Consider the following 72,089-nt stretch of genomic DNA (forward strand, 5'->3'; position numbering starts at 1 on the left):
TAAATTCTCCTTTTGTGGTAAATAGAGATTTTATTTGCAATCTCTATATGTTTTATTTCTAATTTTTGACTTATTATACTGGCTATAACTCTCTGAATGATATTAAGTAGAAGTATAACAAAGGCTGTTTTGTCTTATTTCTGATCTTGAGGTAAAGCAATCATTTTTTCATTGCTGAGTATTATGGTAGCTATAGTTTTTTAAATAGATGTGTTTTTTTCAAGTTGAGGAAATTTCTTCTTATTCTTAGTTTGCTGAGGATTTGTTTTTGATCATGAATAAATATTCAATTTTGACAAATGTTTTTTCTGCTTCTATTGAAACAAGCAAGTAATGTGTATTTTTTTTAGTGTGTTGATAATGATTTTTGGTTTTTAAATATTGTATGTTGATTTTTGAATGAACCAGCTTAAGATTCCCACTTGATCATGGTATATTTTTAAAATATTTTTTTGGCCTTTGTTCACTAGTATTTTGTGGAGGATTTGTGGGTCTATACTCACTACGATATTGTCCTGTAGTTTACTTTTCTTGTGATGTCTTGGTCTAGTTTTATTTAGTATGTGGGTAATGTTAACATAATAAAATGAGTTGGAAAGCTTTCTTGCTTTTCTATTTTCTAGAAGAGTTTGAATAGAATTGATCTTTAGTGATTCTTTAAAAGCTTATCAGAATTCTTTTATCAATTCGTGTGGCTTCTGGCATCTCTTTCTCCTGTGTTCAATCTCAAGGAAGCAAGTGCTTGCAATTATCTCTCCTCAGGTTTTTTATCTTTCCTTAGAGTTTAGGTTAGTTGGTAACTCTGTGACCTCAGTTCTACAATGACTTTGAGAAAAGTTATGATTGTGTAAATTACCTGGATTTTTATTTTATTTTATATTATCTTTAATTTTTTTTGTTTAATGTCTATATATTTTTGAGAGACAGAGCACAAGCAGGACAGAGACAGACAGAAAGGGAGACAGAGAATCCAAAACTTTATAAAACTTTGTAAGTGAAAAGCAACAATGTATATGGCTTAGTTTTTATTTCCTGGATTCTCAGTAGAATTGCAATACTTTTTATGTTTTTACAATATTCTTCTGGATATATATCATCAAAAGACCTTGATACATGGCTTTGTAAGACACATCTGCAAGTTTTTGCAGACATTTCAGCCATATCAATGAGTTCCATTTTATGTCCAGATCAATTGTGCATACACATAATGAAAATTTACTAGTTTATATTTTCTCAGTCCAGGCTTCCCTGGGGATGGACAAAAACAAAATAAATCTTATCAGCATTTTTTTTTACAATTCTTTAGGCAAAGACCATTACACTTTAGAAGAACACAGGAAGTGTGTGATAGTGGTCAAGGGACCAGAAGAAGTAGAGGCACCCAAGAACTTTGCATATGCCAGGGCACAAATGTTCTGGATGCATAGCATTTCTAGGCACTGTTGTCATCTAATTCTTGGATGTCAGAGGGAGTTTCCTAGCAATACGATCAAACTTATTATGCACCAGATCAGGCTCTGTAAGCAAGTCATGCATCTGTGAAAAGCTGGAACTGCTTGTGAATGTCATTCTCACTTTGGATGGGAATCTTCTTTTATGGAAAATGCATTGCTCTCATTTTGGAGCACTCGGGTGCTCAGTCCATGCTTGTGAAGTGAATCACTGTGATGGTTGAATGCAGAGGTTTGAAGTCTTCTTCCAGCCCTGTGCTTGCTCCTCTCCTAAGGCTAAGCTTTCTTTCTTACCAAACAAGTACATAGGCATTTTATGTCAGGGCCATTTTCTGCAAAAATACCTAGAAGCCAAGTGTGAAACTGATGCTTTAGTTGGCAAACTAATATTTCACATTATCATGAGGCCAGTGTTCTTTATATTCCAAAGTCAATCTGTATCCATATATTCTATCACCTGAACCGTGAAAAACAAATATAACATATACTGGGCAGCATCTAGCACATTCATTGCAATCTGTTCTAGGTACATCAAAGGCATATGTGCAAGCAGTTGATATGTACAAGTCAGAACTACTAGCTCTTCTGTCATTACTCAGACGTAAGGGGTGGGGAACCAGTCAGTTACAAAGCACTTCATACCTTCTGGGAGATATCGATAGAATGAGACATGCCATCTATAAAATATAATTATATAGCTCCCAGTGGTGTTGTTTTGAAAGACAATAACACATTTAATATTTTGAAATGGCTTGCCCAGACAGAATTCTTTGGAACATCTTGCACTTTTCTTGACCTTGGTCTTTAAGGTCTACCAGCTTTAAGAATTTTCTATAATTCTTTGGACTTCCTAAGGAAAGCAGCAAAGACTTTTCATTGTTGAAATGGGATTTGTTCAGAATTTTAGATTACTGATGTCAAAAATTTAACCAAGTAAAATGGATGAAACTTGTTCTCTATAGATCACATCTTATCCCATTATTTCCTTACACAATGTCATATTCAAAACATAACGTGAATCCAATTACCGTGGGCTACTTCTTTTTGTTTTTTTCTTTTTCTTTTTGAGAGGTGGGGGGAGAAACAGAGAGAGAGTGAGAGAGAGAGAGAATCCCAAGCAGGCTCCGCACTGTGAGCTGTCAACATGTAGCCTAACTTGGGGCTTGATCCCATGAACTATGAGCTCATGACCTGAGCCAAAATTAAGAATCCGTTGCTCAGCCGACTGAGCCACCCAGGCACCCCTACAGTGGACTACCTCTTAACCTGTAGCTTTCTTTCTTGGAAATATAGAAATGTACTACCATTAATACAACTACTACCACTTTTACAAACACCTGACAGTTATCTGGTGCATGCTGCATGCTCACAAATCATTTGAGAAACAGAAATTAAATGAACTAGAATGTGAGGTAACACAGAATAGAGCTTTAGTTAAAAGGCTGGGTCAAACCCTTGGGAAGAACAACTCTTTAATCATGGGAGGTGATGTTATATGGAAACCAACTTGACAGTAAACTATTAAAAAAAAATCATGGGAGGTGACTCCTTAAAGGACCCAATTGTGGTTTCTTCACTTATATATTTGCAGAATGTTACCTGTTTTATTTACTTCATACGGTTAACAGAAAGATAGAATAGAATTGGACATAGCATGATACATATAGATATATGTGTATACATGTGTGTGTAAATATATGGATGTGTCTGTGTGTGTGTCCCCTACTTACATTAGCCAGGCAACAGGTTGAGATTCCTTCAGGAATTTTACACAAGCAATTTTTATACAAATAATGCATTAGTAGTAAAGTAGACAAAGAGTGATAATACTAACAATAAATAATAACAATTTTTGTGACACTTTCTTTGTACTCTGTGTATACATCATCTTCTTTAACCTTTGCAACTGTGCAATTGAGGAAACTGATGCTACGGGAGACTCCTTTGCCTGTCACACTGCCAGGAAGCACAGCAGAGATTCAAACTTAGATCTGACTGAGGCAAAGTCCATGTTCTGTACATTACTGGGTCCTTCTTTTGCTGTCTGGCTGTCAGAGTCAGGAGGGCCAGGAGGTAAATAAGGAACAAAAGTGAGAAGTTTAGTTTTAAAAATAAATTAATATCTCAGGGCACCTGGGTGTCTCCTCTGGTTAAGAGTCCAACCCTTGGTTTCAGCTCAGGTCATGATCTCATGATTTGTGAGTTCAAGCCCTGCACTGGCAGCAGCAGCGCAGAGCCTGAACAGAATTCTCTCTCTCTCTCTCTCTTTCTCTCTCTCTCTCTATCCCTCTCCCACTCGTTCATGTTCACCATGCTCTCTCTCTCAAAAGAAAGAAAAAATAAACTTAAAAAATTAAAATAAATTAATATCTCAATATAAAAACCTGCATGAATATGTGATGAGGAAAGGCTTTCTTCCCCAAATCACTGAAGAGCATATTGCAGGTGATTCATAATCTTAAAATTCCAAGATCTGTGTATTTGATCCACAGCAGTGGGGACTTTTCAGAACTGGAGCCACATAAATAGCAGCATGCTCTATATTAGAACAAACTCAATGGGGAAAAGCTTGGGAGGAGAAAGTGCCCCATTCTTCCCCAATACCTCCATAAAGCAAGAAGGCAGGTAGAGTCTAATGGCATCTTCAGAGCACTTGTCCTTACTCTTGGGCAAAAAATTGCAAGATTTTAGAGGAAAGTTAAACAAATTACTATCCCAAGGGTACCACGGTATTGCAGCTATTCAAAGAAACAGGTCAGCAAATAGAAATTTTGTCTGGACAATAGCACAGATTGAAGTTTGTAATAGACATTTAACCTTAGTGGAAACCATAGAATAGATAAAATAACATTAGTTGATGGTCTTGTTAAATGAGACCTTGTAAGCTAACAATCAAGAACAAAATTAATGAATTTTTCCATTGCTTTATTTAAGAAGAAAGTGTGAGGCATGAAATTGTACAAATGCCCATTGTTTTGGCATGAGTTTTGGAATAATACTGGTAAAGATCAGATGTTGTGTTATATTGCAATTAATTTTTCCATGTAAATTTAATTTTATATGAAGAGAGTTTCCTTATTTTACTTGTGCAGTTTGAAAAAGACAGAATTTTAAAATGAGTTCCAAGGAGAATGGTAAAACCCTCAAGATGAGGGATTTGGCATAAGCTTGTGCTTAGGACTAAGGTTGGCTTTCTCATCCACTGGAAAACATATTTTGAAGCATTTGGTTTGGTGTGGTTTGGTTTTTAATATCTTATTATAAAACAGTATAAGGTCCTGAGCTGTAAGTATATATAGATTGTCGTTATCAAATGAAAACTGTATTTTTCTTTTATAATAGTGTTTTTGATTCTACTATATATATTTATTTAGTATATATTTTCTGAAATAATATTGCCTGTTCATAAATATGACCCCTATTCTTATTTTCTCTCCCCCTCTCTCTCACTCTTCCTACACACACACACACACACACACACACACACACACACACACACTCAGGTAGATCATTACCTAAGAATGGATAGAGCATTACCAACCTCTAGCCAGAGCTTCTTAAAAATGCTTTCTAGAGGGAGTAGCTCACTGATACATTATGACCTTGCTATAATTTTTGTTTTTTTTTACTTATCAGAGTTTCTATTGCACCCAATGATTCGGGGGGGGGGTGCCAAAAGACACTGTCAAGGGTATACAGAATGAGATTTGGTGTGAGAAGACTCACATTTGCTCATGCCATTGGGCAGACACTAGTTCATTAGTGCTGGTTAAAACTCTGGCCCTGAGAAAAAAGTAAAAAAAAAAGTGCTCAAAGAGTTGTAGCCATGGAAGGACTTGAAATCCCGAAGATTATCTATTTTATTTTTTTCCAGATGGTCTAAAATGGGGATCCCTGACTCAGGTGTCTAGAGGCCACTCCGCAGGTGAAATTCATAGCTAAACCAGCCTAATAGAGCAGTGACAAATTTGACGATACTTCAAATGAGTAATTTCATCTCTCTAGATTAAAAAAAATAGAGAACACAAATACCATATGATTTCACTCACATGTGGAATCTAAAAAACAAAACAACTGAATAAACAAACAGATTAAAAAGCAGACTAAGACTTATAAACACAGAGAACAAACTGATGGTTTCCAGAAAAAAGGGGTTTGGGGGATGAGAAAAATGGTGACGGGGAGTGGGAGATACAGCCTTCCAGTTATGGAATGAATAAGTCATGGGAATAAAAGGCACAGCATAGAAAATACACCTAATGATATTGTAATAGTGTGACAGATGGTAACTATGCTTGTGGTGAGCATAACATAATATATAGACTTGTGGAATCACTATGTTGTGCACCTGAAACTAATGTAACATTGTGTGTCAATTATACTCAAATAAAACATTTTTTTAAATAACTAAAATTCTGTTTTGTAATGTGAAATCTCCCAAACTTAAAATCTTGGATCTGTATTTATGTTAATTGCATAGATTATCAAAAGTACATTGTTAGGCTAATATTAGTTTTTGGTTTCAATGTATTATGTCTCTAAAATGCTTGATCCTAGATCTTACTAAATAGATTAAAAAAAAAAATGAGGGAGATTAGGCAGCATGGTAAGGAGTGTGTGTTTATTATTTATTCCTTCATTATACATTTATGGAGAACCTACTGTATTCTAAGTCCCAGTTTTATTCATTGTGTATACATTTGTGAATAAGATGAACTTTCTGCCTTCATAGTTTATATTCCTGTGAACAGGAGTGTTAAAAAAAAATTGTAAGTTGGAAAGAAATGCCATGAGGAGGACAGATCCTTAGCTTTGAATGATATGAGAGTCTGTCCATATCTCACAGACAAGGACAAGGAGTCCCATGGAGGTTAAACAATTGCTCAAAGGTATGGCAAGTTCCTGGGAGAATCAAGGTGAGAATGCTGGACTGTCTGTGTGGGCTTGCCAACAGTGTGATTTGATGCTGTGCTGTTGTTGTTAAGAAATCATTAATCATTTATCTTTGAACTTATTTGTAGAAGTGCAATGGAACCTTGGGATCATGTACCATTCTTTGCAACTTCATTTGCACATTGCATGTGGACGACAGAATCCTGGTGGACCCAGGATGCATGGAGTTTAAGACTCAAAGCAGGTACAAGATAAATATGTTAGATCTATTACTGACTAACTGGGGGTGGGGGAGATAGAGGTCCTGACAGCCCTAAGAGACAACACTTTTCATTCCAATGAGAGCTTGCTTTGAACACAAAGTCAATGCTGTTCTAAGAAATTCAGATGACCGAGGAACCCTTTCTTTATTGTGTGATTTCTTTGTATTAGCCGACCACTTATGTTGAACATGCTGACATGGAAGGAAAGAGAAAGATAGGGAAACTCATATCTCCTTTTCCTTTTAATCTTTCTTTACTCCTCACTAAACTGAGTATAGAATGTTAGTAGGATGTGTGTGCATTAACAATTGAAATAAATACAGTTGAGTTCTTTCTAAATGAAACTGTTTCTACTGTCTGGTAAAAATGAGATACATATGCATATAAAAACTATGAAATGTGAACTGTGTAATTTCAGGGAATTTTGGATATGAATGCTCTTATATTTGTATTTTAAAGTATCAGTGCACAGTATAGAGCCAAATGGCACAATTCATGCTAATAATTAAAATGTTTTATTTAGCACATTATTAAATAAAAATAAAAACACCATGATTAAAAGAAAGGAAATAGCTTTATATTTTAGTACCCTCAATGAATCTTTTTTCATTTTGCATTGGGCCTTGCAAATTATGCAATTGGCACTGCTAAGCCTAGTTTAGAATCTGTTCTCCTAACTTCTATGTCATAAGAATACAAGACCTCACTATGCTCTAGTTTGGTGTTTTCAATTTTAATGGTGATGATCATAAGCCTTCAACAAGGAAACAAGTCTTCCTTGTTTAAATGGTTTTCATTTTATACAAGAGTTATCACAACCATGATTTCATAGTAAATATTAATGCATCCAAACTTGCCCATCTTTGTCTGTTTGAGGTTTTTAATTCATTAGTACCCTGCTCATAAGACAAATGAGGTGGTGCAAAATGACAAGCATCACATACAACAATTTGTGCTAATTACTGCTCTTTTGGTTTGATCCTTGAAACCTGGTTACCTGACATTGAAATAAAAGAGCAGTTGTCTCCCACTGGAAATAAATGATAAGGATATAGGGTGCACTTTTCCAAAAAGAGGGGCTTTTCAAATAGCACACTATCATTATTTGGGAAGAATCATTCTGAGGAGATAATATTTGCTCTTTTGTCTTTTTGTTTTCAAAGCTTTTAACATATAAACTTGAAAAAAATTTATATCTGTGAGGAGGTTGCATTTGAACCTGGATACAATTCAGTACCTTAAAAAGCTTAAAGCATGAGCCCTGTGTGTTAGTTTGCTGTCATAATAAAGTACCACAAACTGAGTGGCTTAAAAGAAAATTGTCTCCCAGTTACAGAAGCTAGAAGTCTTAATATCAAGGAGTCAATAGAGTTGGCTCCTTCTGAAGGCCACAGAATCTGTTCTGTTCCTTTTCCTGAGCTTCCAGTGGTTTGCTGGCAATCTTTGGCATTTCTTCAGGTGTAGAAGTATCCCTGGTCTCTGCTTTCATGTTCATGTGGCATTTTCCTAGTGCATGTGTATGTCTCCAAACTTCCCCTTTGTATAAGGATACCAGTCATATTGGATTAGGGCATCATGATGTCACTTTAGCTTGGTTACCTCTATAAACACCTTATTTGCAAACAAGGTAACTTTCTGAGGTCCTGGGGTTAAGACTTCAACACATGAATTTGAGGGGACATAATTCAATTATAACACTCTGAGATCCATGCAACTGTTAAACCGGGTCAGGACAAGTAACCAAAATCTGTGTCTAGTCTCCATTTGGCCCCTTGTTTGACATTTAATTTTGCACTGCAGGCTGAATCCTATAGGACTCATTGGGATTGACATCAATCTGTGCCCCTGTTGAGGAAGACCAGCAGAAGGGTGTGTCCTCTCCACTCCAAGACATGCCAAGCACAGTTCATGGATGAGAATGGTAAAAATGGGGTCTTTGCATAATCAGCAGTCATAATTATGCTTGGTTTCTTTGGCATGTAACAAGGACAGCCACTGGTGACTTTATTTTTCACAGTTTGACTGAACTCATGATTATCTTGCTTTTGTTAATTGTTTAAGTTTCCTAATGGTTCACGCTCCCATGTGTGTGAGAGAGCATATTTGAAAAGAGTCAGAAAGACTTGAAAATATTAGAGAAGCATGTCCTCCTGAGAACAGTAGAACTGATGGATAGGTAAATACCATGGCTACCTTGTGGCTTGGTTTGGATACCTGATAGAACATCTGACAGTGCCTGAGACACATTGGACATCCAGGAACTTTTTGTTGAATAAATCGATAAAACTAATGAGTGGGTTTCTGTTTCCTTATATACTCTTTCCAACTTTTTACTTCCTCGTCTCTTCTCTCTGGAGTTTTGGATCATAAGAATAGAGGAAAGGATATTTTATGTTTAGTTCCTGGTCCAGTCATCTCTAACCACTTTTACCCTTGGCTCATATGCTTTTAATAAAGAAGGTTGATTCCTACAATGCATGGCCAAATTTACTAGATTTGGAATGTCTAACTTTACCCTATCATCAGAAATTCCTTTGGAATAGAGCCAGTGATTATGCAGATATGTGTTTGTGATCAGTTGTGGCTGAGATTGATGACCTTTTTTCTATCCCATTGTTTGCCTACTAACCTTTTTTGCTGACTTTGTATTGTAAAACAGGCTCTTCCTTGACCCCTGCTTTTGAATATTCTTTCCAAACTGAAGAAAGAAGTCAGTAATTGAAGGAAGTCTTTTTCAATTTAAATTTGACTTTGTGGATAGGCTATAGCTTAAAGGCTTTTAGTATACCAGTAACCTTACTTAGCCTAAATGGAAGAACTGTTTACATTTTTTATTCATACATTCACATATTCATCTGTGTACTTAATTTAATATATCCACTTAAACATAAACTTTTTTATGCTCTTATAGGTGAGGTTTAGATACAAAGATGAATAAGGCAAAGCTATAGTTTTCTGGGTTGGCAGAACTTCCAGGCAGAAATATTTTTCAGGAAGTTGGAAATATGGGTCTGGAGCTCAGGAAAAATATTTGAGAGTCAGTTCTTTTAAGGTGACAGCTACAGCGATAGTAATAAATGTAATATCCAGGAGAAGAGAGAAGAGAGAAAAGATGAGAAAGAAGACAAGAGGTAAATCATGATGTATGACCTAGAGAAGCAGAATTCTTCCAGATGATCCCTGCCTTGGGACTTAGGTATCCCTCTCTGGAATGTAAACAAAATTGATGTAGTTGAGGTAAAATCAGTCATCATCTTTTGTAAATTTGTAAATCCAAGAGAAACATCTACCACTTTTCATGATAGACATTCTCATACTCTACTGGTTAGAGCTTGAGTGCCAGGGCTAAAAATAATGACTAAAATTTGTGTAGCCCTTTCTTTGTACCCAGCATTCCAGTGAACAATATTATGTGTGTTATTTAATCCTCACAATAATGCTATAAAGTGAATGTCATAACTATCTCCATTTTACATACAAGGAAACTGAAGAGTGGTAAAGTTAAGCAATTTGTCTCACGTCTATTAACTGAAAAATGGCAGAGTAGGCACTAACATATGATGGATTCGATGTGAGAATGTATGTTCTTAGTCATTTTACCAGACTGCCTCCCATGACTGTATTCTTCTGGAGGGTGAGTCCCATTCACTTTTCTAATCTCCTATCTCAGACATTACAGAAACCAGAAAACAGTTGAAAAGATAAGCCAACTGTTCAATAACTATTACCCAATGCCCCATATTTTAATTTGAAAGAGGTCAAGTAAAAATTTTTAATATAAGGAAGGGCCTTACAAAGCAAGCATGGACCTTTGGGTAAACCAGTCTTCAGATCTAGAGGAAAAGACAATTTCAATAACTTATTAAGTTAAGAGGTTAGATTTTAAAAAATGTGCTCATGTTATGTTGTCCTTCCCTTATCAATAGTAGCTATCCTAGATCTCTTTCTCGTTAAAGTTTCCAACTTCATCCATGTTCCCATCATTCTTACTATACACCTACAGCTCCTTTTTCATGAGAAATGCAGGTTGCCAGTATATACAGTTTTCTACTTTCCTTATATTCACCCGAGATCTTATCTAGAGGTTTACCCATCCCTTCTGACTTCCCTACTTTTTTTAAGGAGGAAATGTGACCCTCATTTTTAAGGCCTGTTCTTGATATAAATTGGATATAAACATATGATACCTTTTTATAAAATGTTTTTTATGTGTATTTATATATTTTTGAGAGAGAGAGCCCACAAGTAGGGTAGGGTCAGAGGGAGGGACACAGAATGTGAAGCAGGCTCCAGGCTCTGCACCATCAGTGCATAGCCCAATGCGGGGCTTGAACTTGTGAACCATGAGATCATAACTGAGCCAAAATTGGACACTTAACCAACTGAGCCACCCAGGCACCCCACCATGATATCTTTTTAAATTAAGATGATAAAAACAATGATAAAGCGTCAATTCACTGAACTTTTGAAGGAGATTCAGTGACTTTGTTGAAGTTGCTGCATTCATGTTTATCTCTTCACCATAGGATCTGGCATATAATAAATATCTAATAAGTACTTTCTGAAACAAACTGGAGTGTGATGGAGGACAGATTTATAGTTCAGAGTATTGTGTAAAGAGGAAAGATGGGGTAATACAGCCAGAAACTCTTGGCAAGCCAAGGAATATAGGTGACCCAGGTCTCAGAAGAGGAATGAGAGAGAGAAAGGCACTGGAAATCAGTGCCTCTTCCTTTAAGTTCAGTTTTTACAGGTGTTGGAATCTATGTGTTGCTCTTCATGGATGCTGACAACTTGCCTCTGTTCTTGTTCAGATTTATTTTTATTTTTGAGTGTCTTTAGAGATTCTAAGATGCTATCATCCTTATGGTAAAAGGAAAGGTAAAAAAGATAATTAACACATCTTAATCATTTCAAGCATCTCATAAGAGCTCTTCAATTTTCAAACTTACATAAATATTTAGTACTTTTGACATATATCACAGCACTTGACATATTTTGCACATATTGGGGAAATAGTGAGCAATGATAGTTTGTTGATGAATTCAAGAAAAAGTGTGTTTCTGAAAGGCAAATCATTCCATTATTCTGGCAAACCAGAAACCATTATTCTTTAGTATAACCAAGCAGCTGAGTGATGCAATTAGATTTTCTCAGCACCCAGGGTATAGATACAAGAACCAAACAGATGGCTCGGTTGACCCAGGAGAGGAGGGTTGCTAGGTTTAGTGGGGTGTAGCACAGGAGGGTTCTGGTAAGAATTCAAAGAGAAAGGTTGGTTCATGCTGGACAGGGAGTTGAACAAATGAGAAGAGTCAGTATGGAAAGATCAGAGGACTGAATGTGATGTTAAAGAGGAGATTTGATGAGAAAGGGGAGTGGACTGAGGATTGGGATTAGAATGTTTTACTCTCAGAGTTCAATATTTTGAAATAAAAAAGTTCAGAAAATCAATCATGAGCAAATGTGGGCATGCATTTTCTGGTAAGATGGAATTATCAGAGTCCCTTGTAAGGCTTATTTGAACTCTCCTTGAGATTCCCTTCTGCATCATGGCTAAAGGATAAAGGTAACCTATGGAGACAAGCTTCTCTGTGACTCCTGTCCATCTCATCCATCCTATGCAGGATGCTTACAAGCAATAGAAAGAGAGGCTTTCCTAGGCTCAGCCTTCAGATTCTCAAGGAACCTCTTGTAAGATTATAGGCTCTCGACTGCCTGCTCTCAGCTAGTCCATCTTTGTCAGCCCTAGCTGCTTCTCTCTGGACCGTGTTGATCTTGGAAGATGTCAACTGGCCTGTGCCCTTGGAATCTGGGACATCTTTAGTCTTTCTTCTAACTCTTGGATGTTGAACCCAATCTCTATTTAGAAACAACCTATCTTCGGGGCGCCTGGGTGGCTTAGTCGGTTAAGCGTCCGACTTTCGCTTAGGTCATGATCTCGCAGTTCGTGGGTTCGAGCCCCGCGTCGGGCTCTGTGCTGACTGCCAGCTCAGAGCCTGGAGCCTGTTTCAGCCTGTGACTCCCTCTCTCTCTGACCCTCCCCTGCTCACGCTGTCTCTCTCTCTCTCTCTCTCCTAAAAATAAATTAAAAACATTAAAAAAAAAAAAAGAAACAACCTATCTTCTTTCCTCATCCATATTTTGGCCTTAACTCTTCTCTTTGAACTTTAGGTGATTTTGCTCCCCTACATTAGGTGACTTGACTATGGTTTCCTCTCCTTATAGAGGACATTAGGCCTGCTTTTCTTTGAGTCTATTACATTTGTTTTCCTAGACCTATTTAACATCTCTCAGGAATCCACTTCCAAAAGTATCTGCCCTTTCTACTCTGATTTTGACTCTAACAAATGAGTCCATACTTAATACTATTTTAACTCATCTTATATATTATTACATCAGACAGGTCTGAAGGAAAATATCTTTCTAAATTTATGGCAACAAAGTCACCACTTAAACAGGTGGGGTAAGTTTTGTAGAGCATAAAGGTTTTTCCATGTGTCCTCAAATCATAATAGCTGAAACTCTATGTTTTAGGAAGTAAACCATATATGCTTGTCCCTCAGTTTTTTCAGAGCAAGAACAGACTAGTCTAGACAAAAAATTAGTCTGGCAAATAATACTCCTTATTCAATACAGTAGATCAGAATGTCTAATAAGGAAGTTCATGGATGATTTTTCTTCCTTGAAAATTACTGCTTAATCTTGTTGACCTTTGTTGGGACACTTGGATGAAACATCCCCAGCAGCGGGAAATCTCTTGTAGTCATTTAAACATGTGCTCTCACTGTAATAGGATGCTTGTGTGTATCAAAATGGGGAGCTGGAGTGCTGTGCCCTCAGAGAGAGAGAATGATTTTGGAGCAAAGCCTGAGACCCCCAGCAGGCACTAAAAATCCCAGTTTCCAGCTCTTTTCTATGTCTTAAGAGACAGCTAGTTTAGTGAAGTGAGAAGCATTTTGTTCTCTAAGCAAAAAGCTTCAGGGCATGGAGGTTTGGGAATCTGTGAGGTTATTTTGCATATTCAGAATCAGTTGCTTTTACTTTCACAGGAATTAATTTTTTATTCTGTTAGAGTGTGGTTGTTTTGAAGATTTTGTCTTTATCTGAAGCTTTTTTCCTCCAAATGTTGTTGTTAGATACTGATTTAAAATTGTTTTTATTCCCAGCCAAATGAAAGTCTTTGATTCTTTAACTTTTCCTATGCCACTGGAAAAAATACTTTAGATTTATACACATTTGGCCAAACTCCACGTTGGTGTTTCTTCATATAGACACATCTACTGGTGACTAGTTTTCAAGAGACTCAACTCTCTTGTCCATTCATCAGAAAAATGCAATGTCTTCTGGGTGTTGCCCCTCTGTAGTACTAGTAAGTGCTAGAACTGAGATGGTTTCTGACCTTCTTTCATGCTTTAAAGTCTACAGTTCATTCACACCACATATCTCCAATTTGGCATAAGCTGTAGCACTTACATAGATGTATTATGTCTCTGGATCAAATTTAATCAAAATGTCTGACAAAATGCTGGCCCCACAGATATTCTAAAGTATTCTCCATGAAGTGAACTCAGGAAACATAGTTGGGAAATTAATTCCTGGCAAAATAATTTGATAGTTTGAGAAATAATGTCTTTTTTTTTAAAAAAATTACTATATGTGTTAATGAAGTAAAGGCTATGAAAAGTCCCATAACAATGAAATCTCTTTCACATTGTTAATCCTGTGTTTCTCAAACTTGTTTAAAGATGTGATTCCATGGGGTACCTGGGTGGCTCTGTCGGTTGAGCGTCCAACTTCGGCTCAGGTCATGATCTCAGGGCTGGTGGGTTCAAGCCCCGCGTCAGGCTCTTTGCTGACAGCTAGCTCAGAGCCTGGAGCCTGCCTCAGATTCTGTATCTCCCTCACTCTCTGACCCTCCCTGCTCACACTGTCTCTCTCCCTCTCTCTCAGAAATAAATAAAACATTAAAAAATTTTAAAAAACAAATAAAGATGTGATTCCTCATTCCTTCTCTTTTACATAACACCTATTCATCTTGTATCAAATTCAATAATGACAGAGCAATGGAACCTGTGTAGAACTGGCTTTGTTGAGCTGCCCTTTGGCTTTCGTCCATGTGAGTTCACTGAGGGGCTTACTGGAATGTTGTCAAGGATGGTCTTTAATAAATTAATCAAAGGCTGCTGCTGATGTTCACTATGGTCCTATTTTCTCTTCATTAAAATTCTGATAAATTTTTCCTATGTTTCAGTATCAGGAAAATGATGATTTTGGGGGGAAAATCAAACATGTTTTTATTTTACAGATACTATATATATGTTGTCCCTTTTTGTGTGCTGGCAGATAAAAAGCTCAAATTTTGAGCCACTTGATATGAGAGTCCCAACATGAAGTTTATTTACTAACCTCTTTCCTGGCTTAATTTAATTATACCTTAACTTTTTTTTCTTAATACCTTCACTTATTTGGTTATTATCAAGTTGTCTTATCATAGTGTATGTATTTATAAACTGATGTGCATTTCTATTGTAGGAGAGAGGCATATCAAACATCATTGTTTAACATTTCATTAAATATTTGCATGAATGAATGAGATACTTAGGCTGACCAAACTCAACATAATTATGTTAGACAACATACCTGCTTTTTGAGGACCATCACATTCAGAAAAATATCAATCCTAAAAATTTTAGTTTTAGCTTTTCATTTAAAACTATGATTCAGGAGCGTCTGGGTGGCTCAGTCAGTTAAACATCTGAATGTAACTCAGGTCATGATCTCCCAGTTTGTAGGTTCAAGCCCTGTGTCAAGATCCATACTGGCAGCACAGAGCCTGATTGACATTCTCTGTCTCTCCTTTTCTCTCTGCCTCTCCCCTGCTTGTATTCTTTCTTCCAAAATAAATAAATAAACCTAAGAAAAATAAAAAATAAAACTATGATTCATTTCAAACTAGTTTTAGCATGAAATAGAGATGAAAAGATGCTGCATCTTTCCGTAAGGTATCCAATTGTTCCAGTACAGTTTGTTGAAAAGATTTTCTCTCCAATTAAATTACCCTCCCACCTATTATGAGCTGAATGGTGACCCCCAACAATATCAGATTTTAACCCACAGGAAACTGAATATTAACTTTCTGTGGTCAAGTTTTTACAGATGGGATTAAGTAAAGGCTCTTGAGATAAGGCAATTATCCTGCATTATCTGGGTGGTCCCTAACTGCCATTGTATGTGTCCTGCTAAGAAAGAGGTAGAAGAAGATTGGACACATTCCGGAGGCAAAAGGAGATGTGATGATGTAGGCTGAGAGAGAGATTTGAAGCTGGCTTTGAATGGGGAAGAAGGGAGCATAGGCCAAGGAAGTATATTCCCAGAACACGGAAGAGGTGGGAAGTGAGTCCCCTCCTACAGAGTTGTGAGACTGGCCCTACAGACAATTGATTTCAGCCCAGTGATACTGATGTTGGACTCTTGGTGTCTAGAAATAAGAGAAGAGTTCAAGAAAGTGAACACCTTTGGCTATGGTATAAATTAAGAAGAAATGAAGCCTAGCAAAAAGGAAGTCTCTTTTCTCTCACCACAGGGTAGGAACCAAAACAGCCTCTGGAGTTGGGGGAAGTATTTGGGGAGGGTCTCAGAGGAGATTGGGCTTAGGTTGGAGATGGTACCTAGGTTCTATGGGAACTAACATCTCATTCCTTATACTCCCACCAGAATGGAAAGAGGTGAGACAATGTAAACCACAGACAGTATGAGATTAGAATCTGGAAGCAGACAAGGCTTGTGCTCTACTCTCTGTTTTGCAATGTAAGAGCCCCAGAAGCCAGCATAGTGTAGGTGTGGTGAAGTAGTCATGGTCCAGGAAGATTTCTGGGTAAGTGGGCTCAAGAGAAAGTGTGAAGGAGTTTCAGGGAAAGCACCTGATAGTTTCTGAGCATCAGAGGAAGATGCAGGGAAGTACAGAGAGAAATGGGTTACTAAAGGTAGAGTTTGAGATAAAGAACTTAAACAAGGCAAGCGCTCTCATCTAGAGGCAATGACGAAATTCATTCTGTTATGATGGATATTAGCACAATGTTCAAAAGGCCAGTGAGGTTAGACCAACAACAGTGGGTATCAACTGATGATACCAAAGGCCATAGAGTGTAGGCATAAGGTATCTTCAGCCAAAGTTCAGAGCATGAACCTCCCTGGGAACATAGGTCAACTTTGGGCTTAATAATAGAGAAAGGAGGGGCACCTGGGTGGCTTAGTCGGTTAAGCGTCCGACTTTCACTTAGGTCATGATCTCACGGTTCGTGGGTTCGAGCCCCGTGTCGGGCTCTGTGCTGACTGCCAGCTCGGAGCCTGGAGCCTATTTCAGAGTCTGTGCCTCCCTCTCTCTGACCCTCCCCTGCTCACGCTGTCTCTCTCTCTCTCCTAGAAATAAATAAAAATATTAAAAGAAAATAGAGAAAGGAAAAGGGAAGACACTCCCAAAGACTGAATATGTATCCAAAAGTGTCTAAGTATTAGAGAGTGATTGAAATGAGAATTTGATTTAAAGATTGCTGTACTTTTCTAGATTTATTAAAATCAAATAGAATAATTTTTCCACTCTGTGGATATTGGAAACTTCAAAAAAAGTTGAATTTTAATAAAGGAAATAAATCATAAAGTTATATTTAGGCAATTCAAATATTAACATGTAAATATTGACACTGCCACATCTTTACCATTATTAATTTCTATTACCACAGTAAGAATCTAATATCTCCATGTAATAGTTAATGAATACTAGGCTCAATGAGGTCAGTAAATTGTCCAAATATACATAATTAAAAAGACTGAATTCAAATCCTGGTCTATCTAATTTTAAACACATGCTTCCAAGGGAAAAACCATTGTCAAAAACCTATTAACACCATTGATTGTTTTTTTTTCTCATCATTATGGGTCATATGCCAGCTTCTTTTCATATTTGATAATCATTTATTGGGTGCTAGACTTGTGAATTTTACCTTGTTTATATAAATTCTTGAATTTATATAAATATTTCTAAATTTTTTCTGGCACAAAGATATTTGGAAATAATTTTATACTTTTGAAGGTTACTTTTCAGCTTTATGACATGGATCAGAACATCCTTAATTTAGAGCTAATTTTGTCCAACTATTGAGGCATGGCTTTTGTGTTCTCTACTCAATGTCCTGTGAATTACAAGGCTTTTCACCTCACTGGAATGAACACAAACTATTTGCAGCTCTGTGTGAGTTCCACAGATTATTCCCTACAATACTTCAGGGAATTTTTGCTCCAGCTTTAGGTCATTTCCTTACAGTACACAGCTATAGATTCACACAGAATGTTCTATGAATTTCTGGAGTTCTCTCTCTAGACAACTCTATCTTCTCTTATTATCTGTCCTACAAACTCAACCTGCCTTGGCCTCTTCAGACTTTGAACATAATATCCTAAATTCAGGGAGATTTATGGGCTCCATTTGGGTTCCCCTCTCATTTTTATTTTTTGGCTTTTAAATACCCTTACATTATAATTTAACCAGAACTTTTATAATACTCACCACAATCAATTAGGTTAATTCTAATGTTCAGATATTAAATCTGAAACTTAGGAAATGAAATACATGAAAAATTACCATATTTTAAAGTGAGAGTATAACAGTACAAGTTGCTAAATAGCTATTACCACTGAAGCCTTTCCTTGGAATATCTTATTTTCAAATTACCATGAGGTAGGGGCATCTGGGTGGCTCAGTCAGTTAAGTGTCTGACTTCAACTCAGGTCATGATCTCTTGGTTCATGGGTTCAGTCCCTGTGTCAGCTCTGAGCCTAGCTCAGAGCCTAGACTCTGCTTCAGATTCTGTGCCTCCCTCTCTCTCTCACCCTTTCCTATTCTCTCTCTGTCTCTCTGAAAGATAAACAGTAAACAAATTTAAAAAAAAATAAATAAAATTATCATGAGGTGCATTGAGGGGACAAATATTGTCAAAATGTCCATACTACCCAAAGCAACCTACACACTTAATGCAATCCCTATCATAATACCAATGCCATTCTTCACAGAACTAAAAATAATCCTAAACTTTGTATGGAACTACAAAAGACTGAAGAGCCAAAGCAACCTGGAAAAGAAAAGCAAAGGTGGAGGCATCATAATTCCAGACTTTAAGTTATATTACAAAGCTGTAGTGATTAAAACTATCTGGTACTGGTATAGTAATAGACACATATCAATGGAACTGAATAGAAAACCCAGAAATAAACCCATAATTTTATGGTCAATTAATCTTCAACAAGTAGGAAAGAATATCCAGTGGGAAAAGACAGTCTACTCAACAAATGGTGTTGGGAAAACTGGACAGCAACATGCAAAAGAATGAAAATAAATCACTTTCTTGACCATACACAAAAATAAATTCAAAATGGATTAAATATCTAAATGTAAGACCTGAAATCATAACAATCCTATGAGAGAACACAGGCAGTGACTTTTTTGACATCAGCCATAGCAGCTTTTTTCTAGATATGTCTTCTGAGGCAAAGGAAACAAAAGCAAAAATAAACTACTGGGACTAGATAAAAACAAAAAGCTTCAGAAAAGGAAATAATCAACAAAACTAAAAGGCAACCTATACAACAGGGGAAGATATTTACAAATGACATATCTGATAAAAGGTTAGTATCTAAAATATATTAAAGGGGCACCTGGGTGGCTTAGTCGGTTAAGCGTCCGACTTTCCCTTAGGTCATGATCTCGCGGTTTGTGGGTTCAAGCCCCGCGTCGGGCTCTGTGCTGACTGCCAGCTCAGAGCCTGGAGCCTGTTTCAGTCTGCGACTCCCTCTCTCTCTGACCCTCCCCTGCTCATGCTGTCTCTCTCTCTCTCTCCAAGAAATAAATAAAAATATTAAAAATAAAATAAAATAAAATATATTAAGAACTTACACAACTTAACATGCAAAATCAAATAATACAACGAAAAAATGGGCAGAAGACATGAACAGACATTTCTCCAAAGAAGACAATAGATGTTTGTCCTCACTTATCATCAGGGAAATGCAAATCAAAACTACAATGGGGTATTACCTCATACCTGTCAGAATGGTTATTATTAACAACACAAGAATAGCAAGTATTGGCAAGGATGTGGAAAAAAAGGAGCACTTGTGCACTGTGAGTGGGAGTGCAAACTGGTGTAGCCACTGTGAAAAACGATATGGAGTTTCCTCAAGAAGTTAAAAATAGAACCACCCAATGTTCCAGCAATAGCACTCCTGCATATTTACCTAAAGAATATAAAAATGCTAATTCAAAGAGATGCATGCACTCATGTTTATAGCAGCATTATTTACAGTAGCTAAGATATGGAAGTAGTCCAAATGTCCATCCATTGATAAATGGATAAAAAAGATGTAGTACAAACACACACGCACGCACACACACACACACACACGTACAAGCATGCACAAATACACACATAGGAATATTATTCATCCATAAAAAAGAATGCCACCCAAGGCTCCCAAAGATGGAGCTAGAGAGTATAATGCTAAACAAAATAAGTTAGTCAGAGAAAGACAAATATCATATGGTATCACTCATATGTGAATATGAAAAAGGAACAAGAAACAAATGAAGAAAGGGTAAAAAGAGAGCAAGAGAGAGACAAATCAAGAAACAGGCTCTTAATTATAGAGAACAAACTGATGGTTACCAGAGGGAAGTGTGTGGGGGACAGGTTAAATAGGTGATGGGGATTAAGGAGTGCACTTGTGATGAACACTAGGTGATGTTTGGAATTTTGAATCACTATATCATGTACCTGAAACTAATATAGCATTGTATTTTAACTAACTGTAATTAAAATGAAAACTTAAGCCAAAAAAGTTATGAGAAGGACAAGCAAGGTGGGTAGAATAGACAGCTGAAAAACAAATGCAGTGATGTGTTATAGCAGAAAGAGGGAATGTATTTTGTAATCAGCAGCATCAGATCTGTGGCTCTAAGCTATTACCAGTAAATATTTGAGTGTTCTTCCTATTATGCCAGCTTTAAATTTTAAACTGAGTAATAGCAGTTTAAGTCTTAAAGTTAATAGTTGACAAGAGCAAATTAGAAGAACCTTAAGATTAGTCTCTTTAACTGGGTAGGATTTACATCATCCATCTGAACCAACCCACTTCACCATCCTTAGAGCCAAAACAATGTGGATATTGGCCTATTTTAATAATTTTCTAGTTCAGATGAAGTCCACCATGACCGAGAAACTCTCCCCCAACAGTGAGCTGAGTCATTTGTAAGCCTCACCTTGTATATTTCTTTCCTCTTAGGAATTATATTCTGACTGATACCTAATATTGGAGAATCATGATTTTATATATTTTTTCCTTTTTAAAAATCTTTCAGTCATGAAGATAGATCTGGTTCCTGTTACTCCATTTTGGCTAGAAAAAGAAATCCATTTAGTTTTATTTAATCTCATCTATGTACCTTTTTTCTGGCTTTTGCCTTGGCATAAACAAGTTAAGATCAGTAATATTTAAATTAGGTTTGGTCTCATCTCCTTGACTCAGGCTCTTAAATCTCAAGTGTATTTAACTCTGTCATTATTACTAGGCATTTCCATCATACAGCTGTGACACTGTACTGTCCAATATAATAGGCTCATCTCAGATGTGGCGATTGAGAACTTTCAGTGTGGCTAATCAAACTTAGATGGCCCATAAGTATAAAATATACACTAGATTTCAAAGACATACTTCCAAAAAAGTAAGACATCTCCTAAATAATTTCTTATATTTATTACATTTTGAAATGGATATATTTTATGCATGGTTTCATTAGTTACTTTTTACTTTTAAAAGTGTGTTAAATGAGTGTATCAGAAGATTAAAAACCACATATGTGGCTTGCATTATGTTTCTATTGGATGGTGCTTTCCCGAACACTTTCAAATGAATTTGTAAACATCTATTCTCAATCCTAGAAGAGTCACTGTCATTGGCATTTAAAGATCAGGAGATGTGTGACAATGAAAGTGAGGAGAAACCTAAAAAGATGAGGTGACATGTAACTCTAGTTCTCTAGGAAGATGCCTGCAGTGGCGTTTGCAAAACCTTGTCACTTTTCCCTGATTGGCTTTTTTTTTTTTTTTTTTGACACTTGGCAGATGATCTTTTTGTAGTCCTGGATTTCCCCGTTCCAACTTAAATATTCTTCTAGGATAGTGGTTCTCAATGTATGGCCTCTGTTGCAGCAGCATCAAAATTACCTGGGAACTTGCTAGAAACACTAATTTTCATGTATGAGGAATGCAAATATTCTGTAGGTGGAGCTTAGCAATCAGTGTTTTAACAGGCACTCCTTGTTATTCCCATGCATACTCATGCTTGAAAGCCACCACTACAAGAGCTCATATTTAACATACTAAACACATTGGTTGTTTTTGAGGTCACCGACCTGCTTTCTTCTTGACTCCCTTTTTCTATTAACCTTTATTCTTGTCATCAAGGTCCAAAACATCAGTGTCCTCTTTGATTCATCCTTCTTTCTCCATCCCACATCCTGTCAATGATCAAATCTACCATTACTGACTTGCAAGTGCCTTCCTTGAACTCACTATGCCTTCATTCAGTGTTTCCAAATGTTTTTTCTTCTTTTTTTGCTTTTATTTCCACTATATTCTGGCCAAATTTAACTACTTTTCCTGCCATGCTCTACTTTGATTAAGTTCTCCCCACTGATTAGAAAGTGTTCCTTACTCTCAAGAACCTATACCATATCCAGCTCCCAGGGGTTTACTCTACATTTAAAGGTAGAGTTCAAAAGCCATTTCTAGGAGAGTTATAGTTTTCTTCAATCTGCAGTAATTTCCCTCTTTCCAAGTTAAACAAAATTTTTGACCTTTAATTTTATGTCTACCTTTATTGCTCTACCATGTTCTTTTTAACATTAGTACACTTGTTTTACCCTTCTATTAAATTTAAGTTTCTTGAGGGAAAGATTCACATCTGATTTCTCTTGGTATCCCTTAAGAGCTAGGAAAGGGGGAGCTAATAATTTTCATGTTTACTCCAGTTCTAGGGCTTTTTATTCCTTGTACCTCAATATTTTTCCCCCAGTATCTTTGTGACTCTCTCCTCACTAACATTAAAAAAAATTTTTTTTAAATATTTTATTTATTTCTGAGAGAGAGAGAGTGTGAGCGAGCAGGAGAGGGTCAGAGAGAGGGAGACACAGAACCTGAAACAGGCTCCGGGAGCTGGCTGTCAGCACAGAGCCTGATGTGGGGCTCGAACCCATGAACTGTGAGATCATGACCTGAGCTGAAGTCAGATACTTAACCAACTGAGCCACCCAGGCTCCCCACTCCTCACTAGCTTTAACTCTCTTCTTAAGTATCACCTCTCAAGGAAAACTTCCCTTTCTCATCCTCTTGCATTACTTTATATTTCTTCATGCCACATGTTTGTACCAGGCATATATATGTATATGCATTGTCTCTTTCTCTTTTTGATCAGTGCTCTATTTCAAGTACCTTGAATTAGAATTATTTGTTGAATATGCGTGTATGAATCAATGGATGTATCTAACTCCAAAGCCTCAGTCACTGCACCGGTAAAGTTTGGATAATTACACTTATCTGTGAGAAGTTTGGAAGAATAATGAAGTGACAGAAATATATCACATAGCACAGCATCTGACACATTGCAGCATACAGAAACTACCAACAATTATTATAATTACCATTAATTATTTCACAAGTATATACTGTTTTCAGGTTCCTGCCCTTTTGCCCAATTATAATGTGACTTTTCTGGGTACAGTGACTTTGGATACTTCATCTTTGCACATCAGAAAGAGGTATTTAGTAATTACTGAATGCATGACCTTAGTACATTGTCTGGACTGCAGTTTCCTCACTTGTGAAACAAGAGAATTAAAATCTCCCAAGTCTCTTCAGACAGTGCCTTTTCACTAAACAACCTGTTAAAAGCCCCATGGCCTGAGAGTTTGAGGGCAGAGGTAGGAGCATATATTTTTTTTCTTACTTTAAATCTTTACAGTGTCCTCAGTGAGAAACAAACAATTGCCTCTTGGGTTTGATGTTTACCAAATTCCCTAAATATCATCTTATTATTTGTATATAAAAATACATATTGTGTGTTTCCTCCTGATTGAACACAGTTCTTTCTGCCTTTCTGGATCCCACCACTAATGTATTCTGGTGATAAATCAACCAACTTTTAATAAACCACTGAAATCTTGGTGTCGTTTGGTGTGGATTTGCTGTACAGTGTTTCTGAGACGTTAGATGACACTCATGGCTCATTACAGCATTTGGAAATATGTATTCTGAGTATGATAACAAAAGCAGGTGTTTGCAGAGCTGGGATAGAAATCTGTCTTTGCTCCATCTAAATCTCTGCACCTCTGAGCAAGAATACACTCCTCTGGGGGCACCTGGGTGGCTTAGTCTGTTAGGCGTCCGACTTTCGCTTAGGTCATAGTCTCACCGTTAGTGGGTTCGAGCCCCGCGTCGGGCTCTGTGCTGACTGCCAGCTCGGAGCCTGGAGCCTGTTTTGGTCTGTGACTCCCTCTCTCTCTGACCCTCCCCTGCTCACGCTGTCTCTCTCTTTCTCTCCTAGAAATAAATAAAACATTAAAAAAAAAAAGAATACATGCCTCTGCTATAATTTTAGTGAACTTTCTGCTGGTTCCTACAGACCCTGCAGTCTGTCTGGCTGACTAATGATATATTCTCTTTTTTCTCGAACCATCCTGTGATTTCATCACATAAATAGCAGCTTGCTTGCTTTCCTTGAATACTTGGAATGCTACCTTTTATTTGGATTGCTGCAGACATCAGTAGAATGGGATCTGAGTCATAATTTATTTGACCTATTTGAGGGCAGAAAAGCAGAGACACATTTCTGATGAGAGGGACATTTGCTTCTAGGAAAATAAGTTTTTCTAAAACTGACCACAAACTTGTCATTGCTTCAGATTGACACAGGGGGTCAAAGCAGTAACCTCAGATGCACTTTTGGGTCAGGCTAGCAGTGGAAAACTAGTGAAAAGGGCTGAGTGGAGGACACGGTGAGATGTGGGAGTGTCACTAAAAAGGGCATCAGTGTTTGAGTTTGGGCTATTTCTGCCATGCTGAACCATAAGGACCCAACACTTCCTTGCAAGTATTGCCCACTGTCTGATTTTTCAAGAGAAAGTATAAATCCAGGTCTTAATATAATTTTTTTCCTGATTTTTAAAGATTAATGATTAATTAAGTCAAAAATGACAACAATATTTAAATGCTAAACAAAATATGTCTGTGTAAATGCTACTTGCAATCTCTGGTCTGTACATCCCACAATTTTGGCTTTTTAAAATAAAATTATCAAAAAGTGCGTTATCACTTTCTCTCGAGGGTCCATAGAGAAAGACATCTCTCAGAGCAAATGCTATGATAGAATGTTCACTACAGATCTTACCATTTCCTTTAGACTCTAAAAGGCAATAACACTTGCTTCAGTTGCTTACTATGCTCAAGACAGTACAGGAGATACAAAGCTGTCTAAGATAACACCTTTCCTTTTCCTCAAGGAAGTAATTATTTAGTCAGGAGAAACAGACAGTATGCTTTCCTCCCATAAATGCTATTCTTCCAAATCATGATAAATGTAAATGTCATGGAAACATTTCTATCAGCTACAAAAATTTCTAGGAATTCAGAGAGGAGTATAGAAGATAAATATGAGGCTGTGTTGATCAGAGTGGACCTTATGAAAAAGAGAGCATGGATTAGGCGTAGATAAGAGGAAGGGAGAGGGAAATTCCAAACAGGGAGCCAAGCTGCAAAGATAGGTTGACATATGACATTATTTGTGAGTGAATGAGAAAACTTGCCCATTGGGAATTAAATAAGGTTTACGTTGAGGAGTAAGGGTGTGAAATTTTACACAGCCAAAAAACCCACAACCCACATAACTTTGGAAAACTTCAACTGTAAGGACACAGTATTTGGGCTGTCCAGTCCTGGCTATGAAGGTAGACATATTAGGCTATCTCAGGCTATTCCCTTCTCATAGTTTAATCTGAGTTAATTCTTTTTGTTTTGATTCTGTGCTCACCAAGTAATCCTCTGATTCTCACTTGACATTCTTATGAGTTTATGAGGTCGGTCGTAAGACATAATACCACAGATTCTTTTGATCCAACTGTTTTGACCCAGCTGATTTTGCTCTTTACTCTAAGGAGATAGATGATAGATAGATAGATAGATAGATAGATAGATAGATGATAGGTAGATAGATAGACAATATTTGTTATTATATATATTAAATTTTAATCTTAATCATATGTATGTATAATCAACCATATACATATATATTCACATATATATACAGTTGATTTTATATATACATACAAATATAAACATGCATACATATATATGTATAGTTAATGATATATATTTATGTGTGTAGATATATATTTAATGATGTGGATATATACACATTTACTAATCAACTTTGCCAAATATTATTTTCCAGATAGAAAACATTAAAGCTAGCTTACTTTGTTGTTCATTTCCCTCTAAGGAGCAGTTAAGCCATTTTGAATTCTTTTTCCATTTTTATCTTATTAAAATTATTTTCAGTGAGATTAATTAATTTTACCATGGATTTGATTCAATCACCTTTGAATTCCACAGTAAGTTTTCTGAAGTATAAGTTCTTCCATTTAGAATTCACTCTCTTGTGGTTATTTCTCCAAGTCAGGTTTTCTGGAGTCAAAGTTACTGCTATAACTTTTGTTAAGATGTTTCATTTTTCTATAAATATTTTGACAATAACCTAATTTATAGGCTAGTCTAGCTACTTATATTTTTATTTTGTTATTTCCATTAAATATATTTTTGAATTGATAATATTCTTTATGAATTGAATAAGAGACTATTAGCTTGTGTTTATTTCTTAGTAATTCTATGAAATGATGGTGAGCAATTTTTTCCAGAAATCTCATGATTAGAAGCTTTTAGAATTTAAAAATTCTATTATTAATCAATTTATTCTATGCAGTTCTGATTTCATTGTTTATACCATGTACTCACTGTCATTTATAGTGGGTGGAACAAAAAATGAACAGGGTGAAAGCAAAGAGATTGAAAGGCACCACTTTATGTCCAGCCACCTTAGACCTCCTGGTGACTTTCTGGTATTATATGATTGTATTTTGAGCTTGAGTTCATTTATTCAACACATATTTATTAAGAACGGACTATGTGTCAGACATACTTACTTTGCAAATATAGTAATGAGAAGGAGAATGTTCCCATGGGACATGTGCTCATGGAACTCACAATCCAGTGGCGAAGGCTATCCAGTGATTAGTCATCATAATGTATGATTGTATATGTACGATTAATAGTATGATAAGAAAAATGCTGGATGTCACGAGAGTGCAAAATATAAACTAACCTGACAGGGAGGCACCTCTAAAAAATGATATTTAGGCTGAGGCCTGGAGGATGAATAATAGTTTGCCCAATGAAAAGGAAGGGGGATGTGGTGGGAGGAACAGCATTCCAGAAAGTTCTGTCATAAAGCATAGAGTGGGAGGGGAGTGTGTCAGGAGATGAGGTAGGAGAGGGAGAGATTAGATCATGCAGAGCTTGGTAAGCTATTTCAGAGTCTGAAATTAATCTAAAACAGACTGGGAATCTATTAACATATTTCAGGAAGAAGAGTGACATGTTGGACTCTAAGAACAGTGTAGAGAATGAGTTAAAAGGCACAAGATTGGGAGCAGAGAAGCCAGTATTGACAGCTGTTGTGAGGGTGGGAAGTGATGTTGGCTTGATTAGGATAGTGGTAGTGACAATGAAGCAACATAGATACATTTGAATATTTGGGAGATAAAATTGATTGGGCAATTGATTTGATAAGATGCGGTAGGAATGGGTTGGTGAAGGAGGGAAACGGTCAAGAGTTGACTTTCAGGTATTCACCTTACACAACTAAAGAGTGGAGTGATTTGCTAATGTGGAAATATCTAGAAATATCTGGTTTGGAGAATAATATAATATGTTCAGATTTAGAGATGCTTGGCTTCACATTTCCATGGGATATCCAAGTGCACGTGTTCAGTAGATAGTTGGAAATAAGGCTGTGGAACTTTTGAGGGAGAATTAGAATGGAGCTGTTGATAGTCATCAGCACATGGCTAGTACTTAAAGCTATGGGCATGGATAAGGATACCCTGGAGCAGTCACTGGAGGAGGGAAGGCAGTGGGTCTACAGCTGAACTCTGAGGATCACCAGTACCTGAAGGACAGGTTGAAATAGGATATTGAAGTATGAAAAGACATAGGAAGAGAAGCAGGAGAGAGTGATGCCAGGAGAAAAAAAAATGACAGAAGTATCAAATGCTGCTGAGAAAGTAAGCAAGGTGGAGGTCTGGAAATGTTCACTGGAGTTTTGGATATGTTGGCAGTTGGTTTTGGTGGAACAGGAAACTAGACTGATGAGTGAACAGGAAGTCAGGAGGTAAAAACAATAAATTCAACAGGTTTTCTTGAGAAGAAGTAGGAAAGAAGTTAAAGCCATAGCTGAATGGAGATCTAGGGCAGAAAAAAAAGAGGTTTGTTGTTGAAAGAGACACACAAGTATTTAAATGACTATGTAAAGAAATCCATAAAGATACAGAGGACAAAATTACAGAAACGAAGAGGCTAATAGGTGGGGGGATAGGGGTCTGCAAAGCAGGAAGCATTGAGAACGAGAGCATAGTGGCGGGGTGACCCTTAAATTTCAAACAAACAAACAAACAAACAAACAAACAAACATAAATAAACAAATCCATATCAGTGCTCCCTGTGGCATTCTGAAATGCAGCTGGGCATTTTTTTCTTGGCCTCTGTGCTCAGAAATTCCCAACTGTGTCTTTCTTCCATTTTGGAGATACTGTATTCTCCTTGCTCCCCTTGCATTCATCATTCTTTGTCTGAAACCATGTCTCCTTTGCCTCCTATGGATGCACAAACATGTTACATCTCTACACTTTTCAGTGAAAAGAAAGATGCTGGATTCTAGTGGCTGGAGATTTAATCCTGATTTCATCACTCATTTTTGTAGTTACACTTTGGACAATAACCTGACCCCTCTGAGCCCACAAAAGTGGATATAATTTTTTTGAAAACGAAATGAGAGAACATTGTAGGCTCTCAAGTGTGTTCATTTTCTTTCTTTCCCTTATTAAGAGTTATCCCTTTCAATTAGTGATCACCTGTGTGATTTACAAAAGCACTTATAAATTTCTCATTCAGTCTTATTCTTATGTTATGCTAATGTTGCTTTCTTCCTCACAGCACTGGTTATTCCTCAAAGTCCCAAGCATTATAGGCCATCTGTTGCCATCCTTTGAACCAAACTTCTGGGGCAGAAATGAAGGCAGAGTTGTGGGATAAGACTTAGAGCAGAGTCATTTCTGAACTTCAATCTATATTCTTATGATTTGCAAAGAATTAGACAATAGCACAGATTAAACAGAAACTCTCAATCTTGGCTTCAGTAACAGGATATTATCGACAACCTTAAATGATGTTGTTTAGTGTGGAGGTTCCTCAGGAAATTAACAATAGAACTCCCTTATGACCCAGCAATAGCACTGCTCGGAATTTACCCAAGGGACAAAGAAATGCTGATGCATAGGAGCACATGTACCCCAATGTTCATAGCAGCACTCTCCACAATAGCTAAAACATGGAAAGAGCCTAAGTGTCCATCTATGGACGAATGGATCAAGAAGATGTGGTTTATCTATACCATGGAATACTACATGGCAATGAGAAAGAATGAAATCTGGCCATATGTAGCAACATGGATGGACCTTGAGGGTGTTATGCTGAGTGAAATAAGTCAGGCAGAGAAGGACAAATATCATATGTTTGCACGTATAGGAGGATTTAGGAGGAACTTGATGGAGGACCAGGGGGGAGAAGAAGGGAGGAAATGGTGGGGGACAGGGAGAGAGGCAAACCATGAGAGATTCTTGAATGCTGAGAACAAACTGAGGACTCATGGGTGTGTGTGTGGGGGGTAGATGGGCATCTAGGAGGGCACTTGTGGGGATGAGCACTGGGTGTTATATGGAAACCAACTTGACAATAAACTATTTGTAAATAAAAAAATTAAAAAAATAAAACACACACAAAAAATGATGTTGTTTAGTTCCACTGTGAGTCTTTAGCAAAAATTGGGGGGTGGCTAGTGAATCTTTAAAAAAAAATAAAACAAAAAACTAAACTCTTGAAATAGTAACCAAAGTTAAATTTATTTCTGTGCTAATATGTTGATTTCTCAGATAGAGATGAAGACTTGGGACCAGCCAGCCCTGTTAGGATAAATAAATATCTCTGAGAGAGTTATTTGTTTTTCATATGGTCTAGACCAAATCTTGTTATCAATGAGAGTTCTGTCTTGTTGCATGATTTTGGTACATAGCAGTGAGATGTGAGATGTTAAAAGCTGTATGTAAGTCCAGTCATTAAAAATGATTTGGCAGACAACAAAACTGGCCACTCTTCCTCATTTTAAAAACTCCAGTTCATTTATGGATGTACCAAATTATGTCAATACCTGCCACAGTCCATAATCTTTCTTCTTGACCATTAAACCATGTTTCCTCATCACTTAAAATGGTGGTCTTCAACAGCAGCTTATGTAATAGTTCAACTCCTAGGCTACGGGATCAACAATTGGGTGTTCATTATAGAGTTCTACTGAAATCAAAGTAAAGTGCAAAGCCTAGACCATTCCTCTGACCATTTTGTTAGGGGCTCTCAAAATGCTTAGAGTGCAAATATTTTAAAGGGAGTAACTGCTCTGATTGAAGATAAATACAGAGTTGAAGATGAGAGGAGAGAAATTAAATCTTAGGAAATCAGAAAAAAATAAGTAGGGAAAGGAGCTGTGGTGTATGACACTATGAAGTTTTTCAAGCTGTTTTTATTTAAAATAAAATAACATGCAAAATGCAACTTTAAAAAAATATGTAGGTGTTGGGAAGCATTACTTTCTGGGGTGGGGGTAGTTGGCTTCTATTCACTCCCTCTGGAGCTGTGAACTCTTTTAACTTGGAGACTAGTCTCCTCTCACTACATCTCATTTCCAAACTTCATGAAAAATGAGGTGTCAGACACCAAAGTGATTTCAGTTTGGCTAACAATTCAAGAAACTAAACTACTGATTGCTTTGTAAAAGTCCCTGTCCTGAACAGAGCAACTGAGCACTATAGAACTATTTATTTCAGAATAGAAAATTTAACCAAGCTTTAGAAGTAATTGGAAAATCCTTAAGTTGGGCAAGTACAATGTCTGTTCCCCTTCCATGCTCTCTGTGCATTCTGCCCTGTGAGATTATTCAAGAGACCCAAGCTCAGTTTCCCATTTCAGTTCTGATTCGTTCTTGCAAACATGTTCTCATTTCTCCCTCGATTTTCTCCGCACCTATTTACTCAAAGAACTATTTTAGACTAAAATGATGGAAAAGCGATCTTGGCAAGACAAAGAGGTTGCAAAAGGAATGAGAGAATTTGAAATGCTACCAAAAACTGGTATCTTTTTTAAAATGTGGTTTTAGGGGAAAAGCACAGACTTGTAGGTCATATGTCAACTTGGGGCTTTCAGGTCTCTAAAATCTGGTAAGTTTGCCTTGAATCCCTCCTGAGACTTCTATGAACTTCTTGGAGGGAATTTGTGCCATTTCATGATGACCTCTAGTTTGGCATTTTGCCTCTACTGAGTTATTATTTTCAGCTTTTCATTTTACAATTTTCATTTTTCTTTACCATCATGTCTTCCAGAGATGCACATACCCAATTCTTAATTTCTACAACAAATCTTTTCACAAAGGCTTTCTTTTGAATAGAGAATTTTGCCCTAAGTTAGAGATTTACATTTTAAGGGCAGAAGAAATTAACACAGACCGTTTAACATCTTTGTTTTTCAAGATCCTACCCCTAGTCTAGGTTTCTTGATGATCTTTTCTCCAGTCTGGCCACCCTCCCTTCCGCTTTTCATTCCTCTGCTCCATTAATCTTCTCATTTCAGGTATTTCCAGCCTTTATTGCTTTTGCATATCTAACTCTTCAGCTAAAAATCTGAAACTTGTAACTGGTTGTAGACAAAATATCACCCTTTTTCAGGTACTTTGTGGAAAACAGGATGGGAAGTAGGTTTGGAAGAGTGGGGGTCTATACTTTCTTTTGTAGCTTAGGAACTGATGGTGTTGTGTTAGCAGTGACTCTCCATCACTCCCTTTCGTCACCATTTCCCATATTCTCTGGACTCGGGTTGCACCTGTTTTCTTGATATCCACTAAACTCACTGCAGTAAGCAGAAGAACAGTCCCCAAAAGATGCCCATATCTTAATCACTGGAACCTGCGACTATGTTAGGTTGCATGGCAAAAAGGAATGAAGGTTGCAGATAGAAATGACTTTAAAATAGGGAGATTATTTTGGATTATCCAGGTGGGTTTGGGGTAATCACAAGGATCTTTCCATGTGAAAATTGGAGGCAGAAGAGGAGGTCAGTGTGATGAAGTATGATAAAAATTCAATCTCCTATTTCTGACTTTCAAGATGGAGGAAGGTGACCAGGAGCCAAAGAAAGCCACTAGACACTGAAAAAGGCAAGGAAATAGTTTCTTCTCCTCCAGAGTCTCAGAGAAGGGAAACAGTGTTGCTGACTCCTGGATTTTAGCCCTGTGTGATCCACCATAGGCGTCTGACTTCAAGAATTGTCAGATAATGAATCTGTGTTGTTTTAAGTAATTATGTGGTAATTTGTTGTGGCAGCAAACAGAAAGCTGACACATTTCCCACATTTCCTCTCGGCACATGATGTTTGCAGGTGCCAGTCCTCCTGCCTGGAATGTCTTTCCCTCTGTTTTCTGGATAGTTAACTATCACTCACTTGATAATTTTTTTCAATTGCTCACATCCCTAGAAAAGACTAATTCTTATGGAGTGCCACATACTTCTCTTTTGAGACACCTTTGCATGGTTGTCATTTTACCCTTCATTTGCTGGGTCTTTTGATTAATATCTTACCCCTCCGTGATACAGAGTCTGTGACTCTTTTAACTCGCCACTATCTCCAGAGCCTGGCCCAGGAGCGGGCACATACTGAAGATTTAACGTCCTGACCTCCTACTGACTTTAGTTTTAAAGGACAGTCTTAAAGGTATTTCCTGTTAGAAATATATTCCTGGGGCGCCTGGGTGGCTTAGTCGGTTAAGCGTCCGACTTTCGCTTAGGTCATGATCTCGCGGTTCGTGGGTTCGGGCCCCGCGTCGGGCTCTGTGCTGACTGCCAGCTCAGAGCCTGGAGCCTGTTTCAGCCTGTGACTCCCTCTCTCTCTGACCCTCCCCNATAGATACCTCATTGCCTTAATATAGAGTCTCAGCTCTTTAAATTTAAGTCCACTTTGCTGGGCACTCTAGCTTTTTATTCTATTTTTCATCCTCAAGCACCACCTGTGTTAGTCTCATTAACCTAGATTTTTTCTTGAAATGATGTCTGGTTAACTTACACAATTTTATCTTTCTAGAAAGATGTTTTCTTCTATCTGTCTCTAGATATAGAAATTCACTATATTAATAAAATGTATTCACTATATTAATTCTAATATTTGTTTTCTCATTTGTAATATTGTTATTTTTTAAAAAATATTATCTGAGAAGTGCATGTTTTGTTTGATTTGTCAAAGAGAACTATAGAATTTGCTTATTCTATTAATTGTCCAAATTCAGTTTCATCATTCTGTTTCTGTGCTTATTATGTACATATATAATATATATTTTACTTTTCTTGGAATTATTATTTTAGTAATTTTTCTGTACTTTTAAAATTTTGATATAATTCAGAATATATAACTTGCAAGGATTGTACAAAGACTTTGATATATCACTTACTCCTGATTCACATCAATTGTTAAATTTTGCCTTATCTGATTTATCATCACAGTGTGTGTGTGTGTGTGTGTGTGTGTGTGTGTGTGTGTGTGTACACATACATAATTTTTTCTTTTGAGCTATTTAGGAGTAAATTGGAGATAGTGTGCCACTTTATCACTAAATCTTCATTCATTCTCTTACAATGATCAAAATCAAGGTATTTAATATTGATACAATATTCATATCTAATCTAGTCTAGATTTAATTTTACCACTTGTCATAATGCTGTCTTCTATAGCTATTTTTTATCCTGATCCAGAATCTAAAACAGAATCATGCATTGCATTTAATGTCATGTGTTGTTTTTTTTTTTAATTTTTTGTGTTTTTTATTTATTTCTGAGAAAGAAAGCATGAACAGGGGAGGGTTAGAGAGAGGGAGACACAGAATCTGAAGCAGACTCCAGGCTCTGAGCTAGCTGTCAGCACAGAGCCCAACACGGGGTTCAAACCCACGAATCTTGAGATCATGAACTGAGCCAAAGTTGGACGCTTAGCCGACTGAACCACTCATGTGTCATGTGTTTTAATCTGCATTATATTAGGAGGCATATGATGTTTATTGATCACAATATTGGTGATGTTTGTCACTAGGTTAAGGTAGTATCTGATAGATTTTTTTCTCTGAAGCAATTTTGAGGATATATTTTCAGATTACGTAGATGTCCCATTCCTCAAAGAACATTCAACCACTAGTTTTGGCATACATTCATGCTTTTCTAACTTCGTGACTATCTATTTATTAGTTGGCTTCTCAGTATAAAGAGCTTTTCCTTATCTATCTATCTATCTATCTATCTATCTATCTATCTATCTATCTATCTATCCGTCCATCCATCCATCCATCCATATATCCATCCTAGTTCTAATGAGCTGATACTGACATCTCCAATTCCAGTCTAACACCACAGGGTATATTCTAGTTTCATTGCTTCCTGTATCTTCAATGCCCTTATTCAAAAGTTAAGAAAATTGATTTCCACCATCCTCAATATATTTATTCATTTGCTCAAGAGTAGGACATAAATGGAACAGTTTAGAACTTCTAACTCAAAACTCTGCAAAAATAGCAAACATATGAATAGCGTTCAATATTGTTTATATTCCATTTTTTTTGATGTAGGGGTAATATTTGCACAAGTCGGATGCATATGTTAGGTATACAATTAGATGAATTTTAACAAATACATGCAACTGTAATCTAAACTCCTGTGAACATAAAGAGCACACCCAATACCAAGAAAGTTTTGTGTCTCCCTTTCCAGTTATATCTCCTATAAAAGATAACTCCTTTAGAATTTTTTCCATCATAGATTATTTTCGTCTATAGTAGAACATCACATGGATGAAATCATAGGGAACTTATTCGTTAACTTAGCACAGTGTTAGTAAAATTCACCAATGCTCATGTATGTATCAATAATTTATCTGTTTTTATTGTTAAGTAGTAGTCTGTTTTGTAAATACAGCACAATTTAAAAAACCTTTCTCTTATTGATAAACTTTTAGGTTATTTCCAGTTTTCCAGTTCGGAGTTATTATGAAAAACATTTCTATAAACATCTGTGTACGGTCTTTGAACTACACCTATATACATGTATATATATTTGTCTTTCTTGAGCGATGTCTTTTAACAGAGTTCCTGCATCATAGGATAAATGTATGTATAACTTTATGAAAAAATAGCCAAACCATTTTTAAAAGTGTTTTTATCATTTTATACATCCAATAGCTATATATGAAAGTTCTAGTTGCTTTACCCTCTCACCAACACTGGTGTTGTCAGTCATATTAATTTTAGCTGTTCTAGTACATGCAAAATGGCATCTTGTTATGGATTTAATTTGCATTTATATTATGACTAATGATGCAGAGAAAAATTGGCAGTACTATCGGCTATTCATACAGCTTCATTTGTGATAAGTCTGTTTAAGTTTTTTGACAGTAATTTATTGTTCAGAGAAGTTCTATTTTTTTAAGTTTATTTATTTATTTTGAGAGGGAGAGTGGGAGCAGGTGGGCGGGGGAGAGAGAGAGAGAGAGAGAGAGAGAGAGAGAGAGAGAGAATTCCAAGCAGGTTCTGCACTATCAGCACGGAGCCTGATGTGGTGCTCAAACTCACAAACTGTGAATCATGCCCTGAGCAGAAATCAAGAGTCTGATGCTTAACTGAGTGAGCTACCCAGGTGCTCCAGTAAAAGTTCTTTATATATTTTTGAAACAAGTCGTTCATTAGCTTTGTGTATCAAGAATATTTTCTACCAGTGTATGGCTTGACTCTTCATAATCAACATTGTCCTTTACTTATAGCAATTTTGAGTTTCAATGAACTCTTATCACTCTTTTGTTTTTATGGCTACTGGGCTACTGTTTCTGTATTCTAAGAAATCTTTAGTGGGGCACCTGGGTGGCTCAGTCAGTTAAGCGTCTGACTTTGGCTCAGGTCATGATCTCACGGTTCGTGGGTTCGAGCCCTGCATCGGGCTCTGTGCTGACAGCTAGCTCAGGGCCTGGAGCCTGTTTCAGATTCTGTATCTCCCTCTCTCACTGTCCCTCCCCTGCTCATGCTCTCTCTCTTTCTCTCAGAAATAAATAAAAAAACATTTAAAAAATAATAAAAAAAGAAATCTTTAGCTACACCTAGTTTATAAAGATATTCTTCAATATTTTTTTTCTAGAAGCTTCATGGTTTTAGCCTATATGATTTAATTTGTGACCCAGCACCATTTTGTGTGTGTGTGGGGAAGGGGGGGGTCTCAGGATTTATTATTTTTTTTCCATATAGATATTCATTTGTTCAACCACCATTTGTTGAAAAACTGCCCAAATCAATCAATTGAACAAAGTTTAATCTATTTCTGGGCTTTACATTTACTTTGTTGAACTATAATTTGGTCCTGACACCAATCTTTGTGTTGATTATGATAGTAAATTTTAAATTCAGATAAAATAAGTCTTCAAATTTTGTTCTTATAAGACCTTTGTATACCTATGCAAATTTCCAAAACAACTTCTTAGTGTTTTGTGTCTTTTTTTATCTGCTGAGAATGTAATTAATATTACCTTGACTCTACATAGAAATTTGGAGACAATTAACATCTTACAAATGTTTAACTTTCCATTCCATGAACCAGGTATAGCTCTCTTTACTTAGGTCTTTAAAAATATCTCTTAGCAATAGTCTATTGTTTGGGGGTAGAGATTTTACATGTTTTTAAAAAAATTTAGTCCTATTTTATAATTTTGATGTTATTTTGAAAAACATTTTTAAATGTTATCTTTTCCACTGTCCACTGCTAGTGTAGAGAAAAAATTTTTCTCTATCGAATTTATATCCTATGACCTTGCTAGATTATTTTATTTATTTTCATATTTGCATTGTAGCTTTCTTACTATTTTGTATGTACATAAGCAAACTGTCTGTAAGTTAAAAGATTATTTGCCTTTTCCTTTTTTTAATCCTTATGCATTTATTTAATTTTCTTGCAGTATTGTCTTATCTAAAACTCTTAGTAAAATATTGAATGCAAGCGGTAAGAACCAACTTTTGGTCTTTTAGTTTTTTTATGTGGTTTGTCTGGTTTCTACTACATTGATTTCTACTCCATTTTATTTTCTTTCTTATTCATTTTGGATTTAAATTGATTGCCTTTTTTCTTCCTTCTTAGGGTAAGAGCTTTAACTAAAATGTCTACTTAAAAATCGATCTATCTATATATTTATATAAACATTTAATGCTATTGATTTCCCTCTATGCGCTGCTTTAAACTAAATCCCATATATTATATGTTATACTTTTATTATCATATAGTTGAAATATTTTATAATTTTCCTTTTGATTTCTTCCATGACCCATGGGATATTTAACAATTTGCTGATTAATTTCCAAGTATTTAGGGCTTCTGAAAATACTTCATTATGATTGATTTCTAATTTAATTCTGTGTGGTCAAAAACATACTTGGTAAGATTTTAAACTTTTTAAATGTATTAAAACTTGTTTTAATGTGATTCTTGGTAAGCATTCTATGTGCAGTTAAAAGGAATGTGTATCTTGCAGCTCTTGGGTGATTTGTTCTATACTTGTCAATTAGGTCATAATAATTGATCATGTTGTTTAAATCTTCTGTATCCTTACTGGTTTTTTGCTTAGTTGTTTGATCAGTTGCTGAGTGTGTTGTTGCTCTATCTGTGATGGTGGATTTGGCTATTTCTCCCCTTAGTTTTGTCAGTTATTTCCTTCAAGTATTTTGAAGCTTTGTTATTTGGACATTCACACAACCATGATTCTTTTCCTGATGAATTGATCATTTATCATTTTGAAATGTCTTTCCCTTTTGTTCAAAATATTTCTTTTTTTAAAATTTTTAATGTTTCTTTATTTTTGAGAGAGAGAGACAGACAGGCAGAGCATGAGCAGGGGAGGGACAGAGAGAGAGACACACACAAACAGATAAGAGGCAGGCTCCAGTCTCTGAACCCATAAACCATGAGATCGTGACCTGAAATGAAGTCAGCTGCTTAACCAGCTGAGACACTCAGGTGCCTTGTTGAAAATATTTCTTGTTGTGAAACCTATTTTGGGTGGTATTATAACTAGTCTAACTTTATTTTCTTACTATTTTTATGGTATAACTTTTTTCTTCTTTTATTTTCAACTTCCCTCTTTCTTTACATTTAAAATGCTCTTGGGGTGTCTGGGTGGCTCAATCACTTAAGTATCTGACTCTTGGTTTTGGCTCAGGTCATGATCTAAGCAGTTCATGAGCCCTGCATAGTGCTCTGTGCTGACAGAGCAGAGCCTTCTTGGGATTCTCTCTCTCTCTACTAAATAGAAAAACTTTTAAAAAATGCTCTTCATGCACAACAAAAGATTGATCCTGTATATTTTAATCCACTGACATTATCTTTCTTTTAATTAGAGTATTTATTTCAATTTAATTTAGTATGTTTTATATATTTGGACTATGTTTACTAGTCTTCTATATGTTTCCTAATGTGCCTTTTCTTTCTTTTCCGCTTCTTGTCTTTTTTAAGAATAATTATTTGTTGCATTTTGTGGGGTTCTATTTTAATTTCTCTATCGCTTTTTAGTATATTTCTTTGCACTATTTATTTACTTATATAAGCTGTTGTAAGGATCATTATATGCATTCTTATTGTATGTACTTAGAATTGATACTATATTATTTCGCATGAAATACAAGAAACTTGTATTAGTGTAGTTTATTTTACCACAATTATTTCTGTGAATTTTTCATGTATAATATATGAACATATATTATCTACACCACAATATGGTATAATTTTCATGGTAAGCAGCCATATTGCAATAAACAGCCATTTTCTTATTTTCTTTAAAACTTAGGGATACTTGATATTTTACCATATTTATCATCTCCAGGGCTTTTCATTCCTTCCTGTAGAGACACGTTTTCATCTGATGTCATAAGATAAGAACTTCTTCAGATAAGAACTTCCTTTTTGCATTTCTTATAAATAAGCTCCACTGGCAATGAATTCCCCTACTTCTGTTTTGTGTGCAATAGTATTTGTTTAGCACTGTTTTGAAAAATATGTTCACTGAGTGTAGAATTCTGGGTTAACAGGTTATTTTCTTTAGGCACTTTGAAGATGCCATTTAATTGTCTTCTGGCCTCCATATGGCTCTTGAGGTATGACCTATGATTCATATGTCGGTCCCTGTTATACAATATGCCATTTTTTCCTGACTTCCCTCAAAACATTATTAATCTTTTTTTTCTCCCAGCAGGTTGACTATGAGGTGGCAAGTTGTGTGTGTATATATATGCAGGCATATATGTGTGTCTGTGTTGAAGTTATCTTGTTTGGAGTTCACTAAACTTCTTTGATTGCTAAGTCTAGGTATTTGACCAAATATGGAAAGGTTGTCATAAATATTTCTTAAAAATTTCCCCCATTGTCTCCTTTTCTTCTCTTTTTCTGAAAGTCCAATTACATGTGTATCAGTTTTTATATTACAGGCTCTGTATCTTTGATGTTGGTGTTATTAGTCCTTTACTCTCTTTTCCTGAGATTGGATAACTTTCATTGTTCTACTTTCAAGTTCACTTACTGTTTCTTCCTACCGTCTTTACTCTGCTGTTAAGCCTATCTAGTGAATTGTTCATTTCAATTAAAAAATGTTATTTTTTCTAGTTTTGAACTTCCATTGATGAGATATCCTGTAAGTACATTTATTACAGCCCTATTTGTCTTAAATACAGTTATAATTCCCTAGGTCTTTGAATATATTTGTAACCACTCTCTTAAGATTCTTGTCTGTGTTTTTGCAAAATATCCATTACCTCAAGAATTTGTTTTATTGATTGCTTTTCCCTCTTCCCTGGGTCACATTTTCATTTCTTTACACATCTAATAATTTTTATTTCATAATTTTTGCTTTGATTTACTAAGACTTCCATAACAAAATACCACAAAATAGGCAGCTTAAACAAAAGAAACTTATTTTCTTACAGTTATGTAGTCTAAAGGTTGAAGATCGAGATTTCAGCAAGTTTGACTTCTTCCGAGGCCTCTTTTCTTTCCTTGCAGACGGTCACTCTCTAATTGTGTCTTCGCATAGTCTTCCCTCTATGTTATCTGTGTCCTAATATCCTCCTCTAATAAGGACACTAGTCATACTGGATTAGGGCCCATTCTAATAAGCCATTTTAAGTTAATGATATCTTTAAGGACCCTATCTCCAAATAAAAGTCACATTCTGTGATACATTAAAATTTGAGGTAACACAATTCAGCCCATAACAAAAAATACATTTTAGAACTCCTGACTCTTATCTTTTTTAGAAAAATGTTGATTTATTGTTTAAAAAAGAAGTAATCTTGGCATGAAACAAATCCAAACTCTCTCTCCTGAAGTGAGAAAGATGAAACTTTATCTCCATGTGTTGTTATGGCTGTTTTGTCTTTCAACTGTTGCTCTTTGCTGAACATCTTCAAGTCTCTCATGCATGAATAAGGGTTCAGCCATGAAACTGAAGAGTACTTATGATCAGATTTTAGGGCCTCCTCTTCTGTAGTTCTCTTCTTCCTGGAATTATCCTCATATTTTCCAGCTGCTCTGACATCCTTGAAACCTGCACTTTGACCCTTAAGTCCATAAAACCAAATCTTTATGCTCCAGTTCCCAATATCTCTGCACTGTGTAGGTAAGAGAATCCCTCAGGTGAAAAACCATATAAACACAAACCTCACCCTGCACAATTTTCTTCTTTCATGTTCAACTTTCCTCTAGCTTTTGTAATATTTTGTTTGTTCTACAATACCTTCAATAATTTATTTTTTAAATATTTTATCCAAAGCATATATTTTTTCCTGTAGAAAGATTTGCCTGATATAAGTTACTAATATTTTACCAAAATTTTAAAATAAGTTTTGAGCTTCTTGAGTTGTTTGCATAGATCCTTGATGCAGAGACGAGACACAAGATGATCATATCTAACTTAAAATATCATGATACTAATCTATATACCATGTTAGAAATAATGCACTGAAGTGATATGGGCTTAATATCTTCAAAAGAAGCAAGAATACATGACGACTATGATCAAAAAGCAAGGAACAATAAAGAGAAATGACTTAAGATTAAAGATGATACCAAAGCAAGCATGCAAATTAAGGAAGCTCAGTAAATAAAGAATGAAAGAAAATTCCAAATGCAATGGCAAAAATCAAAGTGTATGCGTTTAAAGCAGCAACAATAAAAACTGAGAATACAAGAAAAGGAATCAGTAATTGCTATGGTCTAAATGTATCCTTTAATAAATCAAAGGTTGAATCCTAACCTCCAAAGGTCATGCTATTAGGAAACAGGGCCTTTAGGGGCAGATCAGGTCATGATGACAGAGTGTTCGTGAATGGGATTACTGACTTTATAAAAAAGGCTCTAGAGTGATCTCTCACTTCTTCTTCCATGTGATGCTATAATAAGAAGTCTTCAACCTAGGGGTACCTGGGTGGCTCAGTAGGTCAAGCATCAGACTCTTGTTTTTGGCTAGGTTTACAATCTCCCAAGTTCATGGGATCAAGCCCCACATTGAGCTCTGCACTGGCAGCATGGAGCCTGCTTGAGAGTCTCTCTGCACCTACCCCAATCACACTTTTGCTCTCTCTCTCTCTCTCTCTCATTTATTTAAAATAAACAAATAAGCTTAAAAAAAAGATGAAGTCTGCAACCCCCATAAAAGTACACCACCCAACTATGCTGGCACCCTGATCTTGGACTTTTAGCCTCCAGAACTGTGAATAACAAATTTCTGTTGTTTACAAGCCACCCAGTCTGTGGTATTTTGTTATAGCATCCCGAATGGACTAAGATGGTAATATAATGTAGAGGATCAGTTTGAAACATTCTCAGATGGTCAACTATGCTGAAAATAGCAATAGGAGCTAATATCACAGGGAAAGAGAATAGCGAACAAAAGAGAATTCTGTTCATTCTAAAGAAAGAAAGGTAGATGATTGGAATAGAAGCAATAATAAAAAATACAAGACGGTGCCTGGGTGGCTCCGTTGGTGAAGCATCTGACTTTGGCTCAAGTCATGGTCTCACAGTTCGAGCCCTGTGTTGGGTTCTGTGCTGCCAGCTCAGAGCCTGGAGCCTGCTTTGGATTCTGTCTCCTTCTCTCTCTGTCTGTCTCCTGCTAGTGCTCTGTCTCTCGCTGTCTCTCAAAAATAAATAAACTTAAAATTTAAAAAAAATACAAGAGAAAGAAACTGCATAGAAGAACTGGAGTCTACAAATCAAAAATAGTTTTTCAATTAGTACACATGTGGCACTGTTGCAGATTCTCTGCTTATATTAATGAGACATACAGGAAAGGTCCCTGTGATGACAGATCTGCTGTTCTCATGAAGTTGGAAGTGTGATAGTCAATAACTAAGTTAAGAAAAAAAGAAAGAAACAATGGCTAAGTTAATAACATTTCATTTTAGATATGGATAATTATCATGAAGAAACATCTTTTTTCCCCCCAAAAAAGATTATTCTTTAGGGAAATCCTTCCCAATTTTTTACATAGAATGCCACATGAGAAAGGGAAATATTTCTGTGATGTAGGGGACTAAACTTGAGAAAGTAAAGGAATGATTGTGTGTGTGTGTGTGTGTGTGTGTGTGTGTAGGCTTGGAGGGAAAAAAAGACATTTTTCTTTATATTACACAATTTTGATAAGCAAAATAGAATACCAGGATTGTAAAATAAAATTAGTTCTAATTTGGTAAAATATTTTTAAACTTAAAATCTTCCTCAAACATTTTTATTGAGCCCTTGATCTTACTCACGTGAACATTAGTTTTTATTCTCTGGTTAAATGTATGTGCAGTTTTTAGCCACAACTTTGTACGGATAATTTCTTCAAGTAATTTATCATTACCATTGACAATAAACTTTTTTTACACAAATAGATAATAACAAATTTAAATCAAAAGAAAATTATTTTAAATGTTTATTTATTTGGAGCCAGAGATAGAGACAGTGAGCAGAGAAGGAACAGAGAGAGAGAGGGAGAAAGAATCCCATCAGCTGACACCATCAGCACAGAGCCCAATGCAGGTCTGAAACCCACGACCTGTGAGATCATGACCTGAGCCGAAATCAAGAGTCAGATGCCTAACCGACTGAGCCACCCAGTACACCCCACAAATTTAAATTTTTAAAAATAGCCACCCCAAATTACTTTGCAACAGTTAAAATTATATTTAAAGAAACTAACCTGTCTTCCTTTTATTTCCCAGACAAATGCATTCTTGAAATAAATTGTGATAAGACAAATGAGTTTATATGTAATTAAAGTTTTATATCAATATTTTAAAAGAACAATGAAGTCTAATTTGCAGTTCATGCATGCATCGCTGGAACAGTCATTCTGTGCTGGCTGCTGGCTTAAAAGGTACATCCACCACAAAGGCATGATAACAGTGATTTAAGACTGCTGTCCAAGCATGTTCTCGTTCACCTACCCTAACTATCAGCCACAATCTCAGCTGCACAAGCTGCTCCTCAGGCATTTCCACATAGACTTGTTAGTAGCTTCATGGCTTTTTGTGTATTAACACGCAGCAGCTCACTTTTCAGGTGGCTGTTGACTCAGATGCCTAAGGATTGAACATTGCTTTGACTATGCTCTGCATCTTGTGGTACAGAGAGATATTGCTATTGCATTCCTTGGCGTCAGGAACTATGGGTCATGTTGTCAGCTTGCGCTTTGTTCAGGCTATTCCCAGAATGGTCCCAGGAAAAAGTGGCTCAAGTTTGGAGGTGGCCAACTTGAAGCTTCCAGCAATCCCAAACTCTGTTAGTGACTGAGGATTAGGAGATCCTAGGACAGAGATGTACTGATTTGTAGGGAAACTATTATAAAGTACAGAAGTTAATAGATGCTTATGATTTCTTCAGTGTACCATTATCTTAAACTTGTGTGTGGGTTTTGTTAATTATTCTTTGATGGTCTAATATTTCTGCTTTCTGTATTTTGATGCTGCTTTTGTCACAGAAATGTCCCTGATTGCTTTAGTTTTGTAATTGATGATAACTTTTACCAATTTATGAAAAGATTCCCTTTCTCATTGTAATTATAATTTTACACTGTGTGGATAGAAACACCATAACTTGACCTCTTATATGTTTAACACTCTTTATTCTTTTATATTTAATATTTCTTTGTCATTTTGATGTATATATTAGGAACCTAGTAACCTAAGTAGTTTTGTTTATCCTAAGTATTTGCCTTTTAGAAAGTAATTTTTTCCCATTTACTTTTATTTTTGTCTTAACTACTTCACTTGTTCTTTCTTCTGTTATTTTGTTTTATGCTTCTCCTTTTTGACTTTTCTTGTATTTTTAGTGTTTTGTTAAATCTTCTATTTCTTTTATTCATGTTAGTCACATATCTTTTTCTGGAACACTTATAATTTTACTCTCTTTTCCTAGGCCTCAAGGTGGATCATCCATCATCTTCACTCTCAATATTTTAAATTCTTATTTTTTACTTGCATTCTGGGAAGCATTTATGTTGATATTCTATGAGACCCATTTATTTTGTGCATTTTCAATTCATTCACTAATGCCTTTAATTTAGATATTAATTTTGGTTCTATGTTAACAGATTTCAGAATTTTTTTTTTATTTCTGTCTTAATCTTAATGAATTTTCTCTGTAATTTTCTATTTCTCTTCCTCATTTACCATGTAGTCTTACTTCCCTTAATGACATTAAGAAAATCTTGTCTATTTTTTTCTTTCTTAAAGTTATTTCTTATAGATAAATTGTTTCTCTGAGTCTTTTGAATTATGTTTCTATTCTCTGTATTTTTTTAAATATTTATTTATTTGTTTTTGAGAAAGAGTGAAAGCATGGGTGGGGGAGGGGCAGAGAGAGAAGGAGAGAGAGAATCCCAAGAGGGCTCCACACTGTCAGCGTGGAGTCCAATATGGGGTTTGAACTCAGGAACCATGAGATCATGACCTGAACTGAAGTTGGACACTTAACCAATGGAGCCACTCCGGCACCCCTGTTTCTATTCTCTTGTAATTATCATTTCTGTAAGATTTATTTACATATTCTTGAATGTAAAGGTATCTAGTCAAATCCAGAATTTGCTTACAGACATGAAAAATGGTTGTATTCAATCCATTTAGTGCCCATATGAAAGTGGACTATTTTATCTAACCCAAAAGGCAGATACTTTCTAAAAATATTTGAAAACAATATAGAAAGACATCGACCAGGGATAGTTTATCAATAGATCTGTTTGAAGTTAAGGGAATGAAGTTAAGATAATTACTTAAGAACTCATCCATCCCTAAAATTCCTTAAGAATATTTCTTTGCTATTATTTATTAATGGGTTTGTCCACCTTTCATAACACCAACCTCGTGTGTTCCAAGAACATAGAACAGCGTGTGCCTTTGACTAACAGCTCTGTGGAAAGTAGTGTTTGTTTGAACTGGATGACATCATTTCCTGTACAGTCCAAGGAGTCAACGTTTAAAAAAGTTTTTCTCTAACACTTCCAAAATGAGCATGAAGTTTTTGCATCATTCTTTGCTTTGGGATTAATGATACTAAGACAGCTGCAATAGCATCAGAAATTTAAACCCTAGCAAACCACAAAGTTAAATACCAGGTTTCTACTCTTCAAAGCTCAGGATCAAATTATGAACAAGTCAAAACTTGTCGTGTACTCCAGTAATTGGAATGTGTGAGGTGAGTTTCGGGTAAGCATCCCAGTGAAACAAGGTTAAGTTGTCAGCTTATATCAACATTCTCAGTTTAAAGAAAACTCAGTGGGATTGACAATATTTTTCACAACGTAATTTGCTTTGGTTGGCCCTCATGCTGCCAAAGATCAGAAACCTGGCCAAAGAGGTTGCATTTCAAAAGGTCTTACAACTTCCTTGGAAAGAGACTTTTTCCCTTAGTTTAATTTGTTTTCTATCTGCTGTATAAGGCTCTAAACTTGCATATGCAAACTCTATGTGAGAGTAGGTGTTTCTGAGGAGGATGAGCTGAGAAAGGCATGGATGGATGTGGTTTGGAAAAAGAATAGGATGTGAGTTTTAGAGAAGCAAACTGACTGTCTAAAACCACTTCAGAGAGAAGGAAGTGGCTTAATGACAGCATCTCAGGTGTGGGAAGTGAGCTGAAATGCTTTGATTCCATAGTGCAAAGAAAAGAACAAAACAGTTCTTTACTTATCATTCAGCTGCTTAGGCTTTTCTACCTCTTTCCTGCCTGCCTCCCTCTCACGTTCTGAGTACAGTCCCTTAGAACATAAATCTTGCTCTTCTAGCTCTTAATGTCATGCTGTTTGTTCAGCAATGTTCAGGATCAGAAAAGTATCTAATCAGCAATTTAGATATTAATAATAAGTTTTTGAAATTTAAACAGATGCTTGAATTCAATGGCAAACCTGAATTTAGAGAAATAAAAATGCACACTAGAAATTTCCGTTGAAGCTCAAATGCTCATAGTTTATTTACTCTCTGAGGAAGAAGGAAGGAGTTTTTTGGGGACTGCTTTGCATTTTTGTACTTTTGGGTAAATGTGAGTTGTGAAGAATATGTAAGGTGATACCTCATTATGTGTCTTCTGTGAATTTCAAGAAAGTGTGATACTTGATGTTTGATTAGGGTCTGTTATGTCTTCTTCTACAGCTCTATTTCACACCCATTGATGAGTCAGAAGCAAACTTTAAGGAAAAGGAAAAAGGAAAGAAAAGAAATCAAAGAAAAGAAAGAGGTAGCCCAGAAGATTTTGATCAATGCTATGTAGTGCTCTTCCTATTTAAAAACAATTGTTTGATGTTTATTTATTTATGAGAGAGAGAGAGAGAGAGTATGCAGGTGGGGAGGGGTGCACACGCGCACACACACACACACACACACACACACACACAATATGAAACAGGCTTCAAGTTCTGAGCTGTCAACACAGAACCCAAAGCTGAGCTTGAACTCACAAACCATGAGATCATGACCTGAGCCAAAGTAGGATGTTCAACCAGCTGAGCCACTCAAGCATCTCTATGTAGCACTCTTGTTAAAGAACGTATGGGGGGATTTTCTGAGTCAAAGGGAGGCCAGAATGTCATTGGCTAAAACTGAAGTTAAAAGATTTCTCCAGAATGCAGAAGGCAGACTCTCAGCATTTTCTCACTATTGGCGAGTTATGTAAGAAGCAAGATCATAATCAGAATGTTTCTTAGGTGAGCACAAAGATCAATTTAAAAAAATTCAGATGATCTCAAAAAGAGTCCTTCAGCTGAGAGAAGGGTAATCTTGCTCATAGGAGAAGGTACTTATAGTCTAAAGGCCATGAATACTCTCACTCAGATGGTTCCAAACACACTCTTGACAAAATTCGAATGCAGGCCTTTTTGCAATGTTCCATTCAGGTTATCTACTAGTGATAATTTTTATTTTCTTTATAAACATACAAATTCAACAGAGTTCATATACCAATGCCATAGTATTTTGGTTAAACTCTAGAGCAAAGTTTCTTAACCTTTGCACTATCAACATCTTGGGCTGAATAATTTTGTTGTGGGAACTGTCCTGTGCATTGCAGAACGTTTAGCAACATACCTCACTTCTACCTGCTAGATGCCAGTAGCACCTTCTCCCCATCCCCCCTCAGTCATGACAATGAAAATGACTCCAGACAGTGTCAAGACCAAAACTGACCTAGAATTTCATTGGTCATTTGATTATAAGAAACCTTTTAGTTTATTTTCTTTTATAAGAAACATTTTAGTTTAGTCACCCATGTACAAATTGTTGAATTGCATTTTAGAATGGCCACCTTCTCCTTTTGACTTACCAAGTCTGGCTTCTCAGTGAAAGCCAGAGTCTGCTCTATAAAATATTTGAAGCAATGATCAGAGAAATAGAAGAGTATAACACATTCTATGTATTCCTAAAATTGAGGTCTTTTTATGTGTGACACCATCCTTCTTGACTCTAAAGTTCATTGTCTCTTATGTTTTCATGTACTTCAACTTCCATTATCCTACTTTATGTGACTTCAGCCCTTTTCAAATGGCTTCTGGATAAACAGTGGCAACAGCTACATACCTTCTTGTGTACCTGATATTTACTCTTAACAATCAACTGCTGCAGCTTACTCTGTATCATCTAAAAATCTCAAAACCCTTCTACTCCTCCTTCTTTATGTTATTCATTATTTGAAGAAAAATTTGGTCTCTTCTTGATAAAAGAGTTCTTTCTTTGCTTTGAAGTTTCTTTTTTTTTTCAAACTTTAATGTCACTCAACACATTGCATTGCTACTCATATGTTTCTCTTTTTTCACTAACAATGGGCCATTTGAGGACTATACTACCTATTTATTTACCAGTGGGTAGAGCAGAAGTAAATAGAAGGAAGTATTGTTTAATGAATTGTGTTAAGTGCATAGCATTCCAGTTGAAGAGCTCAGGAAGATAATACTGCAGTACTAGGAGCTTCCCCAGAGGTTGACTGCTTATGTCATTAGATATCCAATCACACTTTTCTTCTCTTCTTCTGCCTCACATAGTAAGCCCAGCTCTTTCACCTTTCCCATTCACATACTCAGGGGAAATAAAACTTTGGAACTTTTGAGTTTTGAGAATGGGTACTCTAAGAAGTGATTCTAGGTTGAAATAGGATGAGTAATTTAGAAGAAAGAACTGATTAGGCAGGGGTATGCCATATGTCACTATCAATGTTACAATAAGAAGTAGATATATATTGAAATATTAAACCCTTCCACCAAAAGGAATAAAATCAATTAACTTTTAGGAAAGAAAGGAGCTATTTGTCTATGGGCAAATTACCTTTGGAAATTATAAAGCCTAAGATCTTAAGGCTGTGAAAGTTTCTAGGTTAATATTGGACTATTGGGGCATAAGAGGAGGCAGGAGTTAGCATTTTCTCTCTTTGTCTCAAATTTGGCCTTTTATTTTTTCTTTTTAAGTTTATTTATTTACTTGGAGAGAATGCAAGCAGGAGAGGGTCAGAGAGAGAGAGAGAGAGAATCCCAAGCAGGCTCCGTGTTGTAAGCATGGGACCCAATGTGGAGTTCAAACCCATGAACTGTGAGATCATGACTTGAGCTGAAATCAAAAGTCAGCCCCTTAATGGACTGAGCCACCCAGGCACCCTTCAAATTTGGCCTTTGAAAAGACCTCCTTGAAGGTGCAGATCATAAAAAAAATAGCTTAAGATCAAGGGATAGCTAAATAATAAACTAAACCGACATATTCCTACAAAGAGACTCAGTCTTTAAAAATAAAATTTGTAACTGAAGAGCAAAGACATCTAGAATCATATAATTCTAGACCTTGGAAGAACTCAGTCTCCTCACTGTGGTATATGAAATTAGAATAGCTGTTTGTTGAAGTATATTTTTTTCTTGAGATTGTATGAAATTTTGAGTCAATGGAGGATGATTTGATTTACAAAGCAAAAACAAAAACAAAAAAACACTTTTTCATAAAATTATTCAGGAGCACGTATACTGTAGGTAGTAATAAATATGTGAATTCAAATTAGGTGTCTAAGAAAACAATAATGTGAAAGAGGCTGAAAATGATGCTGGTGAGCAGAGAGAAATTTATGAGGTATGATCACCTGATAAGAAAATATACAAATTGAGAGAGGTGTTCTTAAACTCCCTTATACCCACAGAGCCATGCTGAATGTCATGGCCACCTACACAGTATTCTCTCATGGTACGGGTGCCCTTTGATTAAGAGGGGATGTTCTTGCATGGTCTTTCCAATACTGGAGATGGATTTTGGCCAATGCATCACAATACCCTCTTTGTGGCCTTTGAAATAGGATTTCTGAGTAGCTATCACTGTCTGTGGTCATGGAAAAGCATTAAGCTAAAGAGGACTCAAAGTCTGGGTTTTGTCCCCCTGGGTGTGGTAGCTATCCAGCTGAGGAAAGGGCCACCTAAAGAAGGTTCAGCAGGCATGCGTCCAGCTGTTAGGACAATGGTTCTCAAATGTCCACATGCAACAGTGCCCCTGGGGGAGGTGTTCATAGTGCAAATATCTAGACCCTATTCCCAGGCATTTTGATTTAAAAAGTTGAGCAAGTTGTGAAATACATGTCATTGTCATGAGGGTGAAAAGTACAGCATAGGGAGTAGTCAATAACTTTGTAAGAGTGTTGTATGGTGACAAATGGTAACTACACTTATCATGGTGAGCACTGCATAATGTATAGAATTTCCAATAATTATGTTACACCTAGAACTAACATAACATTGTATGTGAACTATACTTCAATAATAAAACTGTAAAAGTGAATACAAAATTTAAAAATAAAAAGTTGGATGTTGAGCCCAGAACTTTACATTTCTTACTAGCAGTGCAAGAAATTCTGAAGCAGGTGGTCTTCTTTGAGAAATGCAGTTCTAGAAATTCAATTGATTTCTGCTTCTCCTCCTTGGCTCAGTTTCCTTGAGTTAGACCCATTACATTTTTTTTTCATCTGCTCCTATTTTAATGAAACCAATTTTAGAATCATAATTTACTTCTAGAATGCTCTTACTGTTATTCAAAATAGTATCATTTGGCAAAGTGGAAATGATTTTTGAGAAGAGGGAACATAAAAAGCTTTTGAAAAGAAAACCAGATCATAAGATGGCCTATTAAGCAGCAAGAATAGATTCAACTTTCAAGCTATGGAGAATTTTGCAAATGGTCTCAGTGAGGAAATGACTAATGGAGATTTTGGGAGCCAAGGGAAAGAGAGAGCGCACCATACTCCTGTCAGTAGTTAGACCAAGAATGTTTATTCTGCTAGAAGACCTTGTGACACAACCAGAGCCAGGTGACTGGGAAATTAGTGTTCTCATCACAGACTTTTATTCACTTACGTAAAAACCATTCCAGCTGAACTGGTGTTTCCAAGACTGAAGAACATCCAGGGGGAAAGTTGCCTGGATTTATAAGAAATCTAAAAACCTTGGCTTTAGCCTGACTATTTGGATCTTAGGTTGAAATGGCTGAGAGATCGATTTTGTGGTCCCCATTATTAGAAGAACCCAGAGTGGTTAATTATCCAATATGGTTTGTGGTGGGAAATGGCCTTAGGCAAACACATAAAATCTGGTGAATAATTTGGAAAGAACAACATACAGGTACAGAGGTCTTTGCTTTTCTGCCAGAATGATGATTTTAGTAAAGCAGGGAAAAAATGCATGTAAATTGAGTTGGCCAATATATGCCAAGAAGCATAGTAACTAACAATAAAGGCAGCGGAAAATACTGTGGTATCTGTTCTCACTATAGTTGAGTTCATAGAATCACCCTAGGACTAATAAATAAAAATAAAATTAATAAGTATTCTAAGGCAGACAGTCTGAGCCAGCTCTTTTCTCAATGCCCTCCAGCCTACCTTTTTATAACCAGGGCCCAGCGTTCCTATGTCTCTAGACTGCCCTCTGGCTGTCCCTGCCTGTACTGCCGCCTCTTCTAGGCAGAAAGTCTACAGAATTTCCCTTGGAAAACATATTGCTCTGCATCCCATTGTCTTCTTGTTCTGCTCTCTTCTATTAAATCTGACAAGCCATTTTCAAATACTTCTAATAGTGAAATCTTTTTTCCAGATAGAATTTCATGCAGAAGCCCAATACATAAAACAGAAGTAATGTACTGCTTAGCTTGAATGGAGGAGAACCTGCAGCCGTATCCATTTGGCCTCCTTTGGGAGGCAGCCCCATGGAGCAGTTAGGCAACTACTGTGGTAAACTCACTGCGCATGTGGACTCCTCTTTGTTATCTTAAAGGCTATATTTGTATTTAAGCAGAGCCATCTTGAAGATAATATACATTCATCAGAAAATCTTTAGGTTGGACTCAACAGAAACCCAACTCAAACCAACTAAGGCAAAAATGAGAATCCTTTGTTTATGTTTCTTGAAAATGTAAGGGTCTGGTCTGAAATAGGACCAGATGTAGATGCTCAGAAAATGTCAACAGGAATTGTCTGTTTTTTCATCTTTCAGGTTTAGTTAAAATTTGTTGGTTTTATATCCTGAAAGTTCTCTCCACAGAGCTGCAGATGAAGGCATCCAGGTCTACATGGTAGATAAAGCTAGACTCTCATAAAAAGAAACATCTTCTCCCCTTTGGCTGACTCTCTCTTGCTTCCCCACCACCTTTACCCATCCATTAAAAAGGCTCTGATTGGCCCCATTCAGTGTTGAGATCTGCTACTGCATCAGGCACTGAGGTTATATATTTATGACTCCCACAAGGAATGAGTGTACCAGAAAGGATCCTTACTACAGAACATTCAACTCTTTTCTTTTTTAAGAATTTTTTTTAATGTTTTATTTATTTCTAGGGGAGAGAGAGAGAGAGAGAGAGACAGAGAGAGAGAGACAGTGTGAGCAGGGGAGGGTCAGAGAGAGAGGGAGTCACAGACCGAAACAGGCTCCAGGCTCTGAGCTGGCAGTTAGCACAGAGCCCGACGCGGGGCTCGAACCCACGAACCGCGAGATCATGACCCAAGCGAAAGTCAGACGCTTAACCGACTAAGCCACCCAGGCACGCCCCCCTATTTTCTTAATAAAGGGAATGGATCATCTAAGTGAAAGCCAAGATGTATCCCCCTCCTGCATGCTTTGTTCTCAGACTGACTTCACACATGCTAGTAAGATGACTGCAATGAAATACCAGGGCTGGGGTGCCTGGGTGGCTCAGTCAGTTAAGCATCCGACTTCAGCTCAGGTCATGGTCTCACAGTTCATGAGTTTGAGTCCTGCATCGAGCTCTGTGCTGACAGCTCCAAAGCTCGGAGCCTGTTTTGGATTCTGTGTCTCCCTCTCTCTCTGCCCCTCCCCCACTTGCACTCTGTCTCTCTGTGTCTCTCAAAAAAAATAAATAAACATTAGAAAAATTTAAAAACAAAACAAAATCTCAAGGCTCTGTGCTCTCTTATTCATATTATCCAATAAAAGACCTGGACTTTCTTCTGACTAGATTAGCTAAGCTAATGGTCACAGCCCTGAGCCAATGGGTGCTGTAAGAGCTCTGGAATTTACTGGTTGACTCAGGTCAGTTAGGGTCCACTCCTGTAGCTAGGGATGGTTCAACGGGTACGGAAGTTAAGGTTCGGGAATAAAAGGATGAAAGGAATGGATGCCTTTCTCCACACTACAGTAGGAAAAGCTAACTCCTTACGGGGCATAAGGAAATGTATAGGTGTCTGATCATAAAAGTAGAATCACTAAGATACACACACACACACACACACACACACACACACACACACATTCTATATGTTGAAAGAGGTAATTGTGATTAAACAAGGTCATGATCTCAGACTTCCAGCCTCCAGACTGTGAGAAAATAAATTTTTGTTGTTTAAACCACCTAATCTATGCTATTTTTTTTTTTTATGGAAACCTGAGCAGACTAATAGAGTTTTGGGTACCAAGAAGTGGGTTATTGCTATAACAAATACCTGAAAATCCAGTAACGGCATTGGAACTGGGTAGACTACAGAGGCTGGAAGAGATTTAATGTGCATTCTAGAAAAAGCCAAGACTGCCTTGAAGACACTGTTGGTAGAAATAGAAATATTAAAAGTTATTTTGGTGAGAACTCAGATGGTACCGAAAAACATACGATTGGAAACTGGAGGACAGGTGGGCCTTCTTCTAAGGTGGCAAAGAACTTGGCTGAATGAGTCTGATGTTTAGTGGAATACAGAATCTACAAATGATAAAATCGGACATTTGGCTGAGGAGATTTCTTTTTTTTAATTTCTAAGTGTTTTCTTTATTTTTGAGAGAAACAGAGACAGAGCACGAGCAGAGGAGGGGCAGAGAAGAGAGAGACACAGAATCCAAAGCAGGCTCTGAGCTGTCAGCACAGAGCCTAACATTAGGGCTCCAACTCATAAACCAGGAGATTATGACCAGAGCTGAAGTCAGATGGTTAAATGACTGAGCCCCTCAGGTGCCCCAGTGGCTGAAGAGATTTCTAAGCAAAATGTTGAAGGTCTAGCCTGGCTTCTCCCCACTGCTTATGGTAAAATGTGAGAGGAGAGAGAAATTGAAGGAATTGTTAGGCAAAAAAGAACGAGAACTTGGAGGTTTAGAAAATTCTCAGCCTATCCATATTTGAAAAAAATGAGAAGGTATGATCTGGAGGAAATACCAAGGGTGTGGCTGGACCATCACTCTATAAAGAGGTTACCCATGATTTTAATCAGCCAAACAGCAGAAGTGAGGAACCCAGCTGGGATTATACTAGTGGAGACACTGCTAGTTTGGACTAAAAGGGGCAGAGACAGGATGGAATAAAGGAAGGCTTTTAAGACCCTGGATTCTACAGAAGAGGACAAAAGAAGTATCTAACTATGGACATGCTTTATTCTTCAAACCAAGATAAGAGTGACTCTCAAGGTGATTCAGAGATCATTGGGACTGCCTCTTATATATCACAGGCCCAGACTGTAAAGGCCCAGGGGACAGTGCTGGTTCTCCTTGGTTTCAGAGAGTGATGCATCACGTACTCACCCAGTGCCTCAAGGGCAGGGCCACAAGCAAAGATCTATGTGAATGGAGCCACTGGAAAGAGCAATAAGGACAGGGCCATTGCCTATGGCCATGGGGGCAATGCCACCCCCACCCCCTCAGTGAGCCTGAAAGGGAGAGCATTTACCCAAAGAGGATTATTCTTTTTCAAAAAATTATTTATTTATTTTCATTTGGGAGAGAGAAAGAGAGAGATAGAAAAAGAGAGAGGGGGCACACAAACAGGGGAGAGGGGCAGAGATTCTCTCTTAAGAGAGAGAATCTTGGGGCTCCTGGGTGACTCAGTCAGTTGAGCATCCAACATCAGCTCAGGTCATGATCTCACGGTTTGTGGGTTCAAGCCCTGTGTCGGACTCTGTGCTGACAGCTCAGAGCCTGGAGCTTGTCTTTAGATTCTGTGTCTCCCTCTTTCTCTGACCCTCTCCTGCTTACCCTGTCTCTTTCTCTCTCTCTCAAAAATAAATAAAACGTTAAAAATTTTTTGTAATAAAAATAATAAAAAAAAGAGAGAGAATCTTGAGCAGGCTCCACATTCAGCATGGAGCCCAATGTGGGGCTTGATCCCACAACGCTGGGATTATGACCTGAGCCAGAATCAAGAGAATTCAACCCACTGGGCCACCCAGGTGCCCCCAAAGAAGATTATCCTTGAAGCTTAAGTTCTAATGGAATTTTTCCTGCCAGGTTTGGTCCTTGCTTGGAATCTGTCACCTCTTTCTCCTTTCTCATTTCCCCTTTTAGGAATGGGAATGCTTAACGTATGCGTGTCCCACCAACGTACTTTGGGAACACATAACCTTACTGATTTCACAGCATCACAGCTGGAGAAGAATTTTACCTCAGGATGAATCCCACCTTTAGTCTCACTCATACCTGATTTCGATGATGTCTAGATGAGACATTAGACATGGAATTGATGCTGGAATGGGTTAAGATTCTTGGAACTGTTGGGATGGGGTGAATGTATTTTACATGCAAGGACATGAATCCTGAGAGGCCAGAAGACAGAATGTTATGAACTGGATTTGATCCACCCAAAATTCATATGATGAAAGCTAACGTCCAATTTGACTGTGTTTGGGAGTAGGGTTTTCAAATAGATGATTAAATTTAAGTGAGGTCATTAAGAGGGGACTCTAACCTGATAGGGCTCGTGTCCTTAGAAGAAGAGGAAGAAGTATCAAAGCTCTTTTTCTTTCTGTTTACACATGCACACAGAGGAAAGTCCATTTGAAGCCACAGAGAGAAGATGGAGGTCTATAAGCCAGGAAGAGTTCTCACCAGAAACCAATCCTACTGGCACCTTGATCTTGGATGTCTAACGTCTAAAACTGTGAGAAAATAAGTGTTTTGTTTAAACCACTCAGTCTGCGGTATCCTGTTATGATAGCCTGAGCAGACTAATATATATAATAATTTTCTCCACACACAAGTGTTGGAGCTGGTTAAATAATCCATACGAAGCTACTTCTTCTATATCTGGTCCTGAATCCTAAAGTTGCAGATAATGCAGTCTGTAGTCAGGAAGTAAAGACAGGAATGAAGTAAAAAAGCAAGAACAAACTAGAACCTTTGAAGATGAATTAGAAGGCCCCAGGATGCTTTGGAACTTGCTGGTCCCTCACCACCTCTCGGCCACCAACTTTGATGATGAGATGATCTAAAGAATCAGCTGGTACCCTTTTGTCATAGACCTAAACATGCACTTGGCCAAGGAGTCAGAAAAGCTGCAGGAGAAGATATGGCAAAGTCAAAGGGGCTGTGGGTCTGGTTCCTGCCCCATGCTAAGTGACCCCACAGATACAATATATCTGAGCAGCAATAGTCCCGCATGGTCTGTGCCAATCTTCAGAGAAATAAAAACATTATTGCCTGTCAGACCATGCAAAATGTCTCATGTGGCTCATGCCTATCCAGGGCTATACAGTGAGAGATGGAAATTCTAGAAATTGTAGATTGGCTAAATTGACATAATATAAATCTACCACAGGAATTAATACAAAGAGAAAGAAATGAAACATGCCAACTGGACAGTGTCTTAACCATCAGTCAAAGTTAAGATTTGAATCCATAAGAGTCCTTCCTTATCACTGGCCAGACTTTTCAGTGCCCATTGTAGAGCTCTCTATATCCTCGCAGAGATAGTAGCAGGGCTCATTTTCCAGGAAGATCCAGGCAAAAGGTAGTTTTAAATGCCTAAATTTTTTTTTTAATAATTAAAAAAAATGTTTATTTATTTATTTTGAGAGGGAATGTGAGCAGGGGAGGGACAGAGAGATCGGGAGAGAGAGAATCCCAAGCAGGATCAGTGCTGTGAACATGGAGCCTGTCTCAGGCTAGATCCCACAACGGTGAGATCATGACCTGAGCTGAAATCAAGAGTCAGACACTTAAGGAACTGAGCCGCCCAGGAGCCCCTATAGTCTTAAGGTCTATTGAGTATGTTAAACACAGCAGTCACCTTATCTTGGAGTCATTCTTCTTTTGAATTGGTTTCTGGAGTGTTCTAGGAAGTGTTATATACTCATGCTTTCTCATTTTATAACATTTAAGTCTATTCATACAGGAAAGAAAATGACAAACAGCACAAAAGAAAGAGAGAGAGGATACCTATTTAGGATTTTCATCACTATGGACAAAGGAGTTATACAGTTGGGTAGGACTTTTTTTAAAAAATGGACTTTACTACGAAGTGAAGCAGAATATTGCCTATTTGAAAGCAGCGGAGATGACTGACTCTCAGTCACACCTAAGAAGGTAAACTATTTGTATGTGTTTTTGTATAAGAAGTCTGGGGCAGGAATAAATTTATAAATCCCAGGGTCAGAATTAAGGTCAGAGCAGTCTATGGTCAGTTATAATAGGTAGATCTGAAAGCAATAAATAGACATTTTATTTGAAACCATTGGGTGTGCTGAGGGTGTAGAGCGAGTGTAGTGATTAAAAGCATGGAATTTAGTTATAGTCAAACTACCCATAAATGTATCTGGTTTCCAATGTGTAGTAACTATGGGACCTTGGGCAAGCTACTTATATTCCCTTGGACCCCATTTTTCCACATTTAAATGGGGATGAGAGTAAAACTAGCTATTTGAAATAAAGATTAAATTCTTAACATATGTAAAGTGCCAACTACCACTAGGCACACAGAAAGCACTATGTGGTAACTATTATATTCTACATCTGTATGAGTTGAAATCACAGAATACCACCATTAGCATTTTTCAACCAGCATGTTGAGAAGCACCAAAGATACTATTTTTAAGTGATTATCATCTGTTGAGTACCCATAGTATGGCAGGTGCCATGCAAAGTACTTTTCAATTATTATTCAATTAAGTCTGTGCAACACTCTGGGAAGATAAATTTTCTTATTTTTATTTTATGGATAATGAAACTGAATCTCAGAGTTAAGTAATTACTCAAGGTCACATAGCTACAAACAAACAAACAAATAAATAGGACCAGGATTCCAACCCAGTTTTACTTGACTACAAACTCCAAAACTGCCCCCACCCAGTAATTCCGCACTGAGCCTGCTCCTAAGAGAGGTCCTTTTGCACGTAGTCTTAATGAAGTCCCATCTTTCTCTCAATGTTCTCAGCATCCTATAAGTGAACCAAGTATTGAGCATCCTGTAAGGGAGACAATTTTAGGTCATTTTGTTGTTTTTGTTGTTCTTTTGAGAAGTGTCCCTAAGCATTAGAAAGCCTTGGGAGTCTCATCCAGTTTGAGGATGGGGAGGGTTGGTTGATAAAGCTGCGACACTGCGAGATTTTCACTGAGGTTTTGCCCTCAGATCAGAGCAGCGAGTACCACCAAAGGGAAGAAGATAGAGAATTGATGGGAAATATTAGCAAGTCCCCCGATATCTGAAAGGGTTATTTGGATTAGGTAAAATGGCAAAAGAGACCCCCTCCCCAGAAGCCACAATGGCCAAGCCTCAGGGACAAGCTCACCAGTAAATGTGTGGCTGCCTTGGGCTGCTCCCTTTCATCTCCAGGACTGGATTTGCCCTAAGGGTATTAGGGAGTTCTCCAGTCTCCTGGGGATTATCTCTGCACAATTACTTTGTGATTCAATTGATTAGACACCAAGCAGTCCTTTCTTTCTTTTTTTCCTTTTTTTAAAAATTTTGTTTTAGTTTATTTTTGAGGTATAGAGAGAGAGCACGCAAGTTGGGGAGGGGCAGAAAGAGAGAGACAGAATCTGAAGTGGGCTCTGCGCCGACAGCATGGAGCCCGAAGGGATCTCGAACTCGCGAACCGTGAGATTATGACCTGAGTCAAAAGATCTCACCTGAGTCAGAAGCTTAACTGACTAAGCCACCCAGGGGCCCCCTTTTTTTAAATTTTAAGGTAAAATATTTGCAGTGGTGGCACCTAAAATAAATTTTAGGGCCACTAAGATTACATCATGAGGATGACCTGTTTGTAAATGGGAGAGTGTTGCTCTATTGACTTTATCTTTGTCCCAAAGATATTTTAGTTGGTGTTCTAGGTGTAAAACTGCTCAGAAGACCTTGGAAGGTTCTTGACTACACTTGTGGTGACTGAGGGGTATGTGTTTGTGTATGTGTGTTTATGACGGAGACACTGCCCCATGTCCCTCTCATCTACTCTCTTTCATCAACTCTTAAGACTTGAATCCAAAATCAGCACAACCCATATTGCCTGCATCAGAGACCTTTCTAAATAGTCCTTAAGTATTTGAGAGAGCTCCTGTTATCTGTATCAGTAACTCTGTGCTCTCATGCTAAACATTATTTCTGATTCTGTAAAGAGTTACAGAGAGACTACCTAGAGAAAATTAAACAGAAAAAGAGGTTTGTTTATTTTAAAAAGTTTTTTCTTTTCCTCTACTAAAAGAAATGTCAATTAAGGTAAGTTGATTCACAGGCAGGAAGAGAACCCTGTCTTTTCCATATCTGTTCCACCTGGAGACAAAAGCTAATGATTGGTCATAAATGGTTAGCTGATGCTTCTGTATTGACTTGTGGTTTGCAGCAGCCTTACTTCCTTTCCTTTGTGACATCATTTTCCTGTTCATTTCCCACAGTTGCATATGTGGGTTTATGTGGTACACAACTAATCCAACAAATGGAAGAAATTACGGGCCATGTCAGAGAGCTTTCAGGAATAGAATTTGGAACAAAGGGGCCAATACTCGAAGCACCAATAAAGCAAAAAGGGTGATGAGACAACTGATGAAGAAGGTTCTTCACTTAAAATTAGAGTCCTGCTCGCGGAATGTTTTGAGTGCACTGTGGTGATTTTCTTTATCGCCACTGATTCTTACACTTCTGATACTCACTTCTGGGCTAGTGAACATGTTGGGCTACTAGGCAGATATTTATGCCACAGAGCCCAGTGGGTTGACCAAGACTGGCCAGCAGCCAGCGGGAATCATTTTCATGAGAAAGAGATAAGAAGACACCTTTAGGGTAGTATGGTGTGAGGGAGCCATTGAATTCCAGGAACTTCAGGATACTGGTGCAGTTCCCCATGGAGAGAGAAAAAAGGGCTTGAGGCTGTTCTATATGGCCGAAAGCCTTCAGGCTGGAAAATCCTTCCCAAGATAGTTTTGGGTCACTACAAATTCTGTAATCATTCTGATCCACTTACTACACCATGAACTAAGAGCATATTGGAATTTCAACTGTCAGAAGTTCCCCTTGACTGATGATAACTCTTACTCTGAAGGAAGATAACTTGTGCTGTACTTTTGCTAACATTATCTGCTGTGAGGAGCACCCTGGGTAGCTATTCACTAAAATTCTTTGCCACATTGCTGGGGTTTGAGCTTGATAGTGAAGAAAAAGGTGCTCTGTAATGTTGTATTGTCTATTCTGTAATGTTGCTGATGTCTATTCATTTCTTATGTTCCCCGTGCACTAGATGTTGTACTTACATGTTGTGTTAACCACTTGCATTAAGTCCATTATCTAAGCAATTTTCTCTCAGGACTTATCTGACTAAAGAAAAGAGTAATCTTTTTTTAAGAGTCTGAGTTCCAGACCTCAAAGTGATATCTGAAGTAAATTAGCTATCACATGGCATTCACAGAGGCTTAAGGAAACATTAGAGTCACAAGGTGTGTGGCAATGTTGATCACAGAAAGATCCCATGGTTACCAGCCAAGCCACCATTATGCTCTGGAAGGACAGCAGTACACTGAAAAAATGAAAGATTTAAGCCCCAACCTACTGGATTATCTAAGTATCTTCAGGGGGGAGTCACTTAGTTTTTCAGTGTTAATGACAGTGCCTGATGTATAGGATATGATTGATGAATGTCTGTTGAAAGAGTAACAAAGGAATGCCTAGCCTAGGCAGAGCCTGGGGAGGACTCTTTGCCTCCAGGGCTATGAAACTCCAGGCTAACACTGTTGACACCACCTGCAGCTGTTGGAGCAAATGCTGCATAGGACTTTCTCTCCAACAGGTCAGGGTACCTTGATATACGGAAGAAAAGCTTTGTGATTGCAACAACCTAGATTGCAACAACCTGTGATTGCAATAGTGTGGACCTTCAGCTTTCATCTTACTCATCTATAAAATGGGATATGGACATGTACAGAATTGGAGGGTATATTAAATAGTATCATAGATCATTGTAGTTGGAAAAGTATTTAGTTTGCGCCTAATGCTGTCCTGAAGATTTTCCATATGCTATCCTGGTCCCTTAGACAAAAATCAGTGTATCTTTATCATTTTGAGGTGAAGGATTTCTGGGGAAAACAATGAACATTTACTGAGTACTCGATATACATAATCCAGTGGAGAAATGGACAGAAGACATAAACAGACACTTCTCCAAAGAGGACATCCAGATGGCCAACAGACACATGAAATGATGCTCAGCACCCCTCCTCATCAGGGAAATACAAATCAAAACCACACTGAGATATCACCTTGGTCAGAGTGGCTAACATGAAGAAATCAGGAGACTCTAGATGCTGGCGAGGATGTGGGGAAATGGGCACCCTCCTACACTGTTGGTGGGAATGTAAACTGGTGCAGTCCCTCTGGAAAACAGTATTGAGGTTCCTCAAAAACTTAACAGTAGAACTCCCCTATGACCCAGCAATAGCACTGCTAGGAATTTACTCAAGGGATACAGGGGTGCTGATGCATAGGGGCACATGTACCCAAATGTTCATGGCAGCACTCTCAGCAATAACCAAATCATGGAAAGAGCCTAAGTGTCCATCAACGGACGAATGATCAGGAAGATGCGGTTTATCTACATGATGGAATACTACATGGCAATGAGAAAGAATGAAATCTGGCCATTTGTAGCAACATGGATGGACCTTGAGGGTGTTATGCTGAGGGAAATAAGTCAGGCAGAGAAAGACAGATACCATATGCTTCCACATATAGGAGGATTAGGAGAAACTTAATGGAGGACCATGGGGGAGGAGAAGGGAAAAAATAGTTGGGGAGAGGGAGGGAGGCAAACCATGAGAGACTCTTGAATACTGAAAACAAACTGAGGGCTGATGGGCATGGAGGAGGACACTTGTTGGCATGAGCACTGGGTGTTATATGGAATCCAACTTGATAATAAACTATGAAAGAAAAAAAATAAAACAATTCAAACAAACAAACAAAAAGAAATACATATGTTTCTCATCTACTCTTTACAATAACTCTGTGAGGTAATAGTCTGTAACTTATATAGATCAGTTGAGCCTCAAAATGCTTAAATATCCGTGTCTAGCTAGTAAATGATGAAGCCATCATTTCAGTCCATTGAGTCTAATCCGCCAACCTATGTCTGTTCTCTACATGATGCTGCCTCCCTCTGGGTAGTGTAAATTGGGTGAGAGGAGTTTAGAACTGTTAAATTTTTCTACTTTTGGCATTTAGTTGATGTTACTTAATTATTTGCTTGGCTTCAAGAACAACACATGTAAAAGAGGTCTGGGTGAAATTTGTACCTATTGTCTAGTAGCCTATGCAAATTAATTTTAAATCAATTCTTGCTTTTAAGAAGTCAGGTAACAACAACATTCATAATTCACTAATATGATTTTCTAAGGTTTTAAAAAATGTCTGTTTTAGCATTTCTTTGTGTTATTAATGTAACTGAATTTTATAATTTTTTCTTTTTTTGCAGTTTTTTCTTTTAAGTTCACAGGCCTCTCTTTCACAATAGAAAGACGTATCTTTCCATGTCTTAAGGATGAATGAATCACCTATGGATAAATATACCATAATACACACCCTCACACACACACATCTATAATAAAGAGTAATGCTACTTATCCCTATGACTTCATTTCTCTTGTAGATGAAATTATCCCATGTGTATGTGAATGATATATATATATATATATATATAATGTGTATATGTGTAAATTATATATGCCATTATATAGATCATATATATGTGTGTGTATATATATACACATATATATGTATATATATACACATATACATATATATAAATATATATATATTTANGTTTATGTCTTCTGCCCATTTCTTCACTGGATTATTTGTTTTTCAGGTATGGAGTTTGATGAGTTTCTTATAGATATTGGATACTAGCCCTTTATCTTATATGTCATTTGCAATTATATTTTTCCAGCCAGTTGCCTATTAGTTTTATAGATTGTTTCCTTTGCCATGCAGAAGCTTTTTATCTTGATGAGGTCCCTGTAATTCATTTTTGCTCTTGATTTCCTTTTCCTTGGGGATGTGTCAAGGAAAAAATTGCTGCAGTTGAGGTCAAGGAGGTTTTTTCCTGCTTTCTCTTCTAAGGTTTTGATGGTTTCCTGTCTCACATTCAGGTCCTTTATCCATTTTGAGTTTATTTTGGTGTATGGTGTGAGAAAATGATCTCGTTTCATTCTCCTGCATGTTGTTGTCCAGTTCACCCAGCACCATCTGTTAAAGAGGTTATGTTTTTTCCATTGGATACTCTTTCTCGCTTTGTCAAAGATTAGTTGGCCATACGTTTGTGGATTCAGTTCTGAGTTCTCTATTCTGTTCCATTGGTCTATGTGTCTGTTTTTGTGCCAATACCATACTGTCTCGATGATGACAGCTTTGTAGTAGAGGCTAAAGTCTGGGATGGTGATGCCTCCCGTTTTGGTTTTCTTCTTCAATGTTACTTTGGCTATTCGGGGTCTTTTGTGTTTCCAAGCAAATTTTAGGATAGTTTGTTCTAGTTCTGAGAAGAATGCTGGTGCAATTTTGATTGGGATTGCATTGAATGTGTAGATTGCTTTGTATAGTAATGACATTTTAACTATAATTATTCTTCCGACCCATGAGCATGGGATGTTTTTTCATTACTTGGTGTCTTCTTCAACTTCCTTCATAAGTTTTCTATAGTTTTCATCACACAGATCTCCTATATCTTTGGTTAGGTTTATTCCGAGGTATTTTATGGTTTTTTGTGCAATTGTGAATGGGATCAGTTTCTTGATTTCTCTTTCTGTTGCNATCTATAGATTTCATATACAGATCTCCTGTATCTTTGGTTAGGTTTATTCCTAGGTTTTTTATGGTTTTTTATGCAGTTGTGAATGGGGTCAGTTTCTTGATTTCTCTTTCTGTTGCTTCATTATTGGTGTATAAAAATGCAACCGATTTCTGTACATTGATTTTGTACCCTGCAACTTTGCTGAATTCCTGCATAAGATCTAGTAAGTTTCTGGTGGAGTCTGTCGGGTTTTCTATGTAGAGTATCATGCCGTCTGAGAAAAGTGAAAGTTTGACTTCTTCTTTGCCAATTCTGATGCCTTTGATTTCCTTTTGTTGTCTGATGGCTGATGCTAGGACTTCCAGCACTATGTTAAACAACAGTGGTGAGAGTGGACATCCCTGTCATGTTCCTGATCTCAGGGGGAAAGCTCTCAGTTTTTCCCCATTGAGGATGATGTTAGCTGAGGGCTTCTCATAGATGGCTTTGATGATGTTTACATAAGTTCCTTCTATCCCAACTTTCTCAAGGGTCTTTATTAAGAAGGGATGCTGTATCTTGTCAAATGCTTTTCCTGCATCTATCAACAGGATCATATGGTTTTTATCTTATAAATCATTATTTTTAAACCTTTGATTTGTCTCATGAGTCCTCTACAGCTCTTGTGGCCAGCCAACATAGGATTTTTCTTTCCATCCTGTTTGAAAATATACACCAATCTCACTCAGAACAAATATTCAAGAGCACTTCCTGAGAAGTTGCTTTAAAGTGACAACTATCATCTCAAAATCTGGACTATCTAGGCTTCTGCTCCAGGAAAATTCCTATATATGGCTGCCTTTTAAGACCTAATAAAATATATTCCCCATCAGTCTAGGGCTACATAACATACAGATCTCTATTGTTTCTAAAACACAGATTTGTCCACTTATCATTGTCACACGCGTCTCATGGCAGTATGCTGCCCATCTGCTGGGCCAGTCTTCCTGGTTGTAAGCCTATTGTGGTGATGTCTTGGACCCTAAGCCTATGACCTCTCATTGCAGAGGTACTACTGGGCCGGTCCAACAAGTGGAAGAAGAGAACTGCTGTGTGGCTGGGGCAACTCCTCAGTCTGAAGTGGGAGACACATGTAGGTAAAACTGGCATAAAATAGCTTAGATGATGTGGCTTCCATCTAGCTACCCTACCACCGTCTGAACGCGATAACAATGGATGCCAGGTGTCCAGAGTTCCAGTGTCAGAACTGCTCTCAAAAGCCTCACAGGCTGCCACAGGGCCATAATTACCACCAGTAACACCCATCTAACCGAACAGTACCACTGCTTTTCCTTCTCTTATTTACTATTGTCCCTGGCAGGATTTTATTTTAATCTGATTTTATTTTAGAGAGACAGAGTGTGTGTGTGTGAGTGAGGGAGAGGGACAGAGGAGAGAGAAAGAATCCTAAGCAGGCTCCACATTCAGTGTGGAGCCCAACACGAAGCTCGATCCCATGGCCTTGGGATCACAACTTGAGCCAAAATCAAGAGGTGGGTGCATAACTGACAGGCACTCCACTGGCAGGATTTTGATAACTGATTTTCCCATTGGGTCATTAAGCCTGAGCTTTGACATTATATTGGCCTTGAGCTTATATGAATATTATCCCTTTATATGTCATTGCATATTTTTCTATATCTTTTATTTGATTGCTCACAAGTCAGCAAATTAAAATTTTTTTAAATGTTGATTTATTTATTTTTGAAAGAGAGAGAGAGCAAGTGCAAGTGGAAGAGGGGCAGAGAGTGAGGGAGACACAGATTCTCAAGTGGATTTTTATAATTGCTCCTGTGAGTTGGGGGTGTTTGAGGCAAATAGAAGAGCACAGAGTGGCTAACAGCTCATTGAACTCCTCTGCCTCAGATGAGTATGTGAGCGGGGAGTGTGAAATCTAGACTTCACCATCATCATCACCAAACACAGTTTGTAAGCACTGTTGGTGCATGGTTTGAATGAATGACCCAAGGCTCAGTTCAGTGTTTCTGAGAACTATTCTGGGGCATAACAGTCAGCCTGCATCTTGCCCTTGGTCCAGCACAATGTGAGGTCAAGTCCCTTTGCTAAGCTTAGAGTACAAATGAGGGCTTCCCAATCTTTCTCCATTCATGCAAGATTAGAAAATGGTAATATTGTATGGCATGTGGATAAATGCATAAAGATGCTTTTGGCCTGAGGCCATCAGTCCAGGAACTCTGGCAACTCCAGGCCACACATGGCAGCCATAAGGCCAAGGAAAGTAGAATCTTGGCACATGCATGGCCCATGGCACCGCATTGCACTACCATTTACCAGTTGAAAAGTGCTAATCTACATTACTTACATTGGCGAAACACATGTGTACCTCTGTGCCTATGATATGTGAAAACTCTATGCCCCTAAATTAATGAATGCATTTAAATATTCAACAAAATGCTAAATTCCACTCATTGTTTTTCCATGAGTTCTAGCAGTTCAGCTGACCCTAAAGGCATATACAGACTGACGGGAAAAGAAGAATCTGTCACAAAACATGTCAAGGTTTCATTACTACCAGATGTTTTCAAACCATGGACCCACTGTTTTCAGAGTATCCAGGAACTTGGTAGAAATGTTTCTATTTAGTTACCTTCACTGAAATAAATCTTAGCCAAATACAAAAAAGCAAATCAAACAACCCACTGGACATGGTGGCATGGGAGGAAGACTTGGACAAAAGGAGCTAAATGGTGTTGTCTAGAGGGGTTTCAGATAATTGTGGCACTAAATAATTGCTTTAAATGGTTACTAGAATAATAGTCTCAAGACCCACCCTTAAAGAGAGTACCATTTAAGATGTTCCTTGGGAGAAATCTAATATACTTGTCCTTCAAGGTACAAAACTGGATCGACTTCCTCCTAAAAGTTTTCTCTTATGCTTGCCTTGGACAACCCCTCCCCGCCCCCCCCAACCGCCACTTCTCAAGAAAGCATCTTATTCTCTCTTCAACCACAGCCCTCATGTAGCATGTGATAACTGCTTTTTCAGAGTACAGAGAAACTTCTTGAGCACTGGGGTCATGTCTTACACACTTCTGCACAGCCTCTTGCAAGTACCCAATAGACTATCAAATGACAGTTGATGAGGAATATAAAATTGGGGGAATATTTATTACGTTCCTCTATTAGATGTATTTTATTCACAACAGATGATAAGCTGGTATGTTATGCACTAGATAGGCTGCCCTCAATTTACAAACATGGCTTTCTGAAAGTTCATTTTATCAAGTCAGTTGTAGAAAACTTGGAAAGGGTCTTTTGGAGAAACATTTTCATATGTGGTGTGTAGGTTCCCACTCAAGCTATAAAAGTTGATGTAACAGCGAATGTCACCACATCAGAATACACATGTAACAAGNGGGGCCTAGCTTCTCCCATCTGGGCTGGGCTGGCCCTTGCCAATATTTTGGAAAAGGGAATATTTGAGACTCCCCAGTTATCTTCAAATGTGATTTTGCCTCATCCTAGATCTGTCCTATTTCCTAAAATGCTGCACTTTAAAAATATCCCCTTTAACTTCAATCATAACACAGATTTTCTTACTGTACAAGATCTCACACTTGCATTCAGCATAAAACAAGCGGATCCAAACGAATCCCACAAACGTGAATGACTTATCTGTGAGATGCCTGCTCTCTTGAGTGGTGATTGAGGTTAATCGTCTAAACCGTTCTCAAGTTTCCCAGATTTTGTCTGGCTTTGAGGATCCACAGTTTCTCTCAGTGCTCTGTGATTTCATTCCGACTTTCCTGGAAACAAAAACGCCGGTGCTGCCTTCAGTCTGGGCAGGAGTGACCGACCCTCTGTGTCTCTCCTGGATCATCTATTTATAAATTGGGAATGGGCAAGTCTGGTACTGCCTGTGCTCGGGGAGGCTGACTAACATTCCCCACCCGAAGGCAGCGGAGTGCCCACTTCTCTCCGCCTTCAGAAGGCAGCTCCTGCCACGCCCGTGAACAGCCCCGGGGGACAGGGGAGCCTCCCCGGGGTTTGGAGGCTTGAGCTAATGACACACAGCCGCCTGGCTGTGGTTCCAGGCCGCCTTGCCAAGGTTGTACAGCTGGTTGCCTGTGTGCTGGAAGATTCGGATGCCCCCTGCTGTAACTTGGGTTGCCAGAGAGAGCAGTTGCAGTGGGTTTTAAAGAGACCACAATTTATCTTTTCTCAGAGGCATCTTTGTTCTTTTCGCTCCTGGCAGGTCCAGCTCTGCTCAGGTTGTGGTTACGTAAGTGTTATACAGTGAGCCATCTGTCTTCCCGAGGGGCCAGGCTGATTTACAAGCAAGGCTATAGACCGTGTTTGGCACTGGTGTAGCTTGGATTTCTACTTCAGATTTGAACCTACAGAATATTCTGTGCCGTGTTCACTCCTTTGCATGGGGCAAGAAGTCCATGTGTTTTCTTTTCCTTCCGCGTTTGCCTGGAGTGTTTGTTTGCCATCACGCTGTATAACACCTCGGCCATTTCCTTAACTCTCTTAATCTCCCCAAATGAAGATTGTTTTTGCCTTCTATTCAGTTGCTCTCTCTACAGCTGCTAGATGTTCTTCCAATTTATGCTTATATTAAATATTTAAACATGTATTCTCTGGGATGGAACAGAGTCTCTGCGAAGAGCTGTGCCAACAGATTTATCTCCTCTACCAGTGGAGAGATGAGTTTATGAAAGGCTGTAAAGTGTCCCCAAGTAGCTAGCATCAAATGAAGAGAGCTAAGGTTTTATGTGACTTTAAGCTTAAGACTGACCCTTATTCCTAGAAGCCCCTAGGCATGCAGTCGAATTGCAGGGCTGTGAAATCCGAAGGCCAGCATCACAGAATGAAAGTGAAAGGGATGAATGCAGGCTGATTTAAAGTAAAATGTGTACCCCTGAAAGAAGATGGTAATGCTTAAATTCCTGTAACTAAGGCAAAAATCTTTTATTCAATGAACAGGACTCCTGCAAGTAAACTTTGCAAATGAGATCATCTCTTAACAGTTGTGTGGAGCAATCCAACCCCTCCAAGTGTTTTCTGAGCACCTGCTATGCGCTCAGCCTGGTGGTGGGAAGAGGCTGCTTTCAGAAACAGCATAAAGAAGGGCCCCTGTGACTTTGCCAGAACTGCGAGGGAGGGCTGAACCCAGCCCTGACAGTGCATCAGAGTTTTTCTTCTGAATGCAGCCCTTTCCCCACCCACGACCCTTCAGGGTAAATGGTGCCATCTATTAAAAAGGAGAACAGAGCGCAGAAGGGAAGACAGATGCTTCAGTGCTGAACGAGTAAGAATCTTCTCGGGAAATGCCAAGCCTCCATTACCTATAGTAAGAAAAAAATGATCTTAAAAGAAGCAAAATTATTTCTTTATTTCCAACTAACTCTAAATGCAATGGGCATTAATAATACCTAAAGGCAAATCAAAGTAAGTGGTTTTACCAATTGTCTTTGCACCCTTCTAGTTCCTATACGAGTCTATTTTCTTAACATCTAAGACTTAGCCCTCTACCTGGTTTGAGCACTACAAAGGCCCTTAGCCAGTGATGAGCCATCAGTCCTTTGCACTAAACCTGACCTTGCATTCCAAAACAAAAGTAAGCAGACACTTACCTTGATCATTTTGCCTTGGCCAAATTTCCTTGGAACTAGCCCCTTGTTTCCTCCTTTGAGATCCTTGAGAGACCATATCTTGCCTCTTACCTTCACTCACATAAGTAGTTACCTGGTACTTGCCACCAAACTTTCCTCAAGCTGCTTCTCAGCCTACCCGTCTGCCACCTCTCACCTGTCACTACACTCTCTTAGTACCCTCCCTGCCTCTCAGTGTTTATCTCTTCTCATTTCTCCCTGTTGGGTTTTCATATCCTGGCCACTCACCCCAATACACACACAACTCAAACCTGACATATACTGCCTCTTTGCAAGGTGTGTCATTGCTTATTTGAAGCTAATTTCATCTGTGCCCCTGGCTAGTTTATCATTTTTTCTTACTGTCTTCTGTTCTAAATGATTAAAGTCCCAGTAAAAATTATAAATTAATGTTGTTTAGAGTCCAAATACCTTCTATTCTGTTTTGCTTATTTCCTGGATTTCAAAGCAGTCTGTCACCCCTTCCTAGAAGAACCTTAAAACCCTCCCCTTGATCAAAACTGCTACTCTAACGTGATGATTGCTCCTCCTGGAGCATCCTTTCTGGATCCATACTTCTTGTTCTTGTGTATGAGCACCTTCTTCCGAAATTCTGAGATAGTTTTCTGTACCCCCTGCCTACGCTGGCCAGCACCAAAGACTTCAGTCTTACAAGTCTTTAGGTTTGATACTAGGTGAATGATGTAATCACTTGGCATCTTTTAAAAATTCCAGAGTTATTTTTATGTACAACATATGTTAAAACAAACTTAAGCTCACACGTGGATGTATATAAACAAATAACTTTCCTCACAGTCGCTGATTACAGTCCACTTGAGGAGACAAGACCAGCACACATACATTAATTCTGGAATAATATAAGGGCACTAAGCTAGGTGCTAAATCACATGACACTGTCAATAAGAAACCAAGAAGTATAAGGAAGAATGAGAAGGATACAGCGTCAGTAAGCAAGGAATGGTGGTTTCTGAGGACTAGAAGAATTTAATTAAGAGAACAGAGCAAAGCACATAGAGAAGGGAAACCATCAAATAAAGACAAAAAAAAAAAAAGCAGGAATATGTTTCTTGGAGGAGAAGAAGACATTTAGGAGATTGGCTGACAAACATAAGGCAAGAAGTGATGGATTATTTTTCCATTGGTTTTCATTATTTTCCATTAGTTTGAGTAAGTAGGATGAGCCTCCGTTGTGGCAGACCTTAACAACCAGACGTCAAAACTTGAACTTCAGATGCTAGGGCATAGCTATTAGGTGTTGAAAACATTATGAAAAACTGAGGCTAAAGAATCTGAATCCAGGGCTTGGAACCACCGAGAGTTTATTTTATTATACATTTGCAGATAATGAGGTTTTTGTCTGATGATTTTTTTCTTTAATCAAAGATTAGAATATTTTCCCTGCTATAACTCCTTTTTCTTGATATTAAACTGGGTGTATATATAATTGGAATAAGTTTTATTAAGGAAATAAGAGGTCAATTTACATAGGTCCAAATGAATCATGCTTGCCATGTTTCAAATATTTCAGACGCAGAGGGAGTTTGGATTAAGACAGGTTAGAGTTTCCACGTGGCTATGTGGTGCCGTAAACCAATGATTACCAAAATCTGGCTTCCTTCTCCTGATGCTCCCTCACCCAATATTTCTCCAAAGGGACCATAAAGTGAGTGTTGTGTGCTGGTCTCAGCCTATCAGTAACCAATATTATGGCTGGACCAGCCCTGTGGATCTTATTATCACTGCAAGATGCCTTTTGGAAATACTCATCAGGAAACTTTGAAAAAAATTAAAATTTATTACTTACAGGACCTGGAAATTACACAGCACACCTGGGGCCACATAGCAAGGTCTCATGTAGAGAGAGACAAAGAACTGCATGGACCTGAGGTTGAGGGTTGGTGCTTAGGGTTTCCCAGGCTCTCTCTTTATTGATGCATTTAAAACACAAGAGTGGGAGGGGCACCTGGGTGGTCAGTTGAGCATTGGACTCTTGGTTTCGGCTCAGGTCATGATTTTGCAGTTTGTGGGATTGAGCCCCATGTCAGGCTCTGTTTCAACAGTACGAACCTGCTTGGGATTCTCTCTCCCCTTCTGTCTCTGCCCTTCCCTTGTTTGCTTTCTCTGTCACTCTCAAAATAAGTAGATAAACTTACAATAAAAGGAATCTTTAAAACACAGGAGTGGGAATTTAAAGCAGAAGAGAAAAAACAAGTGACCTAAATGATCAGTTATTGAAATCAACCTGCATCTCTAGACCAAAGCT

The sequence above is a fragment of the Crocuta crocuta genome, unplaced genomic scaffold, assembly GCF_008692635.1.
Source record: "Crocuta crocuta isolate KB4526 unplaced genomic scaffold, BGI_CrCroc_1.0 scaffold25, whole genome shotgun sequence".
Taxonomy (NCBI): Eukaryota; Metazoa; Chordata; class Mammalia; order Carnivora; family Hyaenidae; genus Crocuta; species Crocuta crocuta.